General features: G+C 43.9%; 3 protein-coding genes, 1 long non-coding RNA gene and 1 pseudogene across 5 annotated transcripts; 3 read left to right on the top strand and 2 right to left on the bottom strand.

The window, feature by feature from the left end:
* Positions 1-9,738: 9,738 nt before the first annotated feature.
* On the bottom strand, positions 9,739-13,653 carry LOC125547166 (DNA (cytosine-5)-methyltransferase DRM2-like). Of its 2 annotated transcripts, none has more exons than XM_048711157.2 (7): positions 13,534-13,653; positions 13,331-13,439; positions 13,182-13,244; positions 13,005-13,138; positions 11,186-11,282; positions 11,009-11,097; positions 9,739-10,917 (listed from the first exon to the last, which is right to left on the bottom strand). In XM_048711157.2, the coding sequence occupies exons 4-7, from the start codon at positions 13,104-13,106 to the stop codon at positions 9,739-9,741; spliced, it is 1,467 nt and encodes a 488-aa protein (XP_048567114.2). In that variant the 5' UTR covers positions 13,107-13,138; positions 13,182-13,244; positions 13,331-13,439; positions 13,534-13,653. The 2 variants fall into 2 exon arrangements, with proteins under 2 accessions (XP_048567114.2, XP_087373232.1); XM_087517106.1 differs by having other exon boundaries at positions 13,182-13,246; positions 13,321-13,439; positions 13,525-13,635.
* Positions 13,654-20,137: 6,484 nt separating this feature from the next.
* Positions 20,138-23,194, top strand: LOC125545915 (succinate dehydrogenase subunit 4, mitochondrial). Its single transcript, XM_048709971.2, has 3 exons — positions 20,138-20,405; positions 22,265-22,360; positions 22,476-23,194. The coding sequence occupies exons 1-3, from the start codon at positions 20,211-20,213 to the stop codon at positions 22,866-22,868; spliced, it is 684 nt and encodes a 227-aa protein (XP_048565928.2). The 5' UTR covers positions 20,138-20,210; the 3' UTR covers positions 22,869-23,194.
* Positions 23,195-25,148: 1,954 nt separating this feature from the next.
* Positions 25,149-26,126, bottom strand: LOC147981440 (uncharacterized). The gene has a single exon (XM_087515970.1). It carries the CDS (start codon positions 26,124-26,126, stop codon positions 25,149-25,151), a length of 978 nt encoding a protein of 325 aa, XP_087372096.1.
* Positions 26,127-31,398: 5,272 nt separating this feature from the next.
* Positions 31,399-36,195, top strand: LOC147981439 (uncharacterized). The gene is made up of 3 exons (XR_015598929.1): positions 31,399-32,046; positions 32,600-35,483; positions 35,650-36,195. It is a non-coding gene; the product is annotated as an uncharacterized LOC147981439 (long non-coding RNA).
* A 25,871-nt stretch (positions 36,196-62,066) lies between these two features.
* Positions 62,067-63,919, top strand: LOC125549136 (UPF0481 protein At3g47200-like; annotated as a pseudogene).
* The last annotated feature ends 8,170 nt before the right edge of the window (positions 63,920-72,089 follow it).

The following is a 72,089-nucleotide window of genomic DNA, read 5'->3' as shown; positions in this document are numbered from 1 at the left end:
AAAACTGTTAGACCAAAACTCTTTTAGGAAATCAAAAAAATCAAGATACAATCTACAACCCAAATGGAAAGCAAACTTTTTGTGGTTAAAAAGGTTCATATACACGTGTCATTGCTGAGATGTGTCTAAGGTGATGACCATACATGAGAACTAATTATGTGAAGTCTTACTTTCTAATCAATTTCATCAGCCATTGACAAAATAAGACATACACTCACTGTTAGCAAGAGAAGTATACTACTTAATGTTTGATTGGTCTTGAGCGAGTCTATCTAGCAACTTGCTAAATCAGTACTTTACCCTTGGTAGAGATGTACTTTAAGGCACATAGCTACAAGAGGTTTATGAGCGTCCTATGGAACCTGGTCGTCCGGAGTTTATGGAGATGAAAAGTCCCTTCCCAGCATGACAACAATCGAGTGTTCCTTGGCCATACAGTCATGTTTGATTGATCTTGAGTTGTTCTAGCTAGAAACATTATGTATTATTAAGTTTCTCTTGGTAGCGGCATAACTCATGCCACATAGCTACCTGCAGTACACGAGCATGTTGCAGAACTTGGTCGTCCGAAGCGCATAACAATGAAAAGTCCCCTCTTGTTAGATGTGGTGATACTTGAGTGGTATCTTGGCCAGAAAAGTGTGATACTAGGAATAATATGATGTTTAGCGTCGAATATGGACTATCTCTTCCCCACTACTTTGAGGGGTAGACCACCCATGAGCAGGCGATACTCGAGTGGTCACATGGAAATGGGACACGTAAAACACATGATTTTCCTTAAACTGAGAAAAGTGACGCGGAAACATAGTAAGAGTTTTTCCTCATGTTAAATTGAGCAAGTGAGAGCCCAGTTTATAATGTTGTGATGACAGCTCTAATGAATAACATTTTTTAATTAGGGAAGAACATCACTAGCGAAAGCCAATCCTCCCAACTCAGCATGCATTCTAGGAACAATTGGCGGGAGCCAGCAGGCAATTATCCATCATGTCAAGAGAGAAAATAAGAAATAAACCCCATCATGTCTAATTGATCATTACTCGATGCATCAATACAAAAACAAAAAGGAGGGTGGAGCGACGACTTACCACCATTCTTCAACAGACGTACGCACTGCTCTTCGCTCGACGATGGGGAGGCACCTCACTGTTCCCCTGCAGCGACGACGAGGATCCTGACTATTTCCCTGCACGCCTGCAGTGAAAACTAGATTACACGTACGCCATCTCCATTTTGAAGCATATATATAGACGGGGTTAGGAGCTCTAAAATAATGCTGCTATTATTTCCATTAATACCTATATCTATTAATATATATATATAATTTATTATTATTAATGTTATTAATAACGTATTATTCTTATTTCCAAGAATAAAATGGGGATGACTATATAAAATAGTAAGTAGTAAAAAAATTCTAACTTTTGCTACCTATCTACTCCTTTTCTCCCGAATTAATTGTCTTAGATTTTTCTAGATACGGATGTATCTTCACACGTTTTAGTGTTACATACATTCATATCTAGACAAATCTAAAACAACTAATTTGGGGCGGAGGTAATATTATATATATAATTTATTATTAATAATATTATTAATAGTGTTTTATTAACATTTCCAAGGATGAAATGGGCTTGATTTTAAATATACGTATATTTTTCGAGCAATTAGGTTGAGCCACATAGCCTAAAATATCTACGTCATTAATCTTTGATTTTAAGGACTAAGATAACAAAGAAAAAACTTACATAAAACTTGGTCAGACACATACAACAGTCATCCATCTAACATGCCAATGTAAAACAAAATCATCTATTTACTTGAATTGCTACATATTTAAATTATCTGCAGCTGGATTGAGATATGTATAGTAGGGAGTTGCATCTTTTTATATGTAATGTTGCAAAGATGTTTATTTTAGAAACTACTAAAAGGCTTGGTCTATATAAATTTATCTCAAATCGGTTATCTAATTTTCGAATTCTTATAAGGCCGTGCACGAACTCAATTACACGTCTTTCTCCCTTATGAGTTTAGGAAGGGCAAAACATGTGTGCGGCGTGTGAGACCCATCAATGTACTGGCTATATATAGGGGAGAAAACTTAGCATGTCACAACAAAAGCATTGATCCGGAACACCGTTGTTTGTCCCTAAAACAAAATCCTTAGTACCCTAGGAAAGGGTCATGGGGCAGCCCTATGTAGATAACAACATAACCTTTTCTACGACGTCCAAATTGAATCTTTCAGTTGGCTTTCCCATGAAGAACTTTTTTTGTGTGCGACAAAGCAAGCACTTCTAGATGCTTCACTTGCTCCTTTCTTATGGTTTCATGACATAAACGAACGAACGTGAGATTATTCAAATCCATTGATAGGGTGTACTAACATGATATAATGTATGACCAACCCACCAACTTAGTATAGGTGATCACTCGACAGAGACATGTTCCAAACTTTAATGGCACATACTGATCTAAGGCCATGTACAATCGACCCACAAATATTTTTTCAACCAAGACTTCAATTCAGAATGATCAATACAACGAGGTTTATCTTCAATGTAAACATAGATCTACAAGAATTATTACTTAATAATTTTCGAAAGAACATTGTAAGATTATAATTGTTGAAAATATATATATATATATTGTTTGCTTTGTAGGATTATAAATCTTAGGAATATTATAGGTTGTTGTAGGATTACAATTTTTGAAGATTGATTGTTGTTTAATAGGTCAGAATAATGTGGTCTAGGTATGTGTACTCACACTACACGGCACAACAAACACATGTGAGCGATATCATAGAACAGCTAAACTCAAGAATGGGGGATACCATTGCTAGGTCTAAAGAAAAATAGATAAAACTAATGCTACATCTGTTTATAAAAGGTGAGACTCTAGAAAGCATGTAGTCAAACTTGTGTAACAGTGACTACCGATTATAAACACTAGTACAAAAAATGCTACTGGTGACGTGCCAAAACCACGTTGGTGGCGTGCAACCCCCACACCACCAATGTTGTGCCACTAATAAATGTTAATGGTGGCATGATACCACCTCTTGTGATTACACACAGCAGTGGCGTGGTATCTGTTCGACATGTCACTAATTGGTTGACATGCAACTGAACTACACTACCACGACAGATGTGGTAGCGTATTCTGCTGACATGGCAAAGAATATGATTATCAATGTAGGTGTTTGCACGTCATAATTATATGTCAATATAGAAACAATAAATTTAAGAACCATAATAAGTAAGACAATTAGGAAACAAGTTTGGAATAACGTTAATTAACACACAACGACAATTGTTATAACAAAGTAGTGAAGATGATAGATAGCCATGCAAGTTTGGAACAACGTTAACACATAATGAAAAATAAATGAGTACTCAAGACCCCGTCATTTTCACTCTCCTATTCATAGCATAAGCATCATTTTGGTATTATTGCAACGTGATCTTCTTCTAAGACTTGATCTATTGTCTCCCCCCCCCCCCCCCCCCCCCCGTCTTATTGCTTTGAAAACATGTCTCCCTCCCATACATATGCATACATGTGGTGCATGACATATTAGCCGTTCGTCTGACTGTTTTTCGGTTGATGCATGCAGCTGAAGTCGGCTTTGTCACTGAAGTATACGATGCTATTTTTGTCCAACTATTGACAATACTTTTTGATGATCCATCCCTTGAAATGATATCCGAAGAAAGCTCCATCGATTAGCTTCTTGCAATATTGCAGAAATGATTAGACACAATCTTAATTGGTGACACCCTACTTTCAATCTACGCCATATTTGGTATGCCACCACTAATAGGTTACTGGTGTTGTGCTTGCATGTTCACATGACACCAGCATGTGAGACCAAGTTTCCTAACCAAGCATAAGTTAGTGGTGACATGTGACACACCACTGGTACTGTCACTAGTGGTGGCCTGTGGGACATGTGGCACGCCATTAGTAACTTATATGCCTATGTAAGTGCAGCCTCTCTATTATTTTTCCAACTTTCCTCTTCTCCCCGTTTACTTCTCCCAAGCTAGTTCATCTTAGTTTTTGGTCTTCCTCTCCTAGCTAGCAGTAATGGACCATTCAGAGCTTCGAAAATTGGCACGAACCCCACACACGAGCACATGTTGGCTAAGTGCACCGAAATATTGGGGCTCCGCCGCGTTGGCCGAGCTACCCTCTGACCTCTTGGCTCGGCCATGAGCTTGTCACCGTGGCCTATGCAACAAACCATGTCCGGCGAATAATCGCACTGCAGCAACACGTCCATTTGATTCCATGGCGAATCCTACACCACTGGCGGCGAAGCGGCCCAGAATCCAGCAAGGCGACCTATGTTGCTTTGCGGCTGCCAATTCCCTCTTGATAAGAGAGCCGAATATACACCATGGAATCCACAATGAGAGTTCTTCATATGTGTTGGCCGTGCATTGGTATATGACGGAAAATCTACCTTTGTGTCATTAAATTGGCATGGATACAAACTCGCATTGCTCACATCATGATGTATACACATGTGCAGAAAGGAGTCTCTTGCCACACATGGATATGTGTTGATCTCGTAAAGAACTATACGTAAGTGAGCTGCTCGAGTACTACCATGAACCTATGACGCAACAACTAAATGAGATGCAAGTCCATAACAACGAGATGCGAGACCAGATCAGAAAATTCAAGAAGGTACGATATGCACTTTTGGCTTGTGTTATGATTAGGCTCGTACTCCCACCTGGAACGGTGACAACATTTTTCTTGTGTGTTTCATTGTAGTGATGATGTAGTTTGTTTAGGCAATTAGCTAGATCGAGTAACAATTAGTATCTATTGTTTAGCCTTTAGGTTGGTATTATGTTTTCTTAGTAATATATATGTATTCGGGTCGACTTAAATATATAAAACATAAATAAAAAATGTTAAAAATAATCTTAATAATACCTAAGCTAAAAATAAACCTGAAATCTATATAAACTAAATAAAATATAAATTAAACATTAACCTAAATAAGAAATAGACTAAATAAAATATTGCTTAAAAAGTAACCTAAGTAAACCTGAAATTACAGTAAATAAAGTTGGCTGCAAAATAATAATAATATATAAAATTTAAAAAGAAATATACTGCACAATAGTAATACACTAAATTTTTGTTTCCAAATTAATAGTGGTGGCGTGGGGCCCACCTACCCACGCCACAAGTAATGTCGGCTACTAGCCCAAAGCCGCGCTGTAATCCACACACGCACACACATGCACACGCACGCACGCACACACCATTGTGGTATTTGTAAGATAATGGTGTAACTTTATAATAACAGAGAAATTATATAATAACTGAGAAATTGTATCCTCTGTAGAATTAGAATTATAATTAAACTTATTTTTGAATCAGATGTTCCTGTGTGACTTTTAAATGCTGGCACATTGGTTTCATGCAATTAAATAAGCTTCATAATATAAAATATTTATTTGAACACCGAAATGCATATTTATAGATGACAAACAAAAAATATACATAATACAAAACAGACAATAATATAGCCGCGCAAATGCGCGTGTTACCCCACTAGTTTCTTGTTATCCCACAAAAAAGCATAGCTGGAAAAAAAATCTACACAATATCAAAGACCAATTTGCAATTCCGCCAAAAAGTGATACACTATCATCCAATGGAGCAAGATTAAAGGAAAATTATAAGCAAAAATGTTCATAAAAAGGATAGGTTTTGGTCTTATCAACTCCCTCAAGCTTGAACATTAGAAAAGAGTCTTCAATAGAGTTTTTCCTAATGTTCAAGAGTCTTCAATAGAGTTTTGAGTCCGCCCGCAAAAAATTAGAGTTTCGAGTCAATGGAATTTCTCTTGCGAAGTACGTGCATAAGATACAATCCTTGAACGAAAAAATTTCCTAATAATACCTCAACAATCCATAATTTCTAGGAAAATACTTTGAGTCAAAGAGGCTCCAAACTGACAAGACAACATGAAGGGGGGAGTGTAGCCACCAGTTCCTGCCCAACTGTTGTTCGACGTCCATCGGTCAGCTAGCTCAGTCCTTCCCGGTGAAGGACCTTGGGCCATTGGAGTACTTCTTGGGCATGCAGTGGCTTCCAATTCTGGGGGGTTGAGTCTTACTCAGAAGAAATATGCTACTAACCTTTGACGTACGCACATGGAAAATTGCAAGGAAGTGTCAACCCCCATGAATGTGCAACAGAAGTTATCACAGGACGTTGGCCAAGCTCTTAATGACGAGGATGCCTTTGTCTATCGCACTACTGGAGGTGGTTTACAATGCTTGACACTCACCAGATCCAACATTTCGTTTGCCGTCAACAAGGTTTGTCAGTTCTTGGCTCAACCCACCGAGGTCCATTGGGAAGCTGTGAAACGAATTCTCCGCTATGTCAAGAGGACAATATCCTTTGTACTCAGTATACGGAGATCAACATCTACACCTTTGAGTGTTTTCACACATGTGGATTGGGCTGGATGCGCTGATGATCGGCCCTCAACCGGTGGCTTTGCGGCCTTCTTTGGACCAACCTTAATTTCCTGGAGCGCATGGAAACAGCCAACCGTGTCACTCTCATCTACAGAGGCTGAGTACAAGGAATTCGCAAATGGGGGTGCCGAAGTTACTTGGGTATAGTCAATGAGTTGCACGTAACGCAGCCGCACCCTCGTGTACTATGGCGTGACAACCTTGGAGCTACCTATCTTACAATGAACCCGGTGTTTCATGCAAGGACAAAACATATCGAGGTCGAGTTCCACTTTGTCCAAGAGAAGGTAGCACTAGGAGCTCTAGAGGTTCGGCTCATAGCTTTAGTAGATCAGGTCGCAGATGTCTTCACCAAACTGTGCATGAAGCTGATGCTAGACTGATGTGGTCGCAATCTCAATCTTGAGGGGGTGTGTCAAATGTGACAAGTTAGTGCTGTCTAGCAATTAGAACTTAGTGCTAGAATGTAGAAGATCTAGAGACCTCTCTCTTGATTATCCACCTCCTAGTGACTTGTAACTGAACATGTACATGTACTATATAAACAGACCAATACAGTGGGGCAAATAACCTCTTCTATCTGGCGGCAATGGCGCGCTCATCGATCCCTCGCTGCCCTAGATGATGAGATTAGAATGGGATTACAATTAAGTGTGTGTCACCTCGGTTTGTAACATAATGGTGCTCTGTTTCCATGTGCGGCTGCATAGAAGACCAGTTATCAGTTCTTGTGTGCAATACGAATCTCAGACTCTTAGTGGACAAGTGGAAGGATAAGGACGAGGTAAGGTAAAGTGTGTGCTGGTGATAATAATAGTGTTGGGCTTGGCATAGCTGTCAAGCATCACACGTCATGCAAAGGGAGGAAGCGAGCAAATATGAACTCGTTATATTTTTTGTTGTTGATACTGTGAAAATTGTATCATTAGATGCCAATTTTTTTGTAATCTATATTTCATAATTCTCTAATAATATCCATATTTTTAAATAGCATGCTAAAGATCTTAGCAGGAGGCCTCTTCTAAATGCTATAGCGTGTTATATGATAAGTTGTCGAAAATATCATAGAAATCAATGAAGGCATGCAGTTTCGGTTCGTAGGTTTTAATTAAGTCTTATAGCATGTTAATGCATCACTCTGCCTGCTAGTATCCCTCACTTGTCACTGCTGCAGAACTGTACGTACCAGTCAGTTCACCCAAAAGCTCAACCTTAAGGCTATGCATTTATACTTAAACACTCTCCCTCACGCGTGGCTTCCTCAAACCTAAACATGGACCGAGTGGGCTGCAATTTTTATGATACCATGTAAAAGCTGCACGTATCAGTCAGTTCACTCAAAAGCTCAAGCTGATAGGGAAAGGTATGCTATGCATTTATACTTCAACTACTCCAAACATGTTTTCAACTGAATCTTGTAGCTTGAAATTTGTTTCTAGCTGTGACTCGCGGCTGGGAAGATTTCCAACTGATATTTACACATTCTTCTACAATTAATGGGAAAGACACTTTTAAATTGATTGATCATGCTACATTCTGAGATATCCCCTCTATTCTATTCATGTCACAACAGTATTAACATTATTGAAGCTATTCTTATCAGTTCAAACTCCATTCCCAAAATTGTTCTCCTTGTTATGACGATCTCCTTTTCATCACTCATCCAGCCATGTAAAGGCTTAGCAATTACTCCCTCCATCCGGAAAAACTTGTCCCTCAAATGGATGTATCTAACACTAGTTTGGTGCTAGATACATCCATTTGGAGGACAAGCTTGGGACAAGCTTTTTTGGACGGAGCGAGTAACATCTAAACTCTTTGTACTACAAAGAACTTAGTGCGTCCCGATTGCGTGAGACGATGGCCTGTTGCAGTGAGCCCGTGGCGCACTGATGCTTGGACCGTAGCGCGTCATGGTTCCCAGCAGAAGTAGCAGCAGCCCGGGATTTTGTTATTTTAGAGCAATGAGCTTATATCATAGAATTAGCATGGTCACAGTCATGTTAGATAAAAGAGGCCAGTCTTTCCGGGATCAGTTTGGGAAGCAACTTTTGCAGTAATAAGAGCTGCCAAATTTGCACTCTGTTTACATGAATAGGAAAGAACCCAGAAATGGGACCCCCCTAGCTAATATCCTCATCCATTTGCTGGAGAATAGGCGTAATACTTGATCTATCCTTCGTTGAGTTCCAAGATGACATGACTCATATTCAGACTCACGGGAAGGTCCAATGCACCATGGCGAGCCAAAGCTTCAGGGGTCAAAGTAACGAGGATCAGGAGGCTTCCAACGAAGAGGAACAGTAATGCAGGTTTCAGTTCTATTTACTGTGGATCTGTGGTGATTTTGGAGGCAATCAAGGTATCTGTCACCGCCACTACACGATCTTTATTAACCTGATTTTTTTCTGAGTGATTCAAAATACAACTGAAAGAGAAAACAAATGTAGAACATAATAGTAAAAATAGGAAAGCCTGAATTTACTCGTCTTAAATCCTCCACTTCCTCTCTGGATGCAGTCTCCAAGAATGATAGCAACAACAGAAACTCAACTCTGTTAGTTAGCAAGATTATGTTCAGATGCAACGTCTAGCACATTACCACACCCCTCCGAGAGAGAGATAATATAGTCTGTGCCATGTTCTACCTCAAGATCCAAAATCTACAGAAACCAAGCCATGTAAGTTGTCCAAGTAGTGACTCTCACAATTCTATGGGCTTAATGGATCAGTACGGTCTAAGAACTAGAAATGATCTTTTCTTCGTTTCAGCTTAGGAAACTTGGTATGAAAAATGAAAAAACTACCTAGAAAAGGGACAGAGAGGACTATCTATGAATTTTTATCTAGGTCTTCTGCATTCCCGTATGAACAGTGTCTTTCTATTTGTGTGCATGTGCCAGCCACTCCTCCAGTTCTCTCCTGTGCAATATGTACAGTATCTACTATATCAAAATATTTACTAGAGGAAAGATGCGCTCAAAAATAGAAAATTAAATGTCCGGTTTGTCTACAGGTTGACTGCAGAAAAAGATATGATGTTGAAGTATATAGGGAAATTATATGAAGAAGCTAAACAAAAGAAGTCTCTTCATCTACACAAACCACCAAATTCTGGTCTTGAAAACAACATCAACTCAATGCTCATACACTGATAAGTTGCGGTTCCTAGATATAATTATTTAAGGATAAAATAGGTGCTATAATAATTAGGCTACATCCTCGCCATAGCTGACTTGACCGCGTTCAAGATTCTGAAGTAGTGGTAGAACAAAGCAGACTGCTCGCCCTCCAACCCATCACGGTTGTATCTGTTGCACCCGGCAAGATTGTTACATGGGCTGCCCCCAATTACCAAGTCGAAGCCGCCAAATCTACTAACAAATGATACAATTCTATCATCAGTCAGAGATTTTACATCATCAATCTCAATGAGCGTGCCTGTCTGAGTCTGATCCCACCAACCCCTAAAAATCCTCTTATTAGCTTTTCGTATCTCTACAGAAACCACCGCCTTCATGTGGATGCCCAGCCTGTGCAAAGCTACCTCTCCTCCTCCAATACCGGTGAATAGGGACAACACATTAACACCATTGGGAAACATGACCTTCAAAACTGACAAGTGGTAAGCAACTGTATCAACTTGAAATGTGTTGCCGAGAGACTTGTATCTCTCCGTGATGCCGAGTCCCCTTGTGTGATCCTTTGGGAAACCGAGTAGATATTCCATCTCTTCAGGCTCCAATGGAGCAACCTTGTTCTTTCCAATCCAGACAAGATTCCCTTTTCTACACTCATTCATGACATATTTTTGAACACTTCGAGCCGGTGGACTGTCCGAGCTTGCAAGAGCACGCCCGATCCGTTCTGTCAGCTTCGCACTTGCGACATTTGTTCGCAAGCAATTGAGCTGTGTTCTCAGGTCCCATGAAGGCCACCACTTCTTGTAATGAGGAAATGCCTCAAATATGGTCTTTGGAGGCATAGGAAGAAGAGGTGATCTATTCTCAATTGGCAGATTATGGATGTAGCCTCTTTTCCTTGCGGTTGCACACAAATGCTTAGAATCCACAAACTCAGGTTGAATGTCATAAAGAAATCTTGAAATGGTTGCCCATACGCCTTTGGGAGCTTGGGCTACATTTTCGTAGTAGAAAAAGGGTGGTCCAGTATCTTGTTTAGGAAGTATTCTGGTAACTGATGGTTGCAAATAACCTGGCAAATTAAACCCAACCATTGGATTTGGGAGAGGCATTGGTTCATCATGGCTACCATCCAAGGAGGGTTGATTTCCCTGTGCTCTACCTCCATACCGGTTCCTCTTTTTCTTGCTCTCTTCCATCAATCTTGCTTTCTTTCTCCCTCCAAATGAATCGAAGCACCGATCTGTGATCTGCCAAATTTACAGATATTGCAGTGTTGTTAAATCAAATTAGAAGAGTGTGAGTATTTTCATATACAAATGACAGCAAACCAATAGGTACCTGGTGGTCAGATAAGTTTCTGGAATGACTATCTTCTGTAATTCGTGATGCACTTATCGAATCAACTAATTCCCATAGATCAACATCACCTAGGAAATTTAAACAGAAATATATAGCATAAGATGCCTTTTCTTGAAAAAATGACAGTCAAGGCAACCGTTTCAAAAAGAGTCATACCACATCTTGTAATAGCCATATTTGCTTCATCTTCAGAAAAGCCCATGTCTACTAATGATTTGATCTTCTCGTCCTTCTCTGACATCTCCCGTAGAAACTACACAAAAGTACAACAAAAACTAAGATTAGAAAAAACATGCTATATTTTACTGACTTCTTAATGCCAAATAAGTGACTGCTAATAGGGAAATACGATTACATGGTGACACATATAGGGACGGAGAAAAGGAGGGGGCCCTGCAACTAATGAGTGATCAAGAAATGAATAGCCCAGACTACCTAAGAAACAAGAAATAGAAAACTAACCGAGAACTAGATCAATGAAATAATAGGACTCAACTTCTTATTCTTTGATACTATTTGAGGATGACTTCACTACGAGAGTTACTATATGCATTAACAAATGCTTCCCAATTTATGCTTGAAACAACTACCTATATTACTAGTTGTGATGGACTGGAATAAAGTGAAGGTACATGTCTAACTTTGTTTTTTCATATAATGGCACTCTATGCAGGATGCATAATAGTGGTAAAACACATTCATCTGGTCTCTTCATGTTGCTTTCGTGATAGAAAGAAAAAAAAACGGATGGATGATGAGGCAAATGCATGTGTACGTCTTCAGGAGGACATTGCGACATTTCCCATCCACCCTATTTCAGGTTCATCACCTGCTAGCAATAAAGAAATATCTTTTTTGCTGAGCAGGTGTATATGTGTAAAAGAAAATAAACACTCTCTACCGGTTTTTAGGCATTACATATATCTAGCCATGAATAAGAGTAAACAATACGATATTCTCTTCGCAAAGTTTATTTGCATAACTAATAGGAAATTCAGCTATCACAACATAAATTAGTAACATCATATATGCATTTCCCACTCTTCTTGAGGCTATTTATGGAGGGAAAGTTTGATGCTACTAATGCGATATGTAATAAACGTTTCTGGTATTATGTTCATTTTGCGTAACTGAAAGTCAAAATAAGAATGTTGAACAATGTGGTTTAATTCTTTAAGACCATGTTCTTACTAACCTACATGCTAGTTTCCAAGCCTCCTTAGATTCAATGGAAATGTGGTGAGCTGGGTCACAGCACAAACTTTACTCCAACGCATGATAGAATTATTTAGGTCCAACTATATTCTTGCTTCTTTCTTTAGAACTCGGTCTTCAAGCTTAGCTTCTATCTCTCATGAACTCTTTTTAGCTAAGTCCTATTGTGTACTATATCATGGACTAGAAAATAAATCAAAGAGAATAAGTGATGCATAATTTGGGATTTCTGTTGGTTAAAGTTCTTGTAGTATGTGTATATCATCTCTTGGTTACAGGTTACAACACATGTAATAGTATTTGCTTGTAGCATCATAACTCCACAAATCATATGTCTTGTAACTAACATTCAAATGTATAGGAACTAATGAGAAAAGGAGTGGTGTCTAACAGAAATAAATGTTCTAATTCATCAAAATGACAAACAAGCAACCCAATAATACATTTAGTTTCTACTCCTTTGAGGTTCGTTTGATTACTTTGTGGGAGACATATTGTCCTAATGGTATTCAAGCATACTTCCTATGATCAGTCTTACACGATAAAACTTAAACATGATAATAATTCTATGTAAAAAAATGGGTGCTCAAACTTCACAATGCAATTATACACCAATGAAACGCTAGAAGCAAAACAAACAATGCTAAAACAGTACGTACAGGGGGTGCTCAAAGTATGCATGTTAAAGATTTCACATTTATTAGCATACATATGGTTAAAGAATTCTCAACTACTAAACTAGAGAAAAGGAATTATCGACCTCGTCACTAGAACCATTAGAGTCGGTCTCTGTATCACCAGTGTCGTCATCACCATCCGAATTCTCAAAATCAAGATCATCATCATCTTCAAGTGCCTGCATTTGACATCACTGATCCTAACATTTGATCGTTGCTACCATGAAGCAAGAGCATCATGTGATAAAGTTAGTAATAACGCACAAAGGAAAATACCTTATATGTGAGAAGTAGCTCGAGCAATGCATTTCCATCACTATGCCCTGAAAGCAAAATCAAAAGCCTTGGTTAGACACAAGGTGCAAACATAACAAGACAAATGGAATGAATCAGTGTTTTCTAGTATTACCAATCTCCTTGATGCCCTTCACAACCATCTTTTTTGGGAAACCCATTCTCACATATGCCTTGATTAAATAAATAGATGATGTTTCCTCATTGGCCCACCGATTAGAACCCTTTAGATAGTTGCATAAAAAAGATCACACTAATAATAGCAAGTCATGGCTAGTTCTTATAATTGGGTACACAATTATTTACTACCTCATGCACAAGTGTGGACGGGCCTGGAGCATCTATATTCCTCAAGGCCGGAGCCCATGATGGTTCAGCCTCACCATAAATTTTCCACTCAAACTTATCACTATCATCGCTATCGCTTGTCCATCCCTGTGAGATGAGTTAAGCACACCCCAATGAATAATTAAAGCATACCAAGAAAAAAGCCATTGAGGAGAAGAACAATAATTCTATATATCCTACACAATCACAACAACAAGATAACACAATTGACATCTCTAGTATGAAATTAGTAAAGAAAATCAATTTTAGTGTGTAGAACACTCCCAAAAGCTAGAAGGAAAGACCACCTTTTTTAGTGAACAAACTCCCATCGGCACTGTCACAACACGGCCATAATTAAGATAATGCCCAAAAAATATACATGAGTACAATTATAAGTTGTCTAATTTCAAGTAACGGGGATTCCTATTTAACTGAAGTATGCTAGCTTTCAGATTATAATAGTTCACTAGACGGTAGAATCAGTTATACATAATGGGGCTATTTTATGGAAAGAGAGTGATCAGGTTGGTAAATCTAAAAAGCTGATCGGATTGACCAGCTTTGTCCATTATCAACTTGGTGATGATTGTATCAAATGGATTAGAAAGGGTAGTCTGAAGTCCAAATCAATAGCTCAAATGCACGAGGTGGAGTGCGAGAGAAGTAAGAGTTTTGGACCATATAGGTGGATCATTGTAACATAAATTAACAACATAGACTTATTGAAGAGTATCAACATGCTAATTGAATTGTTTGGTCACAGGAGTGCCAATGTCTCATCATGAACACCATACAAAAATTTAGAATCCATTATATGTTAAAAGTACATGACAAGTTAATTAACAAGAGAAAACAAAGCCATTCCCAAAGAAACCAAAACATCTGGTCATTAATCTAGTGGATCATCTTTCAATCAACAAAGCATAACCGTAAGATCAACGTAACTACACCTAAGTTCACTATGGGCCATATTATTTGACTCACTTACATAATTGGACATGACAATCGCAAACTTGTCCTCTTTCCTTTTTATATTTTCCCATGCAGAGCACTTACATATCAAGTGACATGTTTTTGTTCTTCGTAGTTCCACACTTTAGCGACTCGAAGATTAGCATAGGACATCCTACTACACATGCATGCTTGGCCCTCCATTGTATTTTCTATTGTGTGCGAACAAAATGCGATGCTACCTAAAAATAACTATAACACACTTTCTCATATGTTACCACCCACACATGGTAATGTGATAACAAAGTCATTATGGTCAGCGTCATTGGTAAGATGTGTCTAAGATGATGAACATGCATGGCAACTAATTATGTGAAGTCTTGCTTTCTGGCCAATTCCACGAGCCATATGGAGGAAAGAATACAAGCAAAGCAATTAATGTCAGAAAGAGAGAGAAAAGTATACTATTTGGTGTTTGATTTGTCTTGGGTGCGTTCATGTCACTTGCTACATAGATGTGTTATCCTCGGTAGTGATGTAACTCATGCCATGTAGCCGTGTGCGGTACATGAGGATGCTATGGAACTCGGTTGTTCAGAGTGAGTGGAGTTGAAAAGTCCTATCCTACCCGTACAATAATAGCCGAATGTTCTCTTGGCTCGACAAACATGTTTCTCTTGGTAATAACATAACTAATGCCGCATAGCTATTGGCGGCACATGAGTGTGCTTTGGAAACTAGCTGTCAAGAGCACGTACAAATGAAATGCCCCCTCTTGTCTAGCGTGCGGATTCTCGAGTGGTCTCTTGGCCAGGGTATTGGGACAAATAGGCATTTAGGATAGGATGATGTGATGTTTAGTGTTGAAAGCGAACTATTTCCCCCAACAACTCTGAGAGGGTAGCCCGAAGATGGTCAACCCTCGAGCAAGAAAGTTGAACCATTAGAAAGCTACAAATTTGATGTCAATCACACAATATATGTCAAATTGAGAAGGTGAGAGGGCACATAATATGTGGCATTCCACATGTCAAATCAAGCAAGTAAGAGCCGAAGCAACAATAGTGTGCCATGCTAGCTCTATCGAAGAATATGTTAAAGAAGAGGACAGTCACAAGCGCAAGCAATCCTACCAACTCAGCATGCATTCCAGGACAATTGGTGGGAGCAAAGAGGCTATTATTCAACATTTTTAATGTCAACAAAGAAAAATAAAAAAACATTACATCATGTTAATTATTATGATTTTTACTCAGTTCATCGGTATGTATTACTTTTAGTAGTATGTGTTAAAAAGAGAGATTAACTCTTAGAAATATTATAAATCATCCATAGAATTCGCAATTTACATGAAATCGAGCGAGTGAGAGGGAAACAAAAAAGGCATTCTTGTAATTCCAAGTCCAGTACATGAGAGCCGAGGTGACTAGCAACATTGTCATGCTTACTCTAATTAAGCACATTTGACCAGGAAAGATGACAATAACTGCGGAAGACCATGACCCAAATCGACATGTACCCACCATGAATGTTGATTCCAAAAAAAAAATCCCAATCCAATCTACATGGGACGACCATGCTTATAACCCTGCCATATGCCATCGGCACGTTAGTTGGCTGTACTTGAAAATGGCGTGTTTACACGACATTCCCTTCTTCAAGGCATTAATTACAGTTTGCCCGGACTTGATCTTTGGGGTGAAAACCCTGGATCTGACCTTTAATGATTGGATCTAACAATGTCGACATGAGGTGTAGTTCCCTTTCCGGAGGCACCACCGTCGAAGAACCTCTCTTCAGTTCCTATGGTGCCAGAGGCGGTAGTTGGTGTTGTTGCATGTTGATCCTTTGCTACCGTCACTTTGGCATGACTTTTTGGAGTCATGCTATTCTTTCATCTTTTTATATTTTTAATAATTTGTGTCCGTAGATCATCGATCTCTTGACTAGTTGTGTCTTTATATCATATTTTTTTACATGACTAGGCTAACATGACATGCTGACTAGATGGTCAACACGGCCAAACCCATCAGACTCATCGGAAACTAGCACCAGGCCAAGGGCAGGGGTTGGATCCTGAATGGTTTGAGAAGTTGGGGGTTGAATCTTAGTCGGTTTTACAGCCGGGGTTTAATCTTAGACAAACCAAATAGTTTAGGGATGAAAGTGGACTTCTCACTTTGGGAAAGCGACTGATCTTATTTGGTGTCATCCTGATGCATGCTCAACGTGAGAAAATGCGGACAAGGGCAAGTAATCTCCTTGGCATCGCTATGGAAAACAGATGAAAGAATCCCTTATTTTAGAGAAACATATTGAAGAGTTAACCAGACAGCCAACGCAACGCCAAGTCCGGTTGGAATCCCAATTCTTGATGCCCCAAACTCCACGCTGCCAAGAAATGACCCTCGAAGAAAGCATAATACTTGAGGAGATCAAGCGTCGGTTGATGTCCGACGAAGACTGCCCGTCGGGGTAGTGACCGATGATGACGTGGATCTGGCTAGGGTTCATAGCCAATATAATTGAAGAATTATGAGGGCAGTGTCAGGGATATGCTGAGGAGGCAGAGGGGTTCTTGGCCCGCAATCTTTACACCAACACAATGCAATGATGAAGGGGTCTTTGTTGAAGATACCACTAAAAACCCTATGAAAAACTGAATCGATCACAGACTTACAAGCCAACAATAACAAACAATGATGAGAGGCTCCTCCGCATCTGAATGGAGGTTGTAGGAGGGCTTCCTAATGATACTTCAGTGCCATAATAATTTCTATAGGAAAATCACTGGACAAGAGGAAGGAGAGAGAAGCATACCGCCATTCTTCGCGCAGATGCCCGCCGCTCGATCTCCCCTGCGCGCCAAAGGGAAGCCGCGATCTTCTATTTCCTTGCACAGTTGAACTGAAGACAAGACGAGTTACACAACCTCCCAATGGACAAGTGGGGTTTAAGGGCCAAGCTGTAGGAAAGTATATAAGTGCAGTGTCAATAATTGTGCTAGCCTAGACATAACTGTCGAGCTCGACAGGTATGACAAGTCTTTGCATCCAAATTTTGATATAAACCAGTGCTTTTATAGTAGACCAAAATCGATATATTTGATATGGAATCCTTTTTAATATATAACAAAATTAAGAGCATAGTAGTTAATGTAAAATTACTACCATCCTAGTCTAATATTATTTCCATTCATAATATAGGTGAATCTCTGCTACTCTCGACTATCAAGGTTCCACCCTGGTCTCCACCACCAATGCCCCAATGCCTCCTCACCATTTTCGCCACTATGCGCTCCCCGGCGACAAACATAAAACGAAAAAAAAGCCGGACTGAATCGGTCAAGCGTAGCGACCGGACGCGGTGCGAGTTAAGCAAGCGACGTAGCTAATGGGCCGACCCGTAGTCGTTCGCCTAGTACGGGCGAGACATGGGGCATTTCCTAAAGGCATCGGCGCAAACAGGCGCACCCTCCCTCCCCCATCCCTGGCAACCTCTATTGATCTTGCATGGGTTGGCCCATTTACCTTTTTTCTGTTAATTTTTCAAAAAAAAAGGGTGTACGTGAGGGATTTGAATTTGAGATTTTTCTTTCAGGAAGAACCCAACTGATCACTATGACATTTGAATGCTTATGCCCACTTACTTGGTATTCTCCATTTATGCTTTCTTTAGTTCGTGGAAGTCACTGGCTTTCGGAAGCTTCCTATATGGTTTTTTTATGTGGCTTTTCCTAGAGCGATTTTATTTGGTTTTTTTCTTCCTTTTCTACTACTTTTCTTTTCTTCTTTCTATTTTCTTATCCTTTTCCTTTTTTATTTATTCATTTTATGTGCTTTTATTTTTAAATTTTTATTTTTCCAGAATGCACGAACTGGGGAATAGGGTTGATTTTTTTAAATCGATGATATTTTCTGAAAATTGAGAAACTTTTTAAAATTCAATGATCTTATTTTTCAAATTGAATGAACTTTTTAGCAAATACAATGAACTTTTTTTAGACTATTATTGAAATTTTTACAAATCAATGAATGTTTTCCAACTTTTTGAACTCTTTACGAAATTTATGAAAAAAAATAAAATTGATGAACCTTTTCCCCTTATTTTATGATTTGTTTTCCAAAATCAATGAACTTTTTCAAAATTCCTGGACTGTTTCCAAAATTGCCATGTTTTTTTCAAATTTTTTAATATTTTTTTTATTTTTGCGAATTTTCTTTCAAATCCGTGAATTTTTGAATCCACATTTTTAAATATTTTCCGTTCTTCTTCTTACATATTTTTCAAAAGTCAATGGTTTACTGGTGAACTGGTGAACCATCGACAAGTTAACCACCGCTCGATGAGCGACTGCGTCCCGAGCTACCAGGGAGCCTTTCGGGTGAGCGCCATGGAGCAGATCAGGCGCTAAATGCGTTGTATAGGAGCAAACACTAAAGGCGTCGTATAGGACCACCCAAGACATAGCCCTAGCGAGGTTTAAGTGGTTCGGTGAAAACCGGAAATCATTAATTAGGGGTGCATGTATTGCGTCACTTGTCGTAATCTAGGAGTTTACTTTTTTCATAGATTCGTTTATTGAAAATGTTTCATATCTTAAACTGTGCGATCAAATTGTGAACTATTTCCATCGTTGGATTTCTCGTGTTGACATCTTCGAAACTAGATCCCATGTTAATAGGTTTTGACGGATTTTTTCATGAAAAAAATAGAGAAAACCGAAACAAAAAACCGAGACGGAACCATGATTTTCCCCACTTTTTTTTCTATTTTCGGTAGGTGCATCTCACAGAAACAGATATGTGTTTCATGCAAAGCAAATATGTGCCTCTCGCAAAAAACCGTATTTTTTACCTTTCTGTGAGGCACAACTGTGCCTTTCCCCGAAGCAACTTTGTGCCTTCACACGAAGCAAATCTAAGCCTCTCACAGAAGAAGAAACACATCTTTTTTCTTTTTACGAGGCACAACTGTGCCTCTCGTAAAAGCAAATATGTGCCTCCAGGCGAAGTAAATGTGTCCCTCTAGCGAAAGAAAAAAACGTGCTTTCCCCTTTTCGAGGGGCACAACAATGCCTTTTGCGGAAGTAAACATGTGCCTCCATGAGAAACAAATTTATACCTCTTGTGAAATAAAAAAAAACATATTTTTTCTCTTTCTTCTCATGGATAGAAAGAACATTCTTTTTCTTGCAGGTGCTTATTTTTTTTCCTTTTTTGAGTGTGCCTCGTGCGAAAGCAAGCATGTGTCTTTAAGAGAAGCAAAATTGTTCTACTCACGAAAGAAAAAAAACATGTTTTTTTTAATTAGAAAAATCCGAGAGACGCCCAGCATGCGGCAGCTGCGAGCACGGCTCACCAAAGTGATCCTTGGAGATTTTGAAGTCTTTTTTTTTCCTTTTGCCGGCCCAGTCAGGCTGCGCCCCTGTGCGCGGCGACGACATTTTGACGCAAAGCGCGTCCAATAGGAGCTCCCATTTTGAAGTCCTTTTTTTTTTCCTTTTTCCTTTTTCTTTGAAAGCTTTTTCAATATTCTATGGCAGGGGCTCCCCGGCAAAGGGGTCCTGGTTCGTCTATTCGGCCTTGGAAGTGTGGGCCGGTAATACTGGGCCAGGCCATTTCCGCTTGCGTGTACTCGCACTCGTCCTAAAAAAACCACCATCCTTCCTTCCCTTCCGAGAGAGAGAGACCGAGAGAACAGAGAGAGAAAGAATGGCGTCGCGATTGCTGACCAGATCCAAAGCCCTAGCGCTCGCCGCCGCCCGCGCCGACGCGGCCGCGCCGTCGCCGCTCGCCGCCGCCTGGGGCGCCCGCGCGCTCTCCGCCCTCCCCCGCGATCCGGCGGCCGCATCCCCCGCCTCGTCGCCGCGGCAGCCGGCGGTGGTCTCGCCGCTCGGCCTCTCCAAGGTCCGCCTCTCCCTCACCCCCCTCTCTCTGTCTGGTAGCTTACGTCGACTGGCCTGGCTGCTTCTTGCTCCGGTTCTGGGGCTGTAAGCCTGATGCGCCGCTCGTTCGTGCTCGATCTGATCGCTTTGTGCGATTGCCCGATTCCGTTCCGCGAGGGCCGGATTCCTGTGTTCTGCTAGGTGGTGTGTTGTGCTTCGTGTATTTTCGACGGTTTTACTTGGACTACTAGCTTGTATAGGCCTCATCGAGCTTATGTTGCGGGTTAGGTTTGTGGTGTAAGGTGAACTCACATCTTTGCCTTTGCGCTGGCTGATTGCATCTCCAGAGTTATCCAGCTTGAGAACGAAAACTGAACAAAACTCTGAATTGGGTTGATAAACAGTTGGTGAGATTGGCGGGCGCAATAGTGACTACACATCACATTGAGTTAGGGATGTAGTCATGTAGGCAGCAAAGCTTAAAGTGTTATGTTTACTTTACATAAACTGAAAAGGGTATCCTTTCATACTTTTGGTTTGGTTTGCAAATCTGTTTCACTTAAATTTCAGCCTGAGCTAGTAATTGACTAAAGGAATGCTCAGCACATTTGGAGATATCATATCACTATGCTAATGCGTTTCAACATGGGAGATTCCTGCTAATAGTATATAACTGCTGATTATACACAAACAGGATATATCGTGGTTTGACTCAATACTCTTATTTACTTGGCACATTATTTGTGATTACCTGGCACATATGTAGTCTTCTGTAGTTTCTTATGCACTCTGTACTGCCAGCATTGGATAGGACGTACTTGGTGTTAAATTCATTGATGTTGCTTTACACAAGTTGCATATGCATTGGTCAATAGTAGTTCTTCCCTGGTTTGTGGAGAACTGAAATATAAAGGAGGAACTAGAACTTGTCATACTGTACTACAGTTCTACTTTTGCTTTTCACCGGGAGAGTAGGATTCTAGATGCATGGTTTGTGAGTCTGCTCTATCTAGTTATATGTATCTTACTGATGAATGACTAAAATACCAATAGTGCATTTGGTTTGCCTGACTGATCAGTGATCATTGATATCTAGCAGGTACTGATTTGTGAGCCTTCTCTATTTAGTTATCTATGTATCTCACTAATGAAAGACCAAATTCCAACAGTGCATTTGGTTTGCTTGACTGATCAGCGATCACTTCTTTTCTCAGCATGCTGTACAATTTTTAAGAACTTTCTGTACTTGTTGTGAAATAATAGTTATATGTATTTATATTCATTGATGCTGCCAACATTGTACTATTATTGTAAAATAATTTTAGTGGTGCTGCCAACATGAGATAGGATGTTCTTGTTGTGAAATTCATTGATGGTGCTTTACACATGCTTCATATGCATTGTGCCATGATAACTGTTCTCCCTAGTGCATGGAGAACTGAAATCTACAGGCGGAACTATAACTCGTCATCTTGCATCGGAACAGGGAATATTGTAGTACAGGTCTGCTTCTGCTTGTCACAGAGAGTAGGATTCTAGATGCATGGGTTGTGAGTCTGCTCTATGTAGTTATAAATATCTTCTGATGAATGACTAAAAATACTAATAGTATGTTAGGTTTGGAGGTGCTGCTTTATGAGTCTGCTCTTATGTAGTTACCTATGTATTTCACTGATGAAAGGCCAAAATACCAATATTGCATTTTGTTTGCTTCAGTGATGGGTTATCATTTCATTTCTCAGCGTGCTGTATAATTTTTAAGAACTTTCTGTTTGTATGCATGTCTACTTCTATTATTACATCTCTTCTTCAGTTTACGAGCCTATTGTACACGTAATAATTCATTTTTGTGGTGCCATTTGTCTTCCCTTATGCAAGCAGATTCTAGGATATGAGCAGGCCTCTCGACTCGGTGGCACACACGTATTGCCTCGCTGGTTTTCTACTGGAGCCTCCAATGGATCTTCTGATCAGCAGGTGCTAGTTTGTTCCTTGTGCCAATCTTATGGGAGCTGTGTTTCATTAGTTTGCTTCCTCACTTGACAGCATTCATTGCCAGAAGCTTGCAATTGAAAGTTTCTTATGCTTGTAGACCTCAAAGACAGTTGCTGGGATGGTACAATCGGATGCACTGAAATCACAGGAGGGAGCCTCAGCGAAGGTCGCAGCATTCAGCCCCATTGAAGCAACCATTAGCAAGCCCAGAAGCAGTCCATTGACACTCGAAAGCTTGAAAGTGAGGCGGACCGAGATGATGACAAAAGTCACGTTCTACATGATCCCGACTCTGCTCCTGGTGTCGAAGAACAGCATCAGCACTTCTCTCCTGATCGCGTCAGTGTACCATCAGGTCTACATGTTCCACAAGGAGATCCTCCTGGACTACGTCCACCACGACATCACCAGGAAGTGGGCCTTGATATACTTCAAGCTGCTCTTGCTAGTCATGGCCAAGGACACGATGGTTTACTTTGATCTGTTCTAAGTGCCTCCATGGTAGTAGTTTCTCGAGAGATGCCACCAGGAACCCGCCCATCTGTACACTGGAATAATCGTCAAGGTGGACAAAATGCCCGACCGCTGGTTCTTCTTCTGTCTCGCATATCAAGTTGCTGCGTTTTTCTTTTTCCTCTTATTATTTCTGTGATTGATTAATGGACAAGTAATGTTCAGTTGTCACAGAGTACTAGCTTATATGGGAGCAACGTTTGCCCTAGTTTTGTAATAATGGTATATATCAACCCTTGACGTTCTGTTGTTTATTGCTCTTGTTCTGCAAAACATTAGTAAATGCCATGTTTACCTGTTGCACTGCAATTGTTTCTCTGTGTTGTAGCAGTGTCCAGTCTGTTTGGAGCATGAAAGGACTCGTTGCCTTTGCAACTCTGCCATCAGCTGGTACCATACATCTAAATTTTCCAGGTCTCTGATTCCGTTACATGTGTGCGAGATGATTGACAGACACCTACTGACCAGCAGCTGATAGATAATAGTGGTGTCTGGTGAGATGCGATTCGCAGCATGTTTGCTCAGGTATCAATGGCATTGGTGGAACGATGAAACTTGATCGGATGCAGCATATGCAGTGGAGAATAAAGCCTGTTTCGAGAGAACACGAAGAAGCAGTGTGTTTCTTGGTTTTATGTTTTTTTTTTCTTTTACTAGAAAACTTGCCACCGCCAGACTTGTATATGTACTTGTGCATGGTCCTCAGCTGTGAGCAACGTCACATTCTGCTTCCCTACTTTCTACATCTTAATATCATCCTTGCTACAAATCATTATCGGAAAACAAAATCCTTACTACTCCCTTTAGTGATTTATAAACGGTTTTATATTTCTTTACAGAGGGAGTACATGTGTAAATAAACTCAAGCTGACAGTCTCCAGCTAGGTGCATAATGTAGATTATATAGTCTCCAACTCTCCATGGTAAGAGTTGTGTCCCTTTCAATTTAGGAGGTCCGCTGATCAATCAATTATTCACATAACTTTAGTATAGTTACCATCCGCAGTTCACAATATGTTTGGGTTCTTACAAAATAATTGAGCACACTCCTTTTTCTCTGAAGTTCTGAACCTTTGAACGTGAATTATGTGCTCCACGCAACAACAAAAAAAAGAATTATGTGCATGTTTTGTGTTAGTGAAATATTTGTTTTTTCCTTACAAGAAATCTTTTGTAGGGTTTGGAAGCTGCAGACGAGGCCATCTCAAATCCGTTTCTACCACCTGAAAGATATACCATACTACTGTTGCATCCCCTCCGCCGCCACCAGGCACAAGCACACCTCCAGGAAGAGCTCCCAGCCGGCGGCCATGGCTGAGGAGGCAGCTGCCGGAATAGCGACGCCTTTCATCCCAGATGAGATCATCATCGGGAGATCCTCGTCCACCTGGACGCGAGAACCCTCTTCCGCTGCCGCGCCGTCCGCCGGACCTGGCGCCACGCCACCTCCACCCGCCACTTCCTCATGGCGCACCATGCCCGCCAGCCCACCCTCCCCATTTTCCCCGGCGACGGCCTCGGCATCCAGTACCGTAACATTCTCGCCTTCGACCACCGGGCCATCGCCGACGCCCAGCTCCACACCGTCGCCCAGTTTGACAAGGGCTTCCATCTGGAGGCCTCCTGCGACGGCCTGCTCGTCCTCTCCAAATTTTTGACGGGAATAGCAGGAACTCTGCTTTTGCATTATAGTGGAAGAGAGGAAAAATCAAGCAGTACAACATCTTTCTGGGACATGTCCTTGGATAGGATAGGGACTGCTCAAGAACACTCAATGTTTCTCATAGGGCAGGTTTTATGCAATAACCTGACCCTGACCAGTTGCCTCAACGTATAATTTTACATCATCGCTGATTAAATCAGCCAACATGAACACAGTCAATTCCTTCTGCTGAAAGATCCTCCTGTTGCGTTCCTTCCACAGGTGCCAGGCGATGTAGGCCGCCAACGTGATATCCTCCTGTACCTTGTTCTTCGGACCGCGTCCTGAGCATAGCCTTCTCCACCAATCTGTAATCGAGCTAGCCGAAGACGCAATACGCCACATCCTACTGTTAGATCCCTGGAAGTGGAACCATATTTCCTTTGCAAAAGAACACCCCAGCGTCAAATGCATTGCAGATTCAGCCTCTTGATCACACAACTTGCATCGATCATTATGTGGCCAATTCCGCGCTAATAATCTATCCGCCGTCCAATTTCTGTTCTGCAGGAGTAACCAAAGGTAGAATTTGACCTTCCCCTCCATCTTGCATCTTCATATTCTCTCAAGATCCAGCTGCTCGATCCTGGCCGCAAACTGGATGGCATAGGCAGAGCATGCAGAGTAGGAGCCGTTTGCCGTGAGTGACCACCTGATCACATCCTTTGTCTCCGAAAGGCTCACCTGCTGAACCTCCTCCCAAATTCTGACAAATTGTGCTAGCTGCTCCTCGTTGTTCATTCTTTGTAGACCTTGCATCCACCGGCCGTTTGTCAAAGCCTCTTTGACAGTAATTCTTTTAAAACGCGCCAGCTTGAAGATCTCCGGTGCAATCACATAAGGGGCCTCCCCATGCATCCATCTATCCATCCAGAACAGCGCAAGCTGACCATCACCCAACTGAATAGAGGAGCAGCTCGAGAACAGCTGTCTATCAATGGCGTCGCACGGAGTAGGAGATCCTTTCCACGGTCGATCGACGTCATCCCATCTGAACCATTCCCATGTCAAGCGCAAGGCCCGGCTGAAACACTCGATGTTCTTGATACCTAACCCACCAACAATCTTGGGGGAGCAGGCCCGCTTCCAGTTTACAAGACACTTGCCTCCAGCCGCTCTTTCTTCAATTTCCCATAGGAAATTTCTCCTGAGTTTGTCCACCTTTCTAATGAACCATTTATCCGGTTGGAAGGCTGTTAAGAAGTAAATGGCCGTGCTGGTGACCACCGAGTTGATGTAAACCAGTCTCCCCATCCTGTTTAGCAATCTACCCTTCCTAGGCGATAGCTTTCCCGCCATCTTGTCCAGAACCGGCTGCACCTCGGCCCTCCTGGGTTTCCTGACACCTAGAGGCAATCCCAAATATTTACATGGGAGAGCCCCTTGAATCCCACCAAAAACAACCAGCATGGGATCCAGCTCAATTCCATCACAGGCAATGGGATACGCCACCGTTTTGCTGATATTAGTGGACAGACCAGAAGCATTACCAAAGATCTTGAGAATGGCCTGAACCGCAAGAAAATCATCCATGGTGGGGTTGATGAAAAGAGCCGCGTCGTCAGCGTAGAAGCTGGATCGGAAGCGGGTAATCCGAGATCTCAGTGGGGATAGAATGTTCGCTCTGCAGCCATCGATAGGAGCCGCTGCAATGGTTCCATGGCAATGATGAAAAGCAGCGGGGACAAAGGGTCTCCCTGCCGAAGCCCTCGCAAGTGAACAAAAGGTGAGCCAGGTATTCCGTTTAAAAGCACCCTTGATGATGTGGAGGACAAAATCAGTGAAATCATATCGCGCCACCTCTGACCAAACCCCATCGCCTCCAGGACCTCCAGCAGGTATGCCCAGCTTACCGAATCAAAAGCCTTGGCGATGTCAAGCTTCAGGAATACCAAGGGCGACTTTGTGGAATGAGCAGCCTTGATCACGTTCTTGACGTACAGGAAGTTGTCTTGAATAGCCCTTCCTCTTATGAAGGCACTCTGATTATTTGTGACAAGCCCCTTGATCTCAGGAACCAGCCGGGAAGCCAACATCTTGCTGACAATTTTTGGAACACTGTGCATTAGACTCACCAGCCTAAAGTCACTTGCCTCCTGAGCATCGTCCTTCTTGGGCAGCAACACTATATTTGCGGTATTTAGCAGCTTCCAGTTGTGCCCATGGAGCGAGTGAACACAATTCACCGCGGCAAGGAGGTCCTCTTTAATCAGTTGCCAACAATGCTTGAAAAACATCCCCGTGAACCCATCCGGCCCAGGTGCTTTCTCACCATGCATCTCAGTTACAGCCGCGTGCAGCTCGTGCTCGGTGAAGGGGTTGTCTAAGTGCTGCAGATCTCGCCTTGGCAATCCCATGGCCTCCCAATTCATTTTTGTGGTCCTCGAGAACGGTGTGCCCATAATGCTTTTGAATCCATCGAATAGGATCTGAGCCTTCCCCTCATGATCAGTCACTCTTCCACTCCTTCCGTTCAAACTTGGTATGTGATTCTTGCGGCGCCTTCCACTAGCTCTGATTTGAAAGAACCTGGTGTTTGCATCTCCTTCCCTTATCTCAGTTAGCCTTGATTTCTGCCTCCATTTAGCTCTGTCAATAGCCGCCAAGCCCAACAGTTTGGCTTTCAGCATAGCACGCAGCCTCCTCTCCTCAGCGGACAGATCCCTCTCCTCTTGCGCCAGATCAAGCCTGAAGATCACCTCACTCGCCAGGCTCGACATGAAACTGGCCCATTGTACCTTTTTCTTGTTCCAAAGACGCAGAGCCTGCGCGGTTCTGGAAAGCTTGGTGTGCAAAACCCGAATAGGATCAGTAGATTTCACCACTCTGTTCCATGCCATCTGAACCACTCCCTGAAAATCAGAACACTTAAGCCAATGGTTCTCAAAGCGGAAGGCCTTATAATGCGAGCACTCCATCTTCTTCAGCACAATGGGACAGTGATCAGAAATATTAGTGGAGGCCGGCGTCAGTTGATACTGAGGGAAGCTGGCCTCCCAGTCATTTGTCACCATGATTCTATCAATCTTCGTGTGAGTAACACTCTCCCGTTCATTTGACCATGTGAATCTCCTTCCCAGCAACGGGAAATCAATCAGCTCCATCTCTTCAATGGCAGTCCGAAACCGCCCCATCATTCTCAGATTTAAATTGTTATTGCTCTTATCACTTGCCCTGCTGATCATATTAAAATCACCGAGGATCAACCACCGCGGCAGCATTTGCAACTTGATCCTTCGCAGTTCATCAATGAACTGGACCTTCTCCTCTTCCAATTGCGGTCCGTAAACGCCGGAGATGGACCAGCTCTCCCCATTGGCTCTGCATCTGATCGTTCCCGAGACTGAAAAGTCCCCAGCCGTAGATGGATCATTTTTGATCTCGAAATCCTCATTGCAAGCAATGAGCACACCTCCCCTGGAGCCGTTCGCAGGGAGGGAGATGAAATTATCCTTGAATCTCGGTCCCAGTGCCTCCACAACCAGCCCATTTGAAGGATCGTTGAGCTTCGTTTCTTGCAAACATACTATGTTGCATTTGAGATCAGACACAAAAATCTGCACAGCCCTTCTCTTCGCGGGATTGTTTAAACCCCTCACATTCCAGCTCAATATGGAGAGATCCATAAAACGGTTTGACTCCTCTCAAGCAGCTTCCTTTCATGGCAACCATCATATTTCAACAGAACATCTAGACTTCTACCACTCTTCCCAAAGGGGATTACAGCTGAGCAGCACCACCACACCACAACCACAATACAACTCACACAGCCAGCACTAACAGGCGAGGAAAGGAAAAACACTAACATTGGCAAACTAGGAGGAACACCACTTGACCGATTGAGCTGTAGACGACGCACCAATCAGAGCGGCACACCCTGCGCCAGTCCCTTTTTGCCCCCTTTCCCCTGCTTTGCTGGCCCCGTTGCCTCAAGCATGGCCTCCACCGCTGCGATGAAGCTACCAGGGAGCGGCTTCTTGAACATCTCCATGTACCTTTCCAGATCTGCCGGCGCTGGGGTTGCAGGCAGCCCCTCTCCATCCCATATGCCACTCTTCTTGAGGAGGACGAACTGCACCTTGTCCATAGCCGACAACCTCGCCATTGGCTTGGATTCCAGCCTGCCGCTGCTTCGCTTCGCGGCGAGCCCCGCCGGGCCAGCCCTCAAGTCGCCGCCGGCCATCAGGGTGGGAAGGAGAGGAGTGGGGAGGGGGCAGACACAGCTAATGAGAAAGCGGCTCAGCGGGTCAGGCCGGTCCTCAATCTGTGTTCCAGCCCCAGCCTTGTCGGCCTCAACTCCATCAGTGGTCGGCAAGGCCTGGGCCGCAAAAGACGGCCCAACTTGACCATCTCCAACATCCGGCTCTCCCATCCTTCTTCCTGGGCTTTCGCGCGGCGAATGCGGCCCATACACACCGACGTCCGCCACACCGTCCCCACTGCAAGCCACGAGTGCATCCTCCTGGTCAAAGAGCTCACGCCTGTCAGCGCCCCGTTCTTCCGCCTCTGCGGGCCCCACTGTTGCACGAATCCCCACCAGCTCACATGCACCATTATTTAGGTTTGCATGAGCGGGGGCATGCACGTCCCCTGAAGCTCGGCTGGTGCTCTTCCTTCTTTCCTCTTCTTGCCTCGCCAACCTTTTCTCCCTCTGCTCCTCTCCAGCCAGCTGCGCCATGCAGCCAGTCGAGGGACCGCTCCCCCTTTCATGAAAGAGGGCACCCCCGTCAGAGAACAGCACGCCTGCTGCGCTTCCACCCTTCCTCTCTTGGCTCACGGTCCCCTCCGTCCCCTCTTGTACTGACAACAGCAGCCCGCTGATGATCGGTGCTCTCTCGGAGCCAACGAACGGATCCTGCTCCGGCGAGGAAGCACTCACCAGTTCGGTCTCAATGAGCGGTGGTTCCTGCGTCGCTGGCGCCCCTTCATGCCTTCTACCACCATCACTCCCTTGACCTCCCTCCCTTCTCGCAGCACCACGCTGTTGTCTCCCTCCGGCCTGCGAGAAACCGGCTGTGGCAAGTCGATGGTTCTCCCCACTGGCGTAAGATCTCCTGCCCCCGTTTCCTCCTCCTCCAGCTCCGCCATTGTCCGGGAAACACAGCCGCGAATGGGCAACTGCCCGCGGCGCCGGTGGCGGGAAATCACCATCTTCATAGCTGAGATACCATCGGTACCCCCATCTCCCTGGCCACTCCGCCACCGTGCCATCCTCAGATGGAATCCCACTGATCCCACTGCTTCTGCTGACCCCGCTTTCAGGACTCAAGTCCGGCGGATTGGAGAAATCGATGATGTGATCCAAGTGAATGAACACTGGGTGGCTGAGCAAACCAATCTGACCCCAGTGCGGCGGCACCTCCTCCGTTAGATTCAACTCCAGGTAATGCATCACCGGTGAGCCAAACTCTCTTGGTTCTTCAAGCTGTAACACTCCCCTAGTCTTGAGCTTCTCTACCTCATCCATCCATACCCAAAGCCGGAAGCATCCAGTCTCCTCCTCAGAACGCACCTCTGAATCCACCCCTTCGATAAGCATGGAGGGGTCAAACAGGGTGGCGACGCTGTTGACGTCCCACGCATGCTCCAGGACACCCTCCAAACAGACCCTTGCCTTGAAGCGCAGCCTGGCCGGCGAGGCACGACAGAAGCGAGACCAAGGCGCCACCATGAAGGTGACCCTTCCCAGGACTAGGGGGCCTTGGCCTCCCACCACCTTGTCCCGCATTTTCTCCGTCTGCAACCCGGCCACGCGTGAGCAAGCCTACCTCAGGCTGCCGCCGTGGAACTTCATCAAGACCTTGGGGATGTACCTGCACCAGCCTACCGGCGAGTACCGCCTCTTACTGCAGCGAAGGATCTTCACGGGCTTACCCAAATACCAAACCTGCTGCTATATCTTTGCGTTGGGCTCCGACCGGCCACCGAGGTCCATCGCGTGGCTGGAAACATTGTCAGCGTACCTCCTCAACTTACCGGCCCGGCTGCATGATAGCCTGCACTGGTATCCAAAGCGTTATCAGAGTGACGGCAAACCGGTGGTAATAGTATTCGACACCATAGCGGAGTCGTCCGGATGATATGTGCTCCATTTGTTTCCACTGACTCGTATATCTTCGAGATCAGTGACACACTTGGCTTCTATAGCCAGAGCAACACCACAAAATATGTTGATATATGGGTGATGCAAAACTACGGCAACGAGGTTTGGGAAGTGAAATACCAAATTGAATCGCCGGTTGCGGAATTCAGGGGGGAGTTCGGAGCTTGTGACGACCATCTGAATGTGGACGTCGTTCTGGATGGTGGCGTGCTCTTGCTGGTCAGTGCTTATGGGTGCCTGCTTCATTTTGATTGTGCTGGCAAATTGATTGGCAGTTTCTATCGTGGTTGCCCACGCTTCTCTATGGCTGGAGCTCGGATCAAGCAGAATCTTGTTAAGCATACCTTCTTTCCGGCTCTAGAAGGTTATGCTATTAACGCTTCGCCTTTCATCTGAGGCCTGTTGAGTAAGGTGGTGCTTCTTGATGGCCTAGATGTTGTATATCCGGTATCTATGAATTGGATTGAGTATGATCCTGCTGGCCACTTCTTCCGTTTGCATTGAAGTATTTTAATACATTATAACTGTGCACCTTAAGAGCTCTTTCAGGCCATTAGCATTCACAGCCGCCAGATCTTCATGTTTAAAGTTTTCGGCCGTTGGATAAAACTCTCGCGCAGCACTTCCCGCAATCTGAGCTGGGCAGCTGCTCCTGTGGCAAAATTGGAGCCGCGTGGTTGATCGGGCTCGGTATTGGGCTGTCTGACCCATTTTTTCTATCCCCTTCCCCTTTGCTATCTTAGCCCTCGAGAAACCTAACAAAGCTGGAGGCTGAGGAGACGACTCGGCTGGTGCTCTGCTAGGCCTCTCCAATGGCGACGTCGACCCCGTCGGCCGCTATCTCCCTTGCCGTCGCCGCTCCCCACTAATTTCGCTGCCTCTGCGACGCCTCCCTCCCTCCAAGGCGATTGCATCATCTGAGGCGGGGTCGCGGCACCTTCCCAGATGCGGCGGAGGCACCACATCCCATGGCGACGGCGGCCTGGAGCTCCTCCCACTCTGCTTTGTTCCCACGTTGATGCAGGCCATCTGTGGTGAGATCCTGCCGGGGTGCGCGCTCTTCTTGGTGGATCCAGCTGAGGCGCGTGACGGGATCCCGCGCGAGGGGATCGAGGCGATCCAGCGGCGCGTGTTCATCTCGATGGATCCAGCCGAAGTGCACGAGGGAATCAGCCTAGGGGTTGGAATTGGTGACTGAGGAGGAGGCGGCGCCGGCGAGGGTGCATAAGCCGTGCACAAGGCGACGACGACTCCATAAAGACTATTGCGCTCTCCCTGACCCTCGATCGCGTGCTCCCTGACCTCAACTCTCTCCTCATCATTGACGGGTGAAGAAAATTTCTTCTAGAGGTGAGGCAGTGGGAAATAATCTTGATGCAACAGCGAAATTGCTACAGATCCTAGCCTCCTCCCCTTTTGTATGTTCTAGCAAAGACAGATAGGAGTTTCAGATAGGAGCGATGGACAAATTTTGTCTCCTCTCTGTTAAATTTCGTTGCTCTCTTCTCTCCTATAAGCTGTCCGATTTTCTTGATTGTTGGCCATATATTTGTGTACTCAAAATGATGATGCCCAATGTATATTTTATTAAAGAAAGGACTTGGCTTCTCTAGCTTCGCAAGTCTTTAATAAACATCATAATACAGAGATTGGGCTCATCGCTTTATTGACATGCATGTCATCATTTGTGAGAAGTCATTTTCAGTACCATTGATATTGCTTACAAACATGTTGACCAGACACAAACTGAAGCAGATCCATCCAAGATGCTCAAAACTGTTTTCTTTTTGTGCTCTTGTGTTCTATCTTCTTGAACAACCCAGCCCACTCATTTGTAGTCTAGGCCCAGAATAGGTGTTTACTTCATTACTAACTCCATTTATTTTGACTTTCTCATCGACAGTAAGTTGTAGTAAAATACTGAATCTGCCGACATGCATTCTAGAATGGCCGTCTTCAAACAAAGGTGAGACTCATTTACTCCCCTGGTTTCGGTTTTGATTGCTCAATCACTTTCCATTATCTGTAGCCTGGGTTCGCTGCTAGACTACTTTTTACTGTTCCAGTTGCAAAATATATGTCTCATCGGAATATACTAACCGAGAAGGTTGAAATCCCACGAGAAGACGACATGCTAGCGGCCAGCTCTACCTTTTGCCAACGTGTGAATCAAGGCTGCATCGATCGGCTAACTAATGAGATCAATGAGTTTCTTCATTAGGACCTCAAATTGATTCCCAAGTTTTCTCATAGCTAGCAACTCCCTCCATCTGGGTTTATTAGGCTGACCAATAAATTTAAGTATGTCACAAAAATAATATCATCGGAAAGCTCTTTCAAATACAAATCCAACCGTGTACTTTTTGTACCATATATTTTATATTTTACTGGGAATATGGATGGTCAAAGTTTGGCTCAAAGTAGTGGGGGGGCTAATAAACCTGGACGGAGGTACTAGCTAGCAAGTCTAATTAGTGAGTAATATATTCAGACCTGTAGTCTCCATCTTAATTAGTTTATTACCTAACAATGCCCTCAAGACCTGCACAGAAAACATGGTCAGATCCGTGGAACACATGATACTAGCAAAAATGTTCTCTTACAGATACTAGCAAAAATGTTCTGTAGGTAATGTTGTTATTATCGTTTCTTTCATCAGCATACACGATGTTATTTACGGATCAATTATGACTGTTGTGCACTTCTCCTTGGCACACTACTTAAGTAGTTATTTCCTCAATTGATTTTCCTTGCTAACAAGTATTTTGTTTGTACTTCAGTGTAAGCAATTGTAAGTTGGTTAAGATGTAACACAACTTGAGCCATTGTTTCACAACAACCCACTGGCATTTGATATTGAGTTTCAGAATTTTTATTATTATTGTAGATCAGATGGAATTCTACAATCTCAAATCTGAGCAAGTACACATTCAGTCATCTATCCTGATGCAATGCAGAATATTTGTCCCTTAGACCACAATGTATACTTGTATTATTGGCCATAACACATTGAGATTTTTCAAGATAATAAATATCGCCCTGAAGTTCTGAAATATTTGTACTGCCTTTTTTCTCTCTCATGTCTTTCCTCGACATCTTTTTAGTTATCAGGATGTGAGTCTTTGCGGGGGTCTTTTTAGGAGGCAAAAAGAGGTCATGCATATCAATCATAATTTATATCTCCGCACTTAATACCACAACTCAAATATTAGACGTAAGGAGAAAACTCAAAATACTACACCCTCCATCTCAAAATAAATGTTTCAACTATGTACTAACTTTAGTACAAAGTTCTCAACTTTGTACTAACTTTAGTACAATGTTGTACTAAAGTTGAGACACTTATTTTGAGACGGAGGGAGTACTTTTTTGCAGATCAATCAGACTGGATTTCTCTTGAGTTACATAGCATTATATTCTTGATTTCTCTCCTTAGTTACATCCCATCATATTCTATAAAATGGAGAGACAAATACAATATATAAAAGCATTGCAAACAAATGTATACAATTACTTCATATCTCTAACAACTCTTTTAAGTCAAAATAGACGGGCGCAGCAACGCGCGCCATCAACGATCTAGTACAAATTACGATCGGAAGCTGTGACTGTCATGTGGTTGCATGAGCTCTATGCTTGCCTTGGTTTCTTTTGGGCTGAAGTGACTAATGCTGTAATGATGCTAAAATTAAAAATTAATTTTGCTCTGCTTTTGAAATATGTGCCGACTGAACTGACTCATGTGTGAATTTTCGTTGCCTCAAGAATTGATGTTGCTTTATTTAAACTATCTAGTGGTCTTCTCTGTACCAAATACTCCCTCCGTCCCATAATATAAGAACGTTTTTGACACTAGTGTAGTGTTAAAAACATTCTTATATTTTGGGACAGAGGGAATAGTTAGCAATCTACATATGTCATGTCATTATATTTCCTTAACTGAAGAATGAATTTGCCTTTTTATCTAGTGGCCTTCTTAATGGTAAATATTTAGGGTGCTTTATGTTTCTACTTTCTACCCTTTGTTGGAGCTGACGATGAACAGAGGCTGATTTTTAGAGGATCTTGGAGCATTATTGGGGACTAATAGGCTCGCCATTATAGCGAGAATTGGACATGGTAATGATTGCCTTGTTCCGGTGAGATGTAGTGTTCTTGAAAAGACTCGGCAACCTGAAATTCTTCCAGATAAATTGATCCAGTCGTGAGATAATACATGTGTTGATTGGATCATACTATGGAGCATATATGTTCATAATGAACATGATCATGGAGAGGTCAGGCAAGACCGCAAGAGTAAGCTGACAATTTGGAGTGATAGTTCGAACATTGACCAGTGGGTGACAGTTGCATGCACAGCCACTAGTTCTCACTTCATAAATTCTTCACATAGGTCTATATCTCTTCGAGGTCACTGTATGCAGTCTTACCTAATTAGCTCACACTGATGTTACTTCAGTAGCTGAATTCAATTATCAGGAGAAAAATGCAGAATACTAAACTGTTTTTTCACAAGAGAACCGAACCCAAAGTGCACACTGTAAAAGCTTCCCCAGGTAGAAGCCCAAGGTTAATTATAACCTACAAAAAAGGAGCAGCAAACACTATGGACTTCTCCTGTAGATGGCTTATACTGGAGCCTCCAGTGGATCTTCTGGTCGGCAGGGACTTGTGTTTCATTAGTTTGCATTCATTGCCAGAAGCTTGCAGTTGAAAGTTTCTTATCATTGCAGACATTGAAGACCGTTGCGGAGATGGTACTACAATCTGATGAGCTAAAAACACAGGTAATAGCGATAAATATCGACCTTGCAAAATTCATAAATGTCCCGTTTGTTTGTTATAATTAATTTACTGCTGCACGCCTTCATGGCAAGGTGCTGCTCTCTCTGTACATCCAAGTGAACCTATGTCAGTGTGATGTCTAACTGTGCACCTCTTTTGCTCTTTCAGAGTTGAGTTGTTGTAGTGTTCAGTCTGTAGGACATGAAATGCCTCGTGGCCTTTGCAAATCTGTATGATTCAGTCATCGATGCAGTGGCCACCGTACAACTGTGTTGTGCCATACGAGATGCTCGACAGCCATCGGGCCGACCAACAGCTCACGGGCGTATCATATTATACACGACATGGACGTGATTGTGGAGAATCGGGCCGCAGCAAGCGACAAGACAGTGATTTTGTGGCATGTCGGCCGGGGATCTTCCCCGTGGTCACCAGATCTTGACGCTGTCAACTTCATCCAATGTAGTCGAAGAGGAACGTCGCCGCCTGCCGTCATCCACGCACCAAAGTGCAGGACATCAAACATAACTAGCACAGCCATCCGCGAGAGTGTCGACGGCCAACCCGCCAGACCACAAATCTCGCCGGATGCAGAGATCGGCGAGACGACCGGGCCACCGCCACCGGTTGGAACGATGGTTGGTGTTGTTGCTCACTTTTGTGTGCATTCTCGTCGTCTTGACTAGCTTTTGGTATTGTAAAAACATATTTATATAAAAATGGAGTGCACACATTTCCATTTTGGAACAATGTTCTCGGTTGGTTTTATGAGAGAGAATCATGATATTTTTAGATTCAGATGTTCCATGTTTTGATCTCAAATGAGATTCTTGTAGAATATTTAGTTTGGGAACCACACTTAGCCAACATCATATTTCCCCGGGTTCTTATCTCCCAAAATTTGATCGCATGGTATAACTTTATGATTGCCTTTGGAATATCCCGTTGCAAAGACTACCTAGACACCTTCAGATGGAATTTGCACCAAAACAGTTCAACATTTTTGTCAATTCAGTGTATGCAACGTTGTGCCAATGCGACATTCCAATCTAAAACATGCAGCTTTGGTATATGCGCAAAGGCATCATATTGACCATATAATCGTGTTAAACAAAATTCACTATCACAAGGCGTTGCTTTGTTTGGCTGAGGATTTGATATACCAACATTGTTGGGACCCGAGATCTGAGGTATACAAGACCAGTTAAGAAGATCATACATGAAGCTGAGATTCGTGCCCAACAATGTTGACACTTGTGAGGGACTCGTGTTCTCTCCAGGGGCGGAGCTAGGAAATGTTTCCACTAAGAACTTGAGTATGAACTAGCTATTGTACAATCTGATACCATCTCACACCAAGATTATAAAACAGTGGTGGTGCTATGTGTTGGAAAGAAGTGTGAAGTTAAGAACATTCGGAGGGCTTCGGTGGGATTTTTATTGTTTGCCCACCTCATATCTACATATTTTACTATTTTCCCCACTGATGGAAACCAAAGTTCTAAACACCAAGTTTAGTGGCACCAACAACATGATTTTCGCCTATGCACATTTTGCGAAAAAAATCCGTAAGCAGACCGACACCCGCTCATCATCATAGCCAACAACAATCCCACCGACTAACCTTCTTCTTTTCTGTTTCTTTCAGCCAGGAATCACTTTGTTGCTGATCAACCTCCGAGGCAACGGCGAAAACCAAGTGTGTTTGGAAAGTGAAGCCGGCAGGGGTCTCGCCTAGGCGGCTGGAGCCACGAGAGAGGAGCACCATCTCATCCCTGAAGGCCTGGGTGGACTATAAACAGTGGCGGTGCTATGTGTATGTGGGCACACATGGGGGGGGGGGGGGGGGGGGGTGGCAATTGCCCCCAGCCAGTGGCGGAGCCAGCTTGGCTGGAGAGCCTGGGCAATGTACACTACGTTCTAGTCTGTCAGTTGGTTGCCCCAATAAAATGATGGTTATTTGTACATTTACTGCTATTGTTTAAGCTAGAGTCCATGGCAGAGCCCGGGCAGACGCCCCAGGTAGCCGGGAGGTCCGCCACTGCCCCCGCGTTGGAAAGGAGGACTCCGATGGGATTTAGTTACTAACCATTTATTCTTGCATTGAATATGGGCCAAAAGCCTTTTGACTAGTGCGGTTGGGGAGTCAATGGGTTCAACCGTGACTTTTTGATGGGTTAAGGAAGTCGATTACTTGTATACTCCAATTGATCGGCAAAAGTAGTTGGTCTCATCTTCACGCAACATATATACACTTAGTCCTCCCTGGGTGAAGCCTGAAAATTTGGCCTCTCATTGACTTTTGTGATGGTTTGGTATAAACTAACTAATTAAATGTAAAGTATAATTTATACCACTAGCAACACTATAACACTCAAACTCTCAAAGAAAACATAGCAGGTAGAAATAAGAGGGAGAAGATGTGCTGACGTGATCTCACTTCACGCTTGCCGGTTGCCATTATTGGTTTGCTGCTGGTGTCTTGCGTCGGCGAGACGGATGAAGAGGGGAGGCCAAAGATGAGGAGATTGCTGAGTTGGTGGAGGGATCGTGTGACGAGAGGTTTGAAGCATCCGTAGACATGGCTTGCGCATTGGGATTTGACGGGTTCAAGCGTGATTTTTATTGGATATCTGGATTCATAGCTAAGCAATACCCACTTGAACCCAACGGCATAACACTGGCTCCACCTCTCATCATCGTTGGCGATTTAAGCCCTGTTTGGAATCACTCCGCCCCACTCCACTCCGTGGAGCTGTGGAGCTGGGCTTGAGCCGCTCTGTTTAAACGAGCTACAGCCTGCCCCACGCTGGGAGCGGAGTCGAGGGAGTGGAGTGGAACCGAACAGGGCTTTAGTCTCCGCATTTTGCCATCGTGAACCTTCGAGTGGCACCATGAGGTTTTTTTTTCTTGTTTTTCTAGTAACTAAAACTTTTACCGAGTTTGTTTCCGGTTTGCATGTGTCTACATGTACGTTGTGCGCATCTCCGATGCAAAAGCTAGAAGACAAACTTTTCTCGTTTCCGAGAGAGACACATGGCCGGAAATCCATAAAAGGTTCCTTTAAAAAACAGTTCCTTCTTAACTATAAGTTCAGTTCCTCTTTGAGAATAAGTTTGGTTCCATTGTGCTAGCAAATTGGCAGCAAGTTGTTGCTTACACGTGCTTCTCCCAACAAGAAAATTTTCCGTTTGGTTGCGAAGATACTTGTTTACAAAACTTGAGAAGAACAGAGGTGGCAGCAAAATATTTGCAGGAATGTTGCGCTACATTATTGGCTAGTCACATGCCAACCCCAGTCCCATGTTGTCCAGAAACAGATGAAAATGAGGCAGGCAGCCGGTGTTATCGTCGGAATCAATATTGGGTTCGTTGTGTCGTCCATGGTTTCTCAATATCCTGTTATGTTCTGCACTGCATGGTTACTTGCTGGAAGGATCTGAATGATTTAGACAGCAGGGGCAGGCACATGATACAACCGCTTGCAGGCTAGCAGCATGCTAGTTGCTTCAATTCCATGCCAGGGATGAGAAAGGGGTCCAGTTAGATACTCCTTGGGACCCAAATCTGAACCCAGCACTTGTTTTCATCAGATTTGCTTGCCCATACTCCCACACTGCAGATGGAAAATGCAAGCATCTGGACATTGTTTGTTTATAGACACGGGCCGGTCTGACGGTAAATTAAGGTTTCATCCTGCTCTGCCGCTGCACGAGTGTTCTGATCTGAAATCGCAGTCAGAACACGACGTGGTTCCCTGAATCTTCTTTATGTCATCCTTTATTTCATTCTTGTGGTTGGTGTTTGCCTGAATTTCACAAGCATCATGAATTTCAGAACCTGTACTGACTGAACAATCAAACTGTCAGTCTGTTGGATCTGGACATGTATCTGTCAGTCTATTTATGAAAACAAAGTCCATTCCGAGGTCTCCGACAAGCTAAATCCTGCTTACTAGTCCCCACTAGTATATAGTATCAGCAGTAAATTATTGTAGGCTTAAGTTTGCATGAATAGAACAACCTCAGTGAACCTGGACTGCTGATGGAAATGATCTCAGATACACTGTTGCAGCTGTTCTACTGAATTACTGCACAGAAGCATCTTCAGAGTATATCAATAGAAACATCTTCAGGCAGGGTGCCCATGTTACTGCACAAAAGCCAAAGAGAACAAACAATATAAGGAAGTTGCTGGACTATAAGAATCAGTATACCAGATCCAGTGTCATCTATATTAAGCGCCGTGATAGTTTGACAACAGATAGGGAACACTAAATCTATAATAATTAGAAAAGGATCCCAACCAGCTAGCTAGCAACTGAAAGTGTGCACAAGAAACATTAATGGCAGGTGTACCTTTTTGGAATTTAAATAGGGCTGATGATTCTTGCATGTTGAAGCCAGGTTCTTGTATATTGTGTCTACTGTCTAGACACCGTTGAAAGTTTCAGTACATTAACTTGTAACTGTACCTGCCTTGGCGCGTTTTGGAGCTTCCACTGCAACTAAGATGGTATCATGAGAGAGAGAGAGAGAGAGAGAGAGAGAGAGAGAGACTGGATCAGTCCATGTTCTTTCTAGTAAGATGCATGCATCTACTACATTCTGTACTTGTTGCTAGGCACTTGTTCAAATCTGCTGTTCGTTGAAAATGAACCACTGTTAAAATCTGACAAGAACAACAAGAAACTACAGTTTTTTACTTTCCAAAGAAAGCAAACAATTTCTCCAGGCTCAAGAAGGAAGATCCATTGCAAGACTGTACCCAAACTGAAAGTATCCTAAAAGAACGAGTAATGGATGTCGTGGTGTATCATTTATAACACACGATTTTTGCTGCTAATAAAAAATTGTTGCGGTTCAGAAGGAGACCAAACATGCCAGCACGGGTCAGCAGTGCAGAGATCACAGCCGTTAGCCGTATCTGCTCCTCCCCTGCAGCCGCCAGCCCATTCTCGGTCGCAGAGGACCACATCACGTTGCCACAGCACAGATGAATGGGGAAAAATACATATCATAGAAAATGCAACAGGAAACCATGAACTCCCTGCTTGCTGCCTCCTGTAATCCTGTTTTTCACTGCATGCAACGAGGTTCGGCGAACTCGCCTACTCCCGGGGCAATGACTACCGACGCTACTTCCCGAGATACCGCAACACCGGCCACCCGGACGCCGGCATCCCTTGCGAGCCTGTCGCTGTCTAGTCGTCATGGGTTACAACATGGGGTGCCTCCTCATATATAAGAAGTCAAGGATACAACATGTCCGCCTCCAACACTACATGTATCCTACCCACACTACAATACCAAGTCTAAATGTAACCCAACTCATACACAATATTCGACACAAACACAACAAGACCAAGAACTGAGTCTCAAGAGTAGCTCGCCGGGCAAAATCCTGTGTGGCGGGGAATTCATCGCGAACGACCGTGCGGTGAATGAGCTAGCAGCTGCACGGCTCTGATCTCAGATTGCTCAACTGTGATGGACTGATGGTATGCTGGCCCAGCCATGCAACTCATGTCATGCTTACTTGCTTAGTCTCCTTATAAACCTGAACGACTTTTTATTAACATAAAAAAACTCGTGTGATAAATAATACAGCACGACCTCTGTTACTCTAGTCCTTTGTGCATAATTTCAGTTTGGGCAGTCTTGCCATGGATCTTCTTAATCCTTTTATTGGCAACCTACAACATCTGCCTCTGTTTTGCTTTCCCTTTCCATTCCCGGCAAACTTGTAGTTCTTGTTCTAATTGTAAGATTTTTTCTTTTTTTGCAATGGGTTCTTGTCAGATTGTAGCACTGTTTTGTTTTCCATAGAAGCTGCAAGTACAATTACAAGCAAATGTATTGAAACTTTCTACAGTCTATAGGTTCACTGCACCATACAAGAACCTGTTTCAACATACAATAATCGTCAACACTATTAGTAATAAAGTTCCCAAAAGGTAAATCTGCCATTAAGGTTTCTTGTTAAATTTATTACAGGGTTCAAAATTTCAAAGATTAATCGTTCAGCCTATACACAGGGTGGCTCATCTCATTGCTAAGTATAGTCTTGACAATAGATCAGATGGTATTATTGTTAATGATGTTCCACCCTGTGTGGTGAATTTTGTAACGAGTGATTGTAATAACTATGTTGGTTATGTGCGATAGCTGAAAACGTCTTAGCCTGTTGAGGCCGACGGGTTCATGTTAATATAGTGGGGCGCACCTCCCATACAGCGCATACAATGCAGTTTGGATTACACATGAGAGAGGGAGATATTCAGGGAGAAGATAGAACTTGAAGAGAAACAAATAACCTATCTCTATCTATCCTAACCACCTCCAGGTGCGCCGGTTCAGGTGTAGGTACGCCATACATTATACGTGACAGCATACCATGTTTGACACCCTCCCTTAATCACAACTTCATCAAGTTGAGATTATGCTTGAAGTCTTCAAAACTCCTTGTGGGCAAAGGTTTTGTGAATCCATCTGCAATCTGATCTTTTGAATGCACAAACCGAATGTCAAGTTGCTTTTGAGCAACTCTCTCTCTGACAAAATGGAAGTCTATCTCTATATGCTTTGTCCTAGCATGGAATACATGATTAGCAGAAAGATAAGTAGCACCAAGGTTGTCACACCACAAGCATGGAGCTTGTTTGCTCTTCACACCAAGCTCTTTCAACATAGACTGAACCATATGATTTCAGTTGTGGCATTTGCTAATGCTTTGTACTCTGCCTCAGTGCTTGACCTGGATACAGTAGTCTGTTTGCGTGCACACCATGATATCAAGTTAGGTCAAAAAATACTGCAAATCCACCTGTTGAGCGCCTGTCATCCAGGCAGCCTGCCCAATCATAGTCATAAAAAACACTGACAAGAGTAGAGGATGACTTGCTGAAATTTAGACATATACCTAGAGTATGTTTAACATATCTGACTATGTGTTTGGTAGCTGTCAAGTGAACAGTGGTAGGTGCATGCAAAAACTGACAGACTTTGTTGACAACAAATGAAAGATCAGGCCTGGTAAGAGTTAGATACTGAAGAGCTCACACTAGGCTTCTATATTTTGTGCTATCTTCCCGACTCAAGGGTTTAGCTTCTGCAAGGGACAACTTTTCTGAGCTGGATAATGGAGTGAGAGATGGTTTACAACCTTGTAGTCCTGCCTTTTTAACCAGATCAGTTGCATACCTAGTCTGAGAGCGATGAAGTCCATCCGGATGCTTCTTTACCTCAATCCCAAGAAAATAGTGTAAGTCTCCAAGATCCTTTAATGCAAAATCTACACTCAAGCCTTTTAAGTGTCCTCTGATTGCTTCATCAGATGAGCTGGTCACAATTATATCATCAACATAGATGAGAACAAAGATGCATGTATTGGATCTGTTATAAATGAACAATGATGTGTCTGACTTAGAAGGAACAAATCCAAGTGTTTACATCTGGTGACAGAGACAAGAGTACCACGCCCTTGGAGCTTGTTTTAATCCATATATAGCTTTATCAAGTTTGCACACATAGGAGGGAGTTTTCTTACTCTCAAACCTAGGAGGTTGTTTCATGTACACTTCCTCTTCCAGAACACCATGAAGAAACACGCTATGTACATCAAGCTGCCTGAGACTCCATCCTCTGGAAACAACAATGGACAAAACAAGACGAATAGTAGCTGCTTTTACCACAGGACTAAACGTATCCTCATAGTCTATGTCATATCGCTGTTTGAAACCTTTTGCAACGAGTCTAGACTTATAGCAATCGGTGGTTCCATTAGATCTCCTCTTAATTATGAAAACCCACTTGCAATCAATCAAAATTTTACCTTGCTGTGGAGGAACCAAGTGCCATGTTTTATTTTTCTTCAGTGCCATGTATTCTTCATTCATTGCCTTCTTCCACTTATCATCACGAAGTGCTGCATCAAGGGTCTTTGGCTCATCTGGCTCTCCTGTGGAACAGACCAAACCATATTTGGTTACATGTTTGTAATTTAAAAGCTGAGTTACCCCTTGTTGTAGCCGTGATGGTGGAGCAGCAGAATCCGCAGCCACACAGGATCCAGTGGGCTGCACAGGCGCATCAGCAACGGATCCCGAGGGAGATCTTGCTGCGGACCCAGCAGCAGCTCCAGTCGGCGCAGAGTTGGCCGGATCTTCTGTGGCTGGTGGCTGAAGTACCACGTCCAGGGTTGGTGCAGAAGATCCCGAGCCGCGAGCTCGCTCATCATTGCGCAATGATGGCCCTGTGGCTTGGGTCCGCGCGCCAGTCGGCCGGTCGACAATGGTGGGGCCAGCTCCTGGGTCCGCGTCCGCACTGGGCCGCGCGAGGTCACGCCGCGTGTACGTGACGGGACGGGCGCCGTACCGCGTGCCGCCTGGAGGGACCCGTGTGTCGGGCGCGGAGACACGCGAATCCGGCGCAGCAGCGCACGCGCACGCGCCTGTCTCCTCTGCGCCACCGGATCCCGAGGAGGATCCGATCTCCTGCGATGCTGCGGATCCCGAGGAGGATCTGTCTCCTGCCGCGCTGTCTCCTGCCACGGGACACATGGGATATAGCCCAAGTTTTTCACCATTTTGATTATTTTCTTCGCAGTTTTCTCCTGTTTCATCAACACAGAGCTCATGCATGCCATTAGATGAGTTAGTCAACAAATGATCATCAATATTTTGTCCCCCTTGATCAAAACTAGTGAGGTGAGGAGGCAAGAGAAGAATTTCTTCTCGAACAAGTGCACCAACATTGGGGTGGAGATCAGCGAATGGAAATTTAGTTTCATCAAAAACCACATCATGGGAGATGTACACCCGGCCCGTGGAGACATCTAGGCACTTGACCCATTTATGCTGAGCACTGTAGCCAAGGAACACGCACGGTTTTGATCGAAACATGAGCTTGCGGTTATTGTAGTGACGAAGGTTGGGCCAACATGCACACCCAAAAACACGAAGAGACTTATAGTCTGGTTTGGTGTGGAGAAGCCGTTCTACCGAAGTTTCATTGTTGATGACACGACTAGGTAGCATGTTGAGGATATGAACGGCAGTGAGAAACACTTCATCCCAAAATTTAAGGGGTAATTGAGGTGCCTGCTAGAAGAGCAAGGCCAACTTCAACAATGTGCCGATGCTTACGTTCAGCTGACCCATTTTGCTGGTGAGCATGAGGGCACGACATGTGATGTGAGACACCGAGTGTTTGGAAGAAGGAGTTCAATTTTTCGTACTCCCCACCCCAATCAGATTGGACAGCGATGATTTTGCTGTCAAATTTTTGTTCAACAAGAGCTTGAAAGTTTTTGAAAACTTGAAACACATCAGATTTTCTTTAAAAGATAGATCCAAGAAAATTTACTGTAGTCATCAATGAAACTAACATAATAGGTGTGTCTACCAACAGAACTAGGAGCAGGGCCCCACACATCAGAGAAAATCAATTGTAATGGTTTGATAGAAACACTAGTAGAAACTGGGTAAGGTAACTGATGACTTTTAGCTCTCTGACATGAATCACAAATTGTCTCATTATGACGCTCACCAACAAACGGGAGCTTATTTTTCCTAAGCAATCTTTCAACTAAAGAAAAAGAAGCATGTCCTAAACGATCATGCCATCGTGTGGACGAAAGCTTGATAGCACCACAAGCTTGTTTATTTGGTCTTCTAAACTCCGGAATCAACGGATAGAGGCCTCCGACACATCTACCTTGATAGAGAGTTGTCCTCGTTGCCTGATCCTTAATAAAAAAGAAGTAAGGGTGAAATTCTAGAAAGACATGATTATCAAGGGCAATTCTATGGACAGAAAGAAGACTCTTGTTGGCACTAGGAACATGCAAAAAAATTCTAAGATGAATGTTGCGACGAGGGGTACGAAATATTGAGTGACCAAAGTGACGTATACTCATACTTTCTCCGTTGGCGTGTGAATTTGATCCTTGCCGCGGTACTTCTCCTTCATGGTTACTTTCTCGAGCTCGTTGGTGATGTGGTTGGTGGCTCCGCTGTCGACGTACCAGTTCGTGTCGACACCATAGGAGCCATCGGCAGCCGCAGCGACTTTTTTGTCATCTTGAGAGTCGTAGTCGCCCTCCTCATACCGGTACCAGCAATCCTTTGCTGTGTGCCCGGGCTTGCCGCAGATCTAGCACCGGGGGGTGTCCGAGCGGTTTCTGCCGCCGCCACCAGCGCCGCGTCCACGACGACCGCGACCACCAGAGAGGGGTGGCGTGACGCCATGGTTGCCGCCGCCGGACCTGCCCTTGTTTCGAGAGGGGCCACGCGATCGGGAGTCCCCTTGCCCGCGAGTAGCCACGTTGGCGGATGATTTGAAGCCACCGCCGCCGGACCCGTGCAATTGAGCCATGCGCTGATCAAAGTTGGATAGCATGGCAAAGAGCTCATCAAGGGTTACCTCGGTCACACGAGCGTCGAGGGCAGAGACCAGGGGCTGATAGTCGGCGTCGAGCCCATGGATGATGTAGGAGGCGAGTTCATCGTCGGGGATCGCCTTGCCCGCGGCGGCTAGCTCGTCGGTGTAGCTGCGCATGGCGGCGAAGTAGGAGGCGACGGAGAGGTTCCCCTTCTGCGTGTTGATGAGGGATGTTCTGATGTTGTTGATGCGGCTTGCAGATTGGGGCGAGAACATACCAGTGAGTGTCGTCCAGAGCACACCCGAGGTGGTGACCGTGGTCACCGTGAGCAGAACCTCGTGCGTTAGATTGTCCAGCAGATACCCACGGACCTGCTGATCCTCCCTGACCCAGATTGGGTGGAGAGGGTTGGGCGATGAAGTTTTCTTGCCATCCTTGGTGGTGACGAGGAGTTTCGCCGGCTCCGGCTGGGTGCCATCGACGTAGCCGAAGACACCGGCGCCACACAGCTGGGGGATGACCTACGTGCGCCATAGCACATAGTTTGTGCGTGTCAGCTTCTCGGTAACCTGGCCATTGAGGCTGGTTTGGGAGGCGCCGGAGGAGGAAGACATGGCTAGGGCTAGATGGAGTTTGCAGGAAGCTTAGATGGGAAAAGGATAGTTCTGACTCATGTGCGATAGCTGGAAACGTCTTAGCCTGTTGAGGCCGACGGGTTCATGTTAATATAGTGGGGCGCACCTCCCATACAGCACATACAATGTAGTTTGGATTACACATGAGAGGGAGATATTCAGGAAGAGGATAGAACTTGAAGAGAAAGAAATAACCTATCTCTATCTATCCTAACTACATCCAGGTGCGCCGGTTCAGGTGTAGGTACACCATACATTATACGTGACAGCATACCATGTTTGACAGGTTAATTAATCGAAAAGTCTAACGCCCACATGTGTGGGCGTTCCCCAACTCGCCCACACGCCTGGATCGTCGTCCAGTGCCTTTTGCACGAATCTTGGCACGAAAAGGTTGATTTTTATGCCACGTAGGATGGGGCTGGTGTGTGGGCGTTGGAAAGTTTGCCCACACGCCCGCACCACGCTGTTTGTCAGCTGCGTTGTGTGGGCGAACTAGTTTCTGCCCACACAGCCACCACCTAGGTCATGCGCGTGTGGGCGAACTGCTTTTCGCCCACACGACACTCCTATGTTGTGGACGACAACTGCAGTTACGCGAACGTGGCAACTCGGTACACACACACGACAACTGTGATTCTCTGCTACACGGCAACTGCAGTTATGCGAATGTGGCAACTCGGTACACACACATGACAACTGTGATTCTTTGCTACACGGCAACTGCAGTTGCGCATACGTGGCAACCAGATAAACACACATGGCAATTGTGATTAAGAATACATGTCAACTATGGTTGGACCACACGTGGCAACTAGGTAAACACACATGGCAACTACTGTTTTGACCATATGTGGCAAGTAGTTAATCACACACGGCAACTACGGTTTGATTACACGCGGCAACTACCATAAATTAGACATGGCAACTATAATTAACCAAAACAGATAGAGTTGTCATGCTTTTACAACTACACTTGCCATTCCGGATAACTACATCTGCCAACCAGGATGACAACTAAATATTCATCCCGCGGGGTATCTAACGTAGCTGCGTCAGGACGTGTGGGCATTTTTTGCTTCGTGCCACACGCACGGGGTGAAAATGAGTAGTATTTGTTGAGCGTGTGGCACGAAGTAGCCGCGCCCACACATGTGGGTAATTTCAATGTCCGCCCACACACAGCCTGTGTGGGCTGCCTCCTACTCACACCACACATGGTGTGTGGGCGCATGTCGTATATGCCACACGTGTGGCAGTTAGCGGCGTCGTTATTAATATATGTGGTGGTTTAGAAAAAAAAACTCAGTCATGGACACTTGAACAGACAGTTTGACCAAATCATTTGTTTTCTTCAGACGGAACAAATACTGATAATAATGATGTGTATGTTAAACAACCATAAAACAAGTCAATTTGACTCAGATAAACCCATCATGTTCTAACTATATTTTCTGATTAACACACACGTGAAGAATGAAACCTGAATTTACCGCAGACAGACTTGTGGCTAAACAATGTCCATATGCAGATATGCTTCTCCATCTGTGATGGGTGCGTATGGGCAAGCATATCTGATAAAAAGGACATTATGGATTCAGATTTGGATCTCAGAGAGTGTCTAACTGGACCCCCTTGATGCCCCTCTTCCTGATCTATAATTTGAGCGACTTGCATGCTGCTAGCGTACAAAGAGTCGTATCCCACATTGTTGTCTAAAATCATTTAGATTCTTCCGGCAAGAAATAAATACTCTCCCTCTGTTCCAAAATACTTGTCGTGGTAAGATGGAGTACACGACATCGACTGTTCTTTGAAAGCCGATCTAACGAAGTACTCCTTATGTCCTATAATATAACATCATGTTTGACATTATGATAGTGTCAAAAATGATCTTATATTATGAGACGGAGGGAGTAACAATCTTCAAGTTGGAATGACATCTGAACTCAGTGCATGAAAAACAACTCAATTTATAAGTCTTTAGAGTTCAAATCCAGGACGGGTTTACAAACATCGAGCCATTGTGAAACAATTATGAGTCATTGAGAGTCACACCCACGTCAGTTTTTGAAATAGCATGAAAGAACAAACCCAATATTAATTATCTTTATAATGTTTACATCATTCTCAACATGGGGTTGAGGTTGGTGTATGACTACTCTAAAGCACAATATTCTTTGAAACATTTTGCTACCGTGTATTTTCTTCTAAAGTTCTTTAACAAGTATCTTCACAACCAACCGAACAATTAATTTTTCTTGTCAGGAGATAAATTAGTGCTTCTTTTTCTACAAAAGGGACATCACACAATTGGGAATGGTTTTTTTTTTTGCGGGATCCAATTGGTAATAGTTTAAGAGCATCTCTAGCAGATCCGGTAAAAACCGTGTTCGGCAAATATCATTTAAGGGCCGACTGTAAAAAATATTGCGGTACCGCAAGGCCTACAGTGGAACAGATCCGATAAAACCTCGTCCTACAAATATAGTTTAAGGGCCAACTGTGATAAATATTACGGTACCGCGAGGCCTACGGTGGAACAGATCCGGTAAAACCTCGTCCCACAAATATCGTTTAAGGGCCGACTGTAAAAAAAATTGCGGTTCCGCGAGGCCTAGGGTGGAGCAGATCCGGTAAATCCGTCCCACAAAACATTTGCGGGACGAGTTTACAGGATCTATTCCGCGCCGGAGGCCTCGCGGTACCGCAAATTTTTGGGAGCTTTGCAAATTCTTGATTTTCAACAATATAAACCTAATAGAATCATAATACAAACTAAACATATAAACATAAATGTTCAAATTTGAATAATTAATACAAGAACAAAATTATTCCAATCACACACAAAGACATATGAAATTAATTAAATTAAAATGGGAGTCCATCTCTCATAGAGTTGCCACTAATACTCAACACGATCATCACGGAGCTAGTAGTGTGAAGCATTGTTCCCAATCTTTTGATAGGTGCCAAAAAATGCATCGATCTCATATGCATCCCTGGCAGGCTTCACACGGCTACCAACATTATCATAATAAAATTCTAATTTCAAATTCCTCTCATCCTCGATGATCATGTTGCATAAACTTACACATGCAGTCCTGATGTTTCGGGGAGATTTCTTATCCCAGAAGTGAGCGGAACTTCAGACAATTGCAAACCAAGCTTGCAACACACCAAATGCCCTCTCAATATCTTTTGAGCATGCTTCTTGTGCTTTGGCAAAAAATGTTCTTCTTGGTTTTAGAGTTACTAATGGTCTTCACGAATATTGACCATGTAGGCTAAATACCGTCTGACGAGATAGTACCCCATGATATAGTCATGGCCATTGACGGGATAGTTGCAAGTTGGAGATTTTCCACTAGCTAGTCGAGCAAAAAGATGAGATCGATGTAAGACATTGATATCATTGAGACACCCCGGCAAACCAAAGAAGTAATGCCAAATCTATAAATTGCTTGAAGCCATAGCTTCAAGCACAATGGTAGGTTTATGTTTGTGGCCAGTGTACTACCCTGCCCAAATCACTGGGCAGTTCTTCCACCTCTAATGCATGCAATCAATACTCCCAAGCATACATGGCCACCCCTTCATTCATCGCCATCAACTTCTTTGTGTCCTCCTCATTTGGAGCTCAAAGATACTCCGGGCCAAAAATCCGGATCATTGTTTTCGCAAACACTCGCACGCATTTGATGGCGGTATCTTCTCCAATGCGAAAAATACTCAAAGGTATAGTCGTCGGGAATGCCATATGCAATCACTCTCATCGCCGCTGATTTTTTTATAAGCACTAAACCCAAGCAAACCGGCGGCATTCCTCCGGTGAGTGAAAAAACTACAATTTTGCTTGCAAGCTTCATGATGCAAATAAAAAGAGGTCTACGCATTTAATATCGCCTACGAAAAAGATGAGCCGGTTATGTTGGTACCTCGACGAAGTTGCCGACGGCCATGTCGAAGTATGGGGTGTCGCTTGCTCGGTGAGGTAGCTGTGCTCTCAGTCTTTCCTTGACAACCTATTGTTCCTTCCACTCGGGGTGAGTGGGTCTGCTTGTCGACGGCGTGGTGTCCTCCGATCCAGGACGGAAGGCAGGGGTGCCTTCTTCGGGGGTAGAGACGGATGGGGGTCCAGTTTTGGTTCGCCTAATGGAGGTGATGGAGCACGGTCTTCCTCTGTTGGCGGGCTGCTCCCTTGTCCTTGTCGAGTCATGCTACGTCTTGAGCTTGCGTAGGTTTTCCGCGAAGAGGAAGGGATGATGCAGCAGAGTAGCGTAAGTATTTCCCTCAGTTTTTGAGAACCAAGGTATCAATCCAGTAGGAGCCCACGCTCAAAGTCCCTCGTACCTGCACAAAGCGATAGGTACTCGCAACCAACGCGATTAGGGGTTGTCAAGCCCTTCACGGTCACTTACGAGAGTGAGATCCGATAGATAGAATATTTTTGGTATTTTTGATATAAAGATGCAAAGTAAAAAGTAAAGGCAAAGTAAATAGCAAAACAATATAAAAGTTATGGAGATTGATATGATGAGAATAGACCCGGGGGCCATAGGTTTCACTAGTGGCTTCTCTCAAGAGCATAAGTATTCTACGGTGGGTGAACAAATTACTGTTGAGCAATATATATATAATTGTGCATAATTATGAGAATATCTAGGCATGATCATGTATATAGGCATCACGTCCGTGACAAGTAGATCGAAACGATTCTGCATCTACTACTATTACTCCACTCATCGACCGCTATCCAGCATGCATCTAGAGTATTAAGTTAAAAACACAGTAATGCCTTAAGCAAGATGACATGATGTAGAGAGATAAATTCATGCAATATGAAATAAATCCCATCTTGTTATCCTCGATGGCAATGATACAATACGTGCCTTGCTGCCCCTTCTGTCACTGGGTAAGGACACCGCAAGATCGAACCCAAAGCTAAGCACTTCTCCCATGGCAAGAACTACCAATCTAGTTGGCCAAACCAAACGGATAATTCAAAGAGACTTGCAAAGATAACCAATCATGCATAAAAGAATTCAGAAAGGTCTGAAGTAAACTACTCACACTTCATCGGAGAGGCTATGATGATGTAGAAGCCCTCCGTGATGACGGCCCTCTTCCAGCGGAGCTCCGGAACAGGCCCCAAGATGGGATCTCATGGATACAGAAAGTTGCGGCGGTGGAATTATGTTTTTGGCTCCTGTTCTGATCGTTTGGGGGTACGTGTGTATATATAGGAGGAAGAAGTACGTCAGAGGATCAACGAGGGGCCCACGAGGCAGGGGGGCGCGCCCTGGGGGGGGGGGGCGCCCCCACCCTCGTGACCGCCTCTTTTGTTCCTTGGAGCAGGGTCCAAGTCTCCTTGATCACGTTCGATGAGAAAATCACGGTCCCGAAGATTTTATTCCGTTTGGACTCCGTTTGATATTCCGTTTCTTCGAAACACTGAAATAGGCAAAAAAACATCAATTCTGGGCTGGGCCTCCGGTTAATAGGTTAGTCCCAAAAATAATATAAAAGTGGAAAATAAAGCCCAATATAGTCCAAAATAGTAGATAATATAGCATAGAGCAATCAAAAATTATAGATACGTTGGAGACGTATCAGACATCCCCAAGCTTAATTCCTGCTCGTCCTCGAGTAGGTAAATGATAAAAAGAGAATTTTTGATGCGGAGTTCTACTTGGCATAATTTCAATGCAAATCTTCTTAATTGTGGTATGAATATTCAGATTAGAAAGATTCAAGACAAAGGTTTATATTGACATAGAAAATAATAATACTTCAAGAATACTAACAAAGCAATTATGTCTTCTCAAAATAACATGGCTAAAGAAAGTTATCCCTACAAAATCATATAGTCTGGCTATGCTCCATCTTCCCCACACAAAGTATTTAAATCATGCACAACCCCGATGACAAGCCAAGCAATTGTTTCATACTCTTAACTTTTTCAGAACTTTTTCAATCTTCACGCAATACATGAGCATGAGCCATGGATATAGCACTATAGGTGGAATAGAATAGTGGTTGTGGAGAAGACAAAAAGGGAGAAGATAGTCTCACATCAACTAGGCGTATCAATGGGCTATGGAGATGCCCATTAATAGATATCAATGTGAGTGAGTAGGGATTGCCATGCAACGGATGCACTAGAGCTATAAATATATGAAAGCTCAACAAAAGAAACTAGTGGGTGTGCATCCAACTTGCTTGCTCATGAAGACCTAGGGCAATTTGAGGAAGCCCATCATTGGAATATACAAGCCAAGTTCTAAAATGAAAGATTCCCACTAGTATATGAAAGTGATAACATGAGAGACTCTCTACTATGAAGATCATGGTGCTACTTTGAAGCACAAGTGTGGTAAAAGGATAGTAACATTGTCCCTTCTCTCTTTTTCTCTCATTTTTTTTATATTTTTTATATGGCCTTTCTCCTTTTTTTTATTTGGGCTTCTTTGGCCTCTCTTTTTTTTTCGTCCGGAGTCTCATCCCGACTTGTGGGGGAATCATAGTCTCCATCATTCTTTCCTCACTAGGACAATGCTCTAATAATGATGATCATCACACTTTTATTTTTCTTACAACTCAACAATTACAACTCGATACTTAGAACAAAATATGACTCTATGTGAATGCATCCGGCGGTGTACCGGGATATGCAATATGACAATGATGAATGTGTCATGATGAACTAGATGGTGGAAAGTTGCATGGCAATATATCTCGGAATGGCTATGGAAATGCCATAATAGGTAGGTATGGTTGCTGTTTTGAGGAAGGTATATGGTAGGTGTATGCTACGGGAATCACAAACTTCAACACAAGTATTCTTTAAATTCACAACTACTCAACTAGCATGACTTTAATATTATAACCTCCATATCTCAAAACAATTATCATGCTTCAATCTTTTCTTAGTATTCAACACACTCAAAAGAAAGTTTCGCAAATTTTGAATACCAAGCAGATTATCATTAGGCAAATTACCATGCTATTAAGAGACTCTCAAATTAATTTAAGTGAAGCATGAGAGATCAATAGTTTCTTTAAAACGAATCCACCACCATGCTCTAAAAGATCTAAGTGAAGCACATAGAGCAAAATTATCTAACTCAAAAGATATAAGTGAAGCACACAGAGCAAAATTATCTAGCTCAAAAGATATAAGTGAAGCACATAGAGCAAAGTTATCTAGCTCAAAAGATATAAGTGAAGCACATAGAGTATTCTATCAAATTTTAATTCATGTATGGCTCTCTCAAAAGGTGTGTACAGCAAGGATGATTGTGGTATACTAGCAAACAAAGACACAAATAATACAAGACGCTCCAAGCAAAACACATATCATGTTGGTGAATAAAAATATAGCTCCAAGTAAATTACCGATGGAAGTGGACGAAAAGAGGGGATGCCTTCCGGGGCATCCCCAAGCTTTAACTTTTTGGTGTCCTTGGATTATCTTGGGGGTGCCATGGGTATCCCCAAGCTTAGGCTCTTGCCACTCCTTGTTCCATGATCCATCAAAAGAATTCACCCAAAACATGAAAACTTCACAACACAAAACTCAAAATAGAAAACTCGTGAGCTCCGTTAGCGAAAGAAAAAAAAAGACCACTTCAAGGTACTGTAATGAACTCATTATTTATTTATATGGGTGTTAAACCTACTGTATTACAACTTCTCTATGTATTATAAACTATTTTACTAGCCATAGATTCATCAAAATAAGCAAACAACACACGGAAAACAGAATCTGTCAAAAACAGAATAGTCTGTAGTAATCTGTAGCTAGCGCAAGATCTGTAACCCCAAAAATTCTAAAATAAATTTCTGGACGTGAGGAATTTATCTATTAATCATCTGCAAAAAGAATTAACTAAATAGATGAAGGAAATATGCCCTAGAGGCAATAATAAAGTTATTATTTATTTCCTTATATCATGATAAATGTTTATTATTCATGCTAGAATTGTATTAACCGGAAACATAATACATGTGTGAATACATAGACAAACAGAGTGTCACTAGTATGCCTCTACTTGACTAGCTCGTTAATCAAAGATGGTTATGTTTCCTAACCATGGACAAAGAGTTGTTATTTGATTAACGAGATCACATCATTAGGTGAATGATCTGATTGACATGACCCATTCCATTAGCTTAGCACCCGATCGTTTAGTATGTTGCTATTGCTTTCTTCATGACTTATACATGTTCCTATGACTATGAGATTATGCAACTCCCGTTTGCCGGAGGAACACTTTGTGTGCTACCAAACGTCACAACGTAAATGGGTGATTATAAAGGTACTCTACAGGTGTCTCCAAAGGTACATGTTGGGTTGGCGTATTTCGAGATTAGGATTTGTCACTCCGATTGTCAGAGAGGTATCTCTGGGCCCTCTCAGTAATACACATCACATAAGCCTTGCAAGCATTGCAACTAATGAGTTATTTGCTAGATGATGTATTACGGAACGAGTAAAGAGACTTGCCGGTAACGAGATTGAACTAGGTATTGAGATACCGACGATCGAATCTCGAGCAAGTAACATACCGATGACAAAGGGAACAACGTATGTTGTTATGCGGTCTGACCGATAAAGATCTTCGTAGAATATGTAGGAGCCAATATGAGCATCCAGGTTCCGCTATTGGTTATTGACCGGAGACGTGTCTCGGTCATTCTACATTGTTCTCGAACCCGTAGGGTCCGCACGCTTAAGGTTTCGATGACAGTTATATTATGAGTTTATGAGTTTTGATGTACCAAAGTTAGTTCGGAGTCCCGGATGTGATCACGGACATGACGAGGAGTCTCGAAATGGTCAAGACATAAAGATTGATATATTGGACGGCTATATTCGGACACCGGAAGTGTTCCGGGGAAGTTTTGGATAAAACCGGAGCACCGGGGGGTTACCGGAACCCCCCGGGGGGTTAATGGGCCTCATGGGCCTAAAGTGGAGAAGAGGAGGGGCTGCCAGGGCAGGCCGTGCGCCCCCTCTCCCCCTAGTCCGAATTGGACAAGGAGGGAGGGGCGGCGCCCCCCTCTCCTCTCTCCCTTCCTTCCCCCTCTCCTACTTGGACAAGGAAAGGGAGGGGAGTCCTACTCTCGGTAGGAGTAGGACTCCTCCTGCGCGCCTCCTACTAGGGCCGGCCGCACCCCCCCTTGGATCCTTTATATACGGAGGCAAGAGGCACCCCATAGACACAAGTTGATCCACGTGATCATATTCTTAGCCATGTGCGGGGCCCCCTTCCACCATAGTCCTCGATAATATTGTAGCGGTGCTTAGGCGAAGCCCTGCGACAGTAGAACATCAAGATCGTCACCACGCCGTCGTGCTGACGGAACTCTTCCCCAACACTTTGCTGGATCGGAATCCGGGGATCGTCATCGAGCTGAACGTGTGCTAGAACTCGGAGGTGCCATAGTTTCGGTGCTTGATCGGTCGGGCCGTGGAGACGTACGACTACATCAACCAAGTTAACGCTTCCGTTGTCGATCTACAAGGGTACGTAGATCACACTCTCCCCCTCTCGTTGCTATGCATCACCATGATCTTGCGTGTGCATAGGAATTTTTTTGAAATTACTACGTAACCCAACAATAGAACTCTTCAAATAAAAATGACAGCAGTTCTCGTGAGCGCTAAAGTTTCTGTTTTTTACAGCAAGTTCAACAAGACTTTCCCCAAGTCTTGCCAACAGTTCTACTTGGCACAAACACTAATTAAACACAAAAAACACAACCAAAACAGAGGCTAAATAATTTATTTATTACTAAACAGGAGCAAATAGCAAGGAATAAAAATAAAATTGGGTTGCCTCCCAACAAGCGCTATCGTTTAACGCCCCTAGCTTGGCATAACAAGCAAGAATAGATCTAGGTATTGCCATCTTTGGTAGGAAATCCATAAGTGGTCCTCATGATAGTTTCATATGGTAATTTTATTTTCTTTCTTGGAAAGTGTTCCATGCCCTTTTTAATGGAAATTGAAATCTAATATTCCCTTCCTTCATATCAATAATCGCACCAACCGTTCTAAGGAAAGGTCTACCAAGAATAATAGGGAAAGAAGGATTGCAATCTCTATCAAGAACAATGAAATCTATGGGCACATAATTCCTATTTGCAACAATAAGAACATCATTAATTCTTCCCATAGGTTTCTTGATAGTGGAATCCGCAAGATGCAAGTTTAGAGAGCAATCATCAAAATTACGGAAATCTAGTAAATCACACAAAGTCTTGGGAATAGTAGAGACACTAGCACCCAAATCACACAAAGAATAAAACTCATGATCTTTAATTTTAATTTTAATAGTTGGTTCCCACACATCATAGAGTTTTCTAGGGATAGAAACTTTCAACTCAAGTTTTTCTTCATAGGATTGCATCAAGGCATCAACAATATGTTCGGTAAAGGCTTTATTTCGACTATAAGCATATGGAGAATTTAGCACGGATTGCAACAAGGAAATACAATCAATTAAAGATCAATTTTCATAATTAAATTCCTTGAAATCCAATATAGTGGGTTTAGCAACATCTAGATTTTTATTTCTTTCCATCCCACTTTCATCAATTTCATCATTAAGATCTAAACACTCCAAATTTTTAGAACGCCTTCTAGGTAAAGGAAGATAATATTCAGTTTCATCAAGATTCATATTGCAAAACAAAGATTTAATTGGAGACACATCAATAACTTTTAGATCTTCATCATTACTTTCATAGGAATTGGAAGAACACGCTTTAATAAAGGCATCTTTGGAAGCACGCATCCTAGCGGTTCTTTCTTTACACTCATCAATTGAAATTCTCATGGCTTTTAGAGACTCATTAATATCATGCTTAGGTGTAATAGATCTAATTTTCAAAGAATCAACATCAAGAGCAATTCTATCAACGTTCCTAGCAAATCATCAATCTTAAGCAATTTTTCTTCAATCATAGCATTAAAATTCTTTTGCAAAGAAATAAATTCTTTAATATTAGATTCAAAATCAGAGGGTATCTTATTATAATTTCCATAAGAGTTGTTGTAGGAATTCCCATAATTATTAGAAGGATTACTAGGATATGGCCTAGGATTAAAATTCCCTCTATAAGCGTTGTTACCAAAATTATTCTTACCAACAAAATTCACATCCATAGTTTCATTGTTATTCTCAATCAAAGTAGACAAAGGTATATCATTAGGATCAGAAGAAACACTTTTAGAAGCAAATAATTTCATAAGTTCATCCATCTTTCCACTCAACACATTAATTTCTTCTATCGCATGCACTTTTTTATTAGATGTTCTTTCAGTATGCCATTGAGAATAATTAACCATAACATTATCTAGGAGTTTAGTAGCATCTCCTAAAGTGATTTCCATAAAAGTGCCTCCCGCGGCCGAATCTAAAAGATTTCTAGAAGCAAAATTCAATATGGCATAAATTTTTTGTATAATCATCCACAAATTCAAACCATGAGTAGGGTAATTACGTATCATTAATTTCATTCTGTCCCAAGCTTGTGCAACATGTTCATGATCAAGTTGTTTAAAGTTCGTAATATCGTTTCTAAGAGAGATGATCTTAGCGGGAGGAAAATAATTAGAGATAAAAGCATCTTTGCACTTGTTCCATGAATCAATACTATTCTTAGGTAGAGACGAAAACCAAGCTTTAGCACGATCTCTAAGCGAAAAAGGAAATAGCTTCAATTTAACGACATCATTATTGACATCTTTTTCCTTTTGCATATCACATAAATCAACGAAGCTATTCAGATGAGTAGCGACATCTTCACTAGGAAGGCCGGCGAATTGATCTTTCATAACAAGATTCAACAAAGAAGTATTAATTTCACAAGATTCAGCATCGGTAAGAGGAGCAATCGGAGTGCTAAGGAAATCATTATTATTGGTATTGGTGAAGTCACACAATTTGGTAGTATCTTGAGCCATCGCGACAAGCAAGCAATCTAACACACGAGCAAAAAGAGGCAAATAGAGAGGGAGGATAGAGAGAGAGGGCAAATAAAACGGCAATGGTGAATTGGGGGGAGAGGAAAACGAGAGGCAAATGGCAAATAATGTAATGCGAGAGATAGGGATTGTGATGGGTACTTGGTATGTTGACTTTTTGCGTAGGCTCCCCGGCAACGGCGCCAGAAATGGCTCGTTGTCGGGAGTCAAATCTTGACTTGACTTGGCGTGAATCTCCCCGGCAACGGCGCTAGAAATCCTTCTTGCTACGTCCTGAGCTTGCGTTGGTTTTCCTCGAAGAGGAAGGGATGATGCAGCAGAGTAGCGTAAGTATTTCCCTCAGTTTTTGAGAACCAAGGTATCAATCCAGTAGGAGCCCACGCTCAAGTCCCTCGTACCTGCACAAAGCGATAGCTACTCGCAACCAACGCGATTAGGGGTTGTCAAGCCCTTACGGTCACTTACGAGAGTGAGATCCGATAGATAGAATATTTTTGGTATTTTTGATATAAAGATGCAAAGTAAAAAGTAAAGGCAAAGTAAATAGCAAAACAATATAAAAGTTATGGAGATTGATATGATGAGAATAGACCCGGGGGCCATAGGTTTCACTAGTGGCTTCTCTCAAGAGCATAAGTATTCTACGGTGGGTGAACAAATTACTGTTGAGCAATATATAGAATTGTGCATAATTATGAGAATATCTAGGCATGATCATGTATATAGGCATCACGTCCGTGACAAGTAGATCGAAACGATTCTGCATCTACTACTATTACTCCACTCATCGACCGCTATCCAGCATGCATCTAGAGTATTAAGTTAAAAACACAGTAATGCCTTAAGCAAGATGACATGATGTAGAGAGATAAATTCATGCAATATGAAATAAATCCCATCTTGTTATCCTCGATGGCAATGATACAATACGTGCCTTGCTGCCCCTTCTGTCACTGGGTAAGGACACCGCAAGATCGAACCCAAAGCTAAGCACTTCTCCCATGGCAAGAACTACCAATCTAGTTGGCCAAACCAAACGGATAATTCAAAGAGACTTGCAAAGATAACCAATCATGCATAAAAGAATTCAGAGAAGATTCAAATATTATTCATAGATAGACTTGATCATAAATCCACAATTCATCGGTCTCAACAAACACACCGCAAAAAGAAGATTACATCGAATAGATCTCCACGAGAGAGGGGGAGAACTTTGTATTGAGATTCAAAGAGAGAGAAGAAGCCATCTAGCTACTAACTATGGACCCGAAGGTCTGAAGTAAACTACTCACACTTCATCGGAGAGGCTATGATGATGTAGAAGCCCTCCGTGATGACGGCCCTCTTCCAGCGGAGCTCCGGAACAGGCCCCAAGATGGGATCTCATGGATACAGAAAGTTGCGGCGGTGGAATTATGTTTTTGGCTCCTGTTCTGATCGTTTGGGGGTACGTGTGTATATATAGGAGGAAGAAGTACGTCAGAGGATCAACGAGGGGCCCACGAGGCAGGGGGGCGCGCCCTGGGGGGGGGGGCGCCCCCACCCTCGTGACCGCCTCTTTTGTTCCTTGGAGCAGGGTCCAAGTCTCCTTGATCACGTTCGATGAGAAAATCACGGTCCCGAAGATTTTATTCCGTTTGGACTCCGTTTGATATTCCGTTTCTTCGAAACACTGAAATAGGCAAAAAAACATCAATTCTGGGCTGGGCCTCCGGTTAATAGGTTAGTCCCAAAAATAATATAAAAGTGGAAAATAAAGCCCAATATAGTCCAAAACAGTAGATAATATAGCATGGATCAATCAAAAATTATAGATATGTTGGAGACGTATCAAGTCGTCTGCATGATCCTGTTCGGCGAAAGCCTCGATGCTCAAGCCAACGCTTGGGCATTCGATGTTTGTTAGCGGCTCTTTTGGCATCTTGTATATTTGCTGTTTTTTCTGTTAGTTCGTTCCTCTTCTGTACTTGGATCAATGTAGTGGTGGTTTGCTTTATAATATAAAGCGGGGGAAAACCCTTTTCTTACTAATAGTCCTTCACGAGCATCTTGTTATCTAGAGCTCGGTTACGTGGAATGCATAGCCGGCCAACCATGGATCTGTGGCACTTTCTCTTGGGGCCCTTCTCAAATTTGTCCACGAGATGCAACAACACTAGGTTGTCAACATCGTCGTCTAAAAGCATCTCCTCTCTATCAGAATCATCCGATGAAAATGACGACGACGAACTCCAAGCATCCATCTAAAAAAATTAAATGCACACCCATGATTTTTCCTAAATGTCGCCAATCAAAATTGAATCAATAAATCATCGGGCATTGAACTTACCTTCCGCGGATGCAATTCTGCCAGCCAGAATCAAGTGAGCCAGCCCTTTCTTCTTCGGTGCCGGCTGAAGTAAATCGGCCAAGCCCCTTCTTCGCCACGGCCACAAATCCGTGGAGCCGGTGTACGTGGCTGTCCCGTCCCTGAGCGATTCTGAGGCTCACCGGCGTCGGAACCAACCGGACCCGCCGGCTAGAAGGCCGCGGCAAGCTCCGGGCCGGATCCATGGTGCTAGCGGCCGCTCGCCGTGGGGGAAAATGCCCCCCCCCCGGCCTCCGAAATTGGTCGAGAAGGTGCGTCAGGGGCGGCGGAGGTACTGCACGGTGTATGGTTCGGGTAGGGGTACTGAATTGGTGATCCTAGCTTGATGGTAACAAAATGAACAAGAGACACGATGTTTACCCCGGACCCTCTTGAAGAGGTAAAACCCTATGTCCTGCTTCTGTTGTATTGGTTGTGTTGGAGTACAAATTACAAGATGATCTATCTTGAGATCGTATGCGTATGAATGATTCTCTACCCTACAAGCTAAAAACCCATGGCTTATATAGGGACCGGTGGTAGCTAGGATATACAAGAGGTCGGTTACATCTAGGGATAAACATGCTGATAGTTCAAATGTATCTTGGAGTATGCGCCAAGCCTTCGGAAGATTCCATCTTAAGAACTTCGAAGCGCATGGCAGTCTTGGCCCAATTGTTGATGATCCAGAGGTCCTCAGCCCGACACACTATAAAGGGGCCGACGTGGTTAGCGCCCCTAATCCAGGACACCATCACACAGCGCAGGGCGGCCGGGGGCAGCAAGCTTAAGAGACCATAGGGAGATGCGGCGGTGGAGGGGAAGGATGCGCGAGTTGAAACTTCCTTTGCGCCAAGACGTGGGAGAGATAGGGGAACCAGCAAAAAAAGCAAGGGAAACCTTAGATATGACGGAATCGGCCCGGACTTTGGAGGATCCCGCAAAAAGATTTAGTGAACGGCCAATATTACAGGATCTGTTCCGGACGGAAAAAACGTCCCGAAACTGAACATAGGAGAGTCGCTGAACTTCTCCTACATGATTGATGATCAGAAAAGCATTGTGTTCCCAAGAAGAACTAGACTAAATCAATTGAGCCATAGTCGCTGGCAGAAATAAAATACTTCCCGTGCGTTGTCACCACGCACCACTTGATCGATTGTAAACGGCTAAGATGGGCCAACCAAGAAATGAAACGCCGTCATCATGGTGTCTGGTCAAAGGATTTTTTCCGCTGAATTTCTGATGCTCAGCAAGCCCCGCTTCAGTTTCCAGGGTATTCCCCAAGTCAACTTTACATAGAGGAGTACCATAATTTTCCAGATGAACACGGAGTGATGAATCACAAAATTCACAATGAGCACAAGCCATGAGCTGAGCATTGACATTGCTCTTAGTCCAACCACCGGCAGGAATATTGCTGTAAATCAGAGCGGCGGCGGCGAGATCCACACGGGGTGGCTGCGCGAGCTCACATCGGCGTCACGTAGCTCGGCCGTCCTGAACGAGCTCATCGGCCGTACGCCGATGCTGTGGTTCCTCGGCGAGCGCGCGGCCACCATCCTCCGGCCGCGCACCCGGCGTGCCAACGTGAAGGCGCTACACACGGTGCGCGCTGTGGCCATTGGCCCGTACCACCGCGGCGACCGAGGCCTCGCCTTTGACGACGAGGCCAAGCTGCCGTTCCTGCGGTGCCTGCAGGACCGGTGCGGGCTAGACGTCGAGCAGTACGTCGCGGCGCTCGGGGCGGCGCGCGGCAGCTTTCGCGACGAGTTCGCCGACGACGCGGATTCGGTCGCCGCGGATTGGCTCCTGGACGAGGAGAAGTTCGTGAAGATGCTCCTCCTCGACAGCAGCTTCGTCCTCGTCTTCAGCATCATGTTCAGCAAGGCCGGCAGCGGGGAGGAACGGGCGGGCGGTGCCCGTTACCAGGGAGCACTTCATACTGTACACGGCCGTGTCGCAGTACGCCGACGAGATCATGCTCGACCTGCTCGTGCTGGAAAATCAGATCCCCTTCGCCGTCGTCAAGCTGCTCGCAGCCTCGTGCTGCGGTCTGAAGCTACGCTCAGTCGAGGAGCTGGTGCTTGGCTGCTTCGACGGCATCTGTCCGAGGAGGGCGCGCGGGAAGGTCATCGACTTGCCGCTCCAGCAAACGACGGACGCGAAATTCTATCACATCCTGCACCTCTTCCACTGGTCGCGCGTGCCGGAGAACAAGTACCGCGTCCTCTCCACGCCATTGAAGCTTCTCGAGGCCAAGGAGGAGTCGGAGTGGCTCATCCCTTGCGCCAGGGAGCTGCAGCGGGCGGCAGTGTGGTTCAGGAAGGCCAAGCTGGACGCGAGGGAGAGGCACGGCGGCGACCTCGACATGCAGTTCTGGAGCACGGCGGCGAGCCCGGTGGCGGTGATGACCATCCCGAGCTTCCACATCCTCGCCTACACCGCGGCGTTGCTCCACAACATGGTGGCTTTCGAGAAGCACTTCCACCGGGCGCACGGCGTCTGCGTGACGGCGCACGTGGCGCGCATGGAGGGCCTCATACGGTGCCCGCAGGACGCGGCGCTGCTTCGCCGCCGGTGGGCACTCGGTAGCGTAAAGTACACCGACGAGGAGGTGGTGGATTTCTTCCGTGGCATCGTCGCGGAGGCGGCCGGGGTGCGCATGCCTCAAGAGTACGGCGAGATGCTCAACGCGGTGGCGCGGCACAGGAGGAGGCGGTCAAGCAGGTGGTACGGAGACTTCATACTGCACTTCTTCCCTTCTCCATGGGTGGCCGTCTCGCTCGCCGTAGTGGCTGCGCTGATCATTGTGCCGGCGATGCTGCAGACGGCCTACGCCACTCTGAGTTACCAAAAGTAGATGATCCGGAATTGCGTCGAGTAAGCTCATCACATTGGCTGATATTTGTGTACTGGCTATTGTATCAGTTCAAATTTACATGAATGCGAAAGTCGCTCATAAAGGCTGGGTGCGTGTACTTGTATTCATAAAAATGAATGCACGGGCATTGCTGTCTGAATCATTTAGGTTCTCCCGTCAAGTAATTGCACTGCAGCAAATCCTCTGCTTCTTTTCTTTCAAAAAAAATAAAATGGTCTTTGTCTCCTCCTGATATACTAGTAGAAAACAGGGCTTTGGTCCAGGCCGGGTCAGCCCATTAGTCCCGGTTCAGTTCAGAACCGTGACCAATGTGGGCATTGGTCCCGGTTCGTGAGCCCAGGGGGCCGGCCGGGCCACGTGGGCCATTGGTCCCGGTTCATCTGGACCTTTTGGTCCCGGTTGGTGGGATGAACCGGGACCAATGGGCCTTGCTCCTGGCCCACCACCATTGGTCCCGGTTGGTGGCTTGAACCGGGACCAAAGACTCCCCTTTAGTCCCGGCTCATGTCACCAACCGGGACCAATGAGGTGCCTATATATACCCCTCGCTCGCGAGCAGAGCACCCCAGTGCTCTGTTTTTCTCTGGCCAAGGGGGAGAGGGCTTGGTGGTGCTCTAGCTCACCTCCTATGCACACAAGGTGTTCGATGGAATGCCCGAGCCACACTACTTAAGCTTTCTCCTCTCCAAGCTCGACCTCCAAACTCCATTTTCCATAATATTTGTCTAGGTTTAGCGGTCCGTCACGCCCCGTCCCCGTCTTCACCGCCGTCGATCACCCGCGCCGAGCTCATCGCCGGCACCACCGTGGTGAGCCTCTTGTTCTTATCTTCTTTCTGAAAGGAAAAATATTCTTACTTGTATGTTTACATAGATACTTGTATTATTTTCTTACTTTTATTATTGCATCTTATATAGTGCGATGGTTTTGGTATCCGCCCCCGTCGGCCCTCGTCCTGTCTATGATTCGGATGTGGTATATATATTATCTTTATAACTATTGGTTCATTTATTGTTTATGAAAATTATGCCGACCAATGTGACATAGATTTTATTTATGTAGGATGTATGTGAATCGGAAATGCCAACCGACCCTATTGTCGAGAGGTTAAATTTAGTTGAAGAAGAAAACAATTTGTTGAAGGAAAAAATAAAAAAAATTGAGGAGGAGAAGATGATATTGGAGTTGCATGTTGCGGATGTCGTCGATGATCACAAGATCAAGATGGATGCAATGCGCTTGAAGATTAGAAAGATTAGAAAATATGCCATTCATACCGAGGCTTGGTATCATTATGCCGTTGGATCAATTGTTATCTTGGTTGCGATTATGATCGCATTTGTTTTCGCATTGAAATGTTTTACATAGTTTCAATGTATGGTTTAATTAATTAGATGCTCTGGAGAGCTATATGTTGTTAGATGAGAACTATGTATGCACTTTGGTTTTAATGTGATGATGAACTTAATTATATATAATGCACGCAGATGAACCGGCAATGGACGTACGGTGACAGACACACCCGCGAGTACATTAAGGGCGTGCATGAGTTTCTCGATGCGGCTGAGGCAAACAAGCAGAATGGTTTTATGTGTTGTCCATGCACTGAATGTGGGAATACGAGGTCTTACTCTAACTGGAAAATCCTTCACTCCCACCTGCTTTACAAGGGTTTCATGCCACACTATAATGTTTGGACGAGGCACGGAGAAATAGGGGTTATGATGGAAGACGGCGAAGAAAAAGAGTACGATGACAACTATGTGCCCCCTGAATACGGTGATGCTGCAACGGGGGGAGCTGGTGAAGATCAAGAGGAACCAGACGATGTGCCCAATGATGCTGCAACGGGTGAAGCTGCTAAAGATCAAGAGGAACCAGATGATGTGCCCGATGATGATGATCTCCGCCGGGTCATTGTCGATGCAAGGACGCAATGCGAAAGTCAAAAGGAGAAGCTGAAGTTCGATCGCATGTTAGAGGATCACAAAAAAGGGTTATGCCCCAATTGCGAAGATGGCAACACAAAGCTCGGTACCGTACTGGAATTGCTACAGTGGAAGGCAGAGAATGCTGTGGCTGACAAAGGATTTGAGAAGCTACTGAAAATATTGAAGAAGAAGCTTCCAAAGGATAACGAATTGCTCGACAGTACATATGCAGCAAAGAAGGTCGTATGCCCTCTAGGATTGGAGGTGGAGAAGATACATGCATGCCCTAATGACTGCATCCTCTACTGCGGTGCATACAAGGATCTGAACGCATGCCCGGTATGCGGTGCATTGCGGTATAAGATCAGACGAGATGACCTTGGTGATGTTGACGGCGAGCCCCCCAGGAAGAGGGTTCCTGCGAAGGTGATGTGGTATGCTCCTATAATACCACGCTTGAAACGTCTGTTCAGAAACGAAGAGCATGCCAAGTTGATGCGATGGCACAGTGAGAACCGAAAGAAAGATGGGAAGTTGAGAGCACCCACTGACGGGTCGCAGTGGAGAAAAATCGAGAGAAAGTACTGGGATGAGTTTGCAAAGGATCCAAGGAATGTATGGTTTGCTTTAAGCGCGGATGGCATTAATCCTTTCGGGGAGCATAGCAGCAATCACAGCACCTGGCCCGTGACTCTATGTATGTATAACCTTCCTCCTTGGATGTGCATGAAGCGGAAGTTCATTATGATGCCAGTTCTCATCCAAGGCCCTAAGCAACCCGGCAACGAAATTGATGTGTACCTAAGGCCATTAGTTGAAGAACTTTTACAACTGTGGAATGAAAACAGTGTACGTACGTGGGATGAGCACAGACAGGAGGAATTTAACCTTAAGGCGTTGCTGTTCGTGACCATGAACGATTGGCCCGCTCTCAGTAACCTTTCAGGACAGACAAACAAAGGATACCACGCATGCACGCACTGTTTAGATGACACTGAAAGTATATACCTGGACAAATGCAGGAAGAATGTGTACCTGGGCCATCGTCAATTTCTTCCGACCAACCATCAATGTCGAAAGAAAGGCAAGCATTTCAAAGGCGAGGCAGATCACCGGAAGAAGCCCGCCATGCGCACCGGTGATCACGTGCTTGCTATGGTCAATGATTTACACTACGTAATCTTTGGAAAGGGTCCCGATGGACTAGCTGTTCCGAATGACGCTGAGGGACATGCACCCATGTGGAAGAAGAAATCTATATTTTGGGACCTACCCTACTGGAAAGACCTAGAGGTCCGCTCCTCAATCAACGTGATGCACGTGACGAAGAACCTTTGCGTGAACCTGCTAGGCTTCTTGGGCATGTATGGGAAGACAAAAGATACACCTGAGGCACGGGAGGACCTGCAACGTTTGCACGAAAAAGACGGCATGCCTCCGAAGCAGTATAAAGGTCCTGCCAGCTACGCTCTTACGAAAGAAGAGAAAGAAATCTTCTTTGAATGCCTGCTCAGTATGAAGGTCACGACTGGCTTCTCGTCGAATATAAAGGGAATAATAAATATGCCAGAGAAAAAGTTTCAGAACCTGAAGTCTCATGACTGCCACGTGATTATGACGCAACTATTTCTGGTTGCATTGAGGGGGCTTCTACCGGAAAACGTCCGATTAGCCATTGTGAAGCTATGTGCATTCCTCAATGCAATCTCTCAGAAGGTGATCGATCCAGAAATCGTACCAAGGCTAAGGAGTGATGTGGCGCAATGTCTTGTCAGTTTCGAGCTGGTGTTCCCACCATCCTTCTTCAATATCATGACGCACGTCCTAGTTCATCTAGTCGACGAGATTGTCGTCCTGGGGCCCGTATTTCTACACAATATGTTCCCCTTTGAGAGGTTCATGGGAGTCCTAAAGAAATATGTCCATAACCGCGCTAGGCCAGAAGGAAGCATCTCCATGGGCCATCAAACAGAGGATGTTATCAGGTTTTGTGTTGACTTCATTCCTGGCCTTAAGAAGATAGGTCTCCCTAAATCGCGGTATGAGGGGAGACTGACTGGAAAAGGCACTCTTGGAAGAGACTCAATAATATGCAGGGACGGATATTCTTGGTCTCAAGCAAACTACACAGTTCTACAGAGCTCTACCTTGGTGACCCGTATGTCGATGAACACAAGAACAGTATGCGCTCCAAACACCCGGAGCAGTGCGACGATTGGATTACATGTGAACACATCAGGACTTTCAGCAGTTGGTTGGAAACACGTCTCAGAGGTGACAACACTGTTTGTGATGAGTTGTACTTGTTGTCCAGGGGACCATCTTTGACTGTATTGACTTACAAAGGATACGAGATAAATGGGAATACATTTTACACGATCGCCCAAGATCAAAAGAGCACCAACCAAAACAGCGGTGTCCGCTTTGATGCAGCAACCGAGAGCGGAAAGGACACATATTATGGTTACATAGTGTACATATGGAAACTTGACTACGGACCTGATTTTAAGGTCCCTTTGTTTAAGTGCAAATGGTTCAATCTGTTAGGTGGCGGGGTACAGGTAGACCCACAGTACGGAATGACAACAGTGGATCTGAAAAATCTTGGGTACACTGACGAACCATTCGTCCTAGCCAATGATGTGGCACAGGTTATCTATGTGAAGGACATGTCTACCAAACCGAGAAAAAGAAAAGATAAGGAAGCGAATACATCATATGATGAGCCAAAGCGCCACATAGTTCTTTCAGGAAAAAGGGACATCCTGGGAGTGGACGGCAAGACAGACATGTCTGAAGATTATGAAAAGTTTCATGAAATTCCTCCCTTCAATGTCAAGGCTGACCCAAGCATCCTGATAAACAATGAAGATTATCCATGGTTACGGCGCAATAAGCAAATGACACAAGCGAAGAAAAAGTGAAGACTTTCTCCCGCAACTATTATGATGATACCATGCCAATTTTGTAACACACGAACATGCTACCATTGTCCGTTTTGTACATGCACATGCTATGTGGGGGAAATTATGATACCATGCCAACTTTCAACTTTTTCAGAGTTCATTTGAAATGCTTTCATGTCTTATGGTTCGGCCCTCGTAATACCATGACCATTAGTCCCTGGCCCATGCCAACTTTCAACTTTCAACTTTCTAAAACTAATGGCACTAACAGAAAGTTTATAATTTTGCTCCTCGCCCCTGGCCCATGACCATTAGTCCCGGTTTGTGCCACAAACCAGGACTAAAGGGTTGGTCCTCGTTGCGGGCAGAGTTTAGTCCCACCTCGCCAACCGAAGGGGGCTCACACCGGTTTATAAGCCCTTCCCTCTCTGCCTTGTTGAGCTCCTCTCAAAGTGAAAATAGATGCCCTAATAGAGAAAAGTTTAACCTAAATTCATAGTGAATTTCTCTGAAATTCATAAAAATTTACTAGGAATTTAGGTTGAATTTTCTCTATAAGCGCATCTATTATCATTTTTTTAGTAAGTTAATCACAAACTTGTGATTCAAACAATTTTCAAAGAATTCAAATTTTAACTATTCAAATTTGAAAACTAATGGCACTAACAGAAAGTATATAATTTTTCTAAAACTAATGGCACTAACAGAAAGTTTATAATTTTGCTAACCTAAAAGCAAATAGAATTAAAAATTAAAGCAAAAAACAAAACAAAATAAATAATGCAAAAAACAAATCAAAAAAACAGGAAAAAACTATTTTTATAGTAAAGTTAATCACAAAATAAAATAAATAAAGCAACAAAGAAAACAAAAAAACTAAAAAAGTGTTTTCAAATTTGAAAACTAATGGCACTAACAGAAAGTTTATAATTTTTCTAAAACTAAAAGCAAAAAGAATAAAAAAATAAAGCAAAAAACAAAAGAAAATAAATAATGCAGAAAAAAAAACAAAAAAACTGGAAAAAATAGCAAGAATAAGTATTTTGTTGTAAGTAGAAACAAAATAAAATAAACAAAGCAACAAAGAAAACAAAAAAACAAAAAAAGTGTTTTCAAATTTGAAAACTAATGGCATTAACAAAAAGTTTATAATTTTTCTAAAATTAAAAGCATAAAGAATTAAAAAATAAAGCAAAAAACAAAAGAAAATAAATAAAGCAACAAAAAAACAAAAAAAATGCCACCTACTGGGCCCCCACGGCCTGACTACGACTAGAAACCCATCCAAGGGCCAGGATTCAGGCCCGTAGGAGGCCCAGTAGGCCCACAGGCATAGGAGTGACAATTAGGCCCGTAAGCCTTCAATGGAGAGGAGCTCGAGAGGGGTGCGGCAGTGGGGCTTATAAACCACTGCGCACCGCTCTCAACTAGCGAGGTGGGACTAAACTTTCGACGCAGCAGCTGCACAAGGCCTTTGGTCCCGGTTGGTGGCACCAACCGGGACTAAAGGGGGCATTGGTCACGGTTCCCAACCGTGACCAATGCCCCCTTTAGTCCCGGTTGGTGCCACCAACCGGGACCAAAGGCCGCCGCTTCCCGCCCTTTGGGCTGCTGAAAATTGGCCTTTGGTCCCGGTTGGTGGCACCAACCGGGACTAAAGGGGGCATTGGTCACGGTTGGTGCCACGAACTGTGACCAATGCCTTAGCTATATAAGCAACACTTAGGAAATTTTCACCATTTCCCTCGCCAGTTGCCCCGACGCCGCCAGGCTACCCCGACGCCGTCCGCCGCCCCTGCCGTCGCCCGTGCCTCGCCGTCGCGTCTCCGTTGCCGTCGCCGAGCCCGCGCGCCCCTGCCCTCGCCCCCGAGCGGGCCTCTGCCATCCCCGAGCCTAGCTTCTTCCTCGTCGCCGACGCCACCACGCGGTGAGCGCCGCCCCGTTCCCCTGCTCCTCCCCCTGTACTGGCTGCCGTCGCCGCCATGCGCTGCCATGGCGCCGCCGCCCCTGCCCTTCGCTACCGCCGCGCGCCGCACCTGCCTTGCGCGGCCACCGCGCGCCGCCCCTGCCCTTCGCTGCCGCCGCACGCCGCCCCGCCGCGTGCCACCCCTACCCTTCGCTGCCGCCGTGCGCCGCCCCTGCCTTGCGCGGCCGCCGCGCGCCGCCCCTGCCCTTCATTTTTTGTATATGTGTATGTACATATGTGGCTATGTGTATGTATATGTTCATAGAAAATTTTGTATAATGTATATGTGTATGTATAATGTATATGTGTATGTATATGTGTATGTATAATGTTCATATACAATGTATAATGTATATGTGTATGTATATGTGTATGTTAGTTTAATTTTTTTGTTCATAGATTTTTTTTTCATATATATATATAGAAAGTTTTTTGTTCATAGAAAGTTTTTTGTTCATATATAGAAAGTTAGAAGAAAATTTAGAATATGCTAAAATTTATAAGAAAAAGAAGGATAGGAAAGAAGAAAATAAGAAGAGGAAAGAAAGAAGAAGAGGAGAGGAAAAGAAGAGGAGAAATAAATAAGAAGAAGAAAAAAGAAGGAAAAGAAGAGGAGAAGAATAAAGGAATAGTGGAGAAGAAGAGAAAATAGAAGAGAAAATAGAATATTCTATTTTCTCTTCTTCTCCACTATTCCTTTCTTCTTCTCCTCTTTTTTTTCTACTTTTTTTCTTCGATCTTCTCCTCTAGCTATTCCTTTCTTCTTCTCCTCTTTCTTCTTCTTCTTCTTCTTCTTCTTCTTCTTCTTAATTTTTATCGGGAACGAGGGTGTCGAGGATCGCCGAGGGGCCGAGGGTCAGGAACTAGGGTAGAGGGTCAAGGGTCGTTAAGGGGTTAAGGGTCGAGGGTTTCAGGGTCGAGGGTTCGAGGGTTCTATAGGGTCGAGGGTTCCAGGGTCGTCTAGGGGTCGAGGGTTCCAGGGTCGTCGAGGATAGGAAAGAAGAAAATAAGAAGAGGAAAGAAAGAAGAAGAGGAGAGGAAAAGAAGAGGAGAAATAAATAAGAAGAAGAAAAAAGAAGGAAAAGAAGAGGAGAAGAAGAAAGGAATAGTGGAGAAGAAGAGAAAATAGAAGAGAAAATAGAATATTCTATTTTCTCTTCTTCTCCACTATTCCTTTCTTCTTCTCCTCTTTTTTTCTTCTTTTTTTCTTCGATCTTCTCCTCTAGCTATTCCTTTCTTCGAGGGTTCTATAGGGTCGAGGGATCGAGGGTCGAGGGTTCCAGGGTCATCTAGGGGTCGAGGGTTCCAGGGTCGTCGAGGGTTCGAGGGGTCGAGGATCGCCGAGGGGTCGAGAGAGGTTTACTAGTGTCAAAGTATTGAGGAAATCCATGGCTTCATCATTAGCCGGAAGTAACCAGGGCATGACAAAGTTCTCCAAAGTTATTTTGGAATGGTGTCCCGGATAGGATAATTTGCCTTTTTGTATGAATTTCAGCAAAGGCCTTCCAAATAACGATATTTGGAAGGTTCTTGCTGAACTTTGTACCAAAAGGCGAAT

This window comes from Triticum urartu, chromosome 3A, assembly GCF_056163025.1.
Source record: "Triticum urartu cultivar PI428250 chromosome 3A, HENAU_Tu73, whole genome shotgun sequence".
In the NCBI taxonomy this organism is placed as follows: domain Eukaryota; kingdom Viridiplantae; phylum Streptophyta; class Magnoliopsida; order Poales; family Poaceae; genus Triticum; species Triticum urartu.
This window is presented reverse-complemented; position numbering and strand designations above follow the sequence as displayed.

Bases quoted from the DNA above. Each gene is read 5' to 3' on its own strand.
- LOC147981440 (XM_087515970.1), bottom strand. From the start codon at position 26,126: ATGGATGATTTTCTTGCGGTTCAGGCCATTCTCAAGATCTTTGGTAAT.
- LOC125545915 (XM_048709971.2), top strand. From the start codon at position 20,211: ATGGCGTCGCGATTGCTGACCAGATCCAAAGCCCTAGCGCTCGCCGCC. The intron at 20,406-22,264 runs GTCCGCCTCTCC...TTATGCAAGCAG, and splicing joins CGCCGCTCGGCCTCTCCAAG to ATTCTAGGATATGAGCAGGC. The intron at 22,361-22,475 runs GTGCTAGTTTGT...TTATGCTTGTAG, and splicing joins ATGGATCTTCTGATCAGCAG to ACCTCAAAGACAGTTGCTGG.
- LOC125547166 (XM_048711157.2), bottom strand. From the start codon at position 13,106: ATGCAGGCACTTGAAGATGATGATGATCTTGATTTTGAGAATTCGGAT. The intron at 11,098-11,185 runs GTATGACTCTTT...TAAATTTCCTAG, and splicing joins TATGGCTATTACAAGATGTG to GTGATGTTGATCTATGGGAA. The intron at 10,918-11,008 runs GTACCTATTGGT...TAAATTTGGCAG, and splicing joins GAAACTTATCTGACCACCAG to ATCACAGATCGGTGCTTCGA.